Here is a 67,349-nt window from a genome sequence, read left to right as displayed (position 1 = left end):
CTCTTGCTGGTTAGACAGGTTTCTCTCTAGAGTGTGGTGACACCACCTCGGCTGTTCAGCTATAGACACAAAAGCCGAATCAGTGACGGCAACCGTCCGTCCTCTCAGCCGAAAGTTAAGCCTTTTCTTGGTTGCTTTGTCATTTTCTGTTTGATGTTTCATATGGCAGAGCACCGCACGTAGTAGGTACCTAAATAGCTTCACAATGTAAAAATTCTCTGGTCTTTCAAAGAGCTGCAGACGCTACTTCTTCCAAAAGGGATAAATGTATATCTGTGTGTGCTGTTGTTTTTTTCCTAGAGATTGGAAAACGGCTTGATATAGTGTATCACACAAATTACAACGTAGATTTTTTTTTTTTTTTTTGAGACAGACTCTCACTCTGTCACCCAGGCTGGAATGCAGGGGCGAGATCTCGGCTCACTGCAACCTCCACCTCCCGGGTTCAAGTGATTCTCCTGCCTCAGCCTCCCGAGTAGCTGAGACTACAGGCGCCCGCCACCATGCCCAGCTAACTTTTTGTATTTTTGGTAGAGATGGGGTTTCACCGTGTTAGCCAGGATGGTCTCGATCTCCTGACCTCGTGATCTGCCTGCCTCGGCCTCACAAAGTGCTGGGATGACAGGGGCAAGCCACCGGGCCCAGCCAATATGCTCAATTTCTAACCGCGGTATCTGTGAAGGGGACTTTACTTGGGAATAGGATCTTTGCAGATGTAAACACTCATTTATGCCTAGTGTTCCAATAATGGAACACTAGGCTTGTGGAAGTTATTGATATCCTATGGCTGAAGGTCATCACCAAGCTCTGATTGCAAAAATTCAAAAAACTTGCAACCTTGGGAATAAGTGGGTTAAGATGTAAATGACTAGGAGGTCATACTGGGTTAGGGTGAACCTTCAATTTAATGACTAGACTTCTCATAAACAAGACGAGAGAGTTCGTAAAAACACACACAGCTATCAAGACCATGAAGGTGACGGCAGAGATTGGAAAGACGCGTCTGCAAACCAAAGATGGCTGGGATCACCAGAACATAAGAGAAAGGCATGAGGCCAGGTGCAGTGGCTCACGCCTGTCATCCCAGCACTTTGGGAGGCCCAGGCGGGCGGATCACGAGGTCGGGAGATCGAGACCATCCTGGCTAGCATGGTGAAACCCTGTCTCTACTAAAAATACAAAAAGTTAGCTGGGCACGGTAGCAGGTGCCTGTAGTCCCAGCTACTCGAGAGGCTGAGGCAGGAGAATGGCGTGAACCCAGGAGACAGAGCTTGCAGTGAGCCGAGATCGTGCCACTGCACTCCAGCCAGGGCGACAGAGAGAGACTCTGTCCCCCCTCCCCAAAAAAAAAAAAAAAAAGAGAAAGGCATGAAATGAATATGCCATCATAGTTTCCAGAAGCAATCAACCCCAGGGACCCCTTCCTTCCAGCCTTCTGGCCTCCTCAACAAGCAGAGAATCTTATTTCTGCTGCTTCAAGTCCCCCAGTTTGGGGTCCTTTTTTTATGGTAGGCCCAGGGGACTCTTACAGAGATATATGTTGAGGCCACAGTGCTGGGGGCAAATGCGGTGTCCTATTGGTGAAGACCCCCTGGGTTGGCCACGTCCTCACAGGTACGCTCTCGGAAAAAAAGCAGGGGCAGCATCCACACAGTCGTCAAAAGCCCCTCAAGGCAAGTCAGACAGTAACAAAGAAGGAAGCAAGCCGTCTGATCTCATTAAGGCTGAGAGAGGGAGCTTGTGATATCTGCAGGAGCACCCTCCAACGCCAGCCCGTTCCCCTCTTTTCTCTCACACAGTATGAATAAAAACATGAAATTAGTTTTATGTCCGGAGAACAACCCCTAAGCCACTTGTAACTTATAATTATGATTTCTAAGCTGTTTGACTTGTCAGCATCAAGAAATTCACAGCCCGAGACTTCCTGCAGTTTATGGGCTCCGACGTTCTGGGCTCGCTGCGGAAAATTAACCATGAGTCTCTCATCTGCATTCTGATTTATGAACTACGGTGAGAAGCAGAAATTAGGAAAATGGACTCCCAGCTGCTGGAGTTGCCAAAGAGTTGGCCGGGAAGGATCTGTGGACATGTGTGGTGACTTTTCCAAAAGAGCAGAGATGACCGTGGGCTGTGTTCACCTTCAACGCAGCACACACACCGTCGTTTCAGAGACAGACGATCTTTCCAGGTACCAAAAAGCACAGTCAGGAGATGGAATCACATGGAGAACATGCACCTGCCATACCCACCCTGATCTTAGCTATGGACCTTCAAGCCTCTAAGTCAGCCTGTGTGTAGAAATAGAAATATCACCCAGTTCTTACCCAGCTGATGAGACAGGGGGACTCACCATGCACCTGCCCTTTCTGGATGAAAGTCCTGTTGCCTCTGAGGTTTCTTAACGTTTCTATGTTATAGGATTTCTGCAAAATTTGGGGTGGTTAGCACGCTGTGGAGTGCCAGGTAGCACTGCTCAAGGCCTGTTGCTTACCTATGACATCCCCTAACAGCCTCCACCTGTGGGCCAGGTACGTGCATCGTCAGAACCAGGCTCGGCTACTCACCAGCGGATGACCCCAGGCCCATTGCCAGACCGTTTCTATTAGCTTCCTCTATAAAATGATAGCCTGGCACTCAGAAGATAACAAGACTCTGAGAAATCAGGTATCCATCCGTCCACCAATCATCTGCCACTTTCTCCCCGTCACCAGCATGAGAAACCCATAATAGATCAATGTTCTCCATAGCTTAGGGAATCTTAATGGCCTTTCTTCCTTCCTTCCTTCCTCTCTCCCTTCCTTCTTTCTTTCTTTTTCTCTTTCTTTTCTTTCTTCTTTCCTTTCTTTCTTCTTTCTTTTCTTCTTTCTTTCTTCTTTTCTTTCTCTCTCTCTTTCTTTTGTCCTTCCTTCCTTCCTTCTTTCCTTCCCTCCCTCCTTCACTCCCTCCCTCCCCCTTGCCTCCCTTCCACTTCCCTCTCTCCTTTCCTTCTTTCCTTCTTTCTTTGTTTCTTTCTTTCTTTTTCTTTCTTTCCTTCCTTCTTTCCTCCCTCCCTCCCTCTCTCTTTCTTTTTTCTTTCTTTCTTCTCTTTCTTTCTTTCCTTCTTTCTTTCTTTCTTCTTTCTTTCTTTCTTTCTTTCTTTCTTTCTTTCCTTCTTCTTTCTTTCTTTCTTTCTTTCTTTCTTTCTTCTTTCCTCTTTCTTTCTTTCTCTTTCTTTTTTCTCTTTCTTACTTCTTTCTTTCTTTTTCTTTCCTCTTTCTTTCTTTCCTTTTTTTTTTTTTCAGATGGAGTCTCACTCTGCCACCCAGGCTGGAGTGCAGGGGCATGATCTTGCCATGCCCGGCCAATTTCTGTATTTTTAGTAGAGATGGGGTTTCATCATGTTGGTCAGGCTGGTCTCAAACTCCTGAGGTCAGGTGATCCACCCGCCTCGGCCTCCCAAAGTGCTGGGATGACAGGCGTGAGCCACCGCGCCCGGCCAATGCCCTTGTTTTCCTGACAATGATTGTGCTTTCATTATTTCCTCTTGAGCTTTTTCATCTTATGGATTCCATGATGTCATTTCATCTTATTCACTCGATCATGAATGGATTGTTGAAAGAATGGTTGACACTTCGTGGAACATCCTTGGCTGAAATGTGCCGAACAAGCCACGTACTCACTCCTTCATTCAACAACCATTCATTGAAGACCTCAAAGAGGCGGCTTATTCAGGCACAGATAGGAATAGCAAAGCCATCTGGGCACAGTGGCTCACGCCTGTAATCCCAGCACTTTGGGAGGCCGAGGTGGGCGGATCACGAGGTCAGGAGTTCGAGACCAGCCTGACCAACACGATGAAACCCCGTCTCTACTAAAACTACAAAAATTAGCTGGGTGTGGTGGCGGGCGCCTGTAATCCCAGCTATTTGGGAGGCTGAGGCAGGAGAATCACTTGAACCGGGGAAGTGGAAGTTGCAGTGAGTCGAGATCGTGCCATTGCACTCCAGCCTGGGCGACAGAGCAAGACTCCATCTCAAAAAGAAAAAAATAAAAAAATCTTAGTTCATTCTATTTTATGAACGAAGCAGAAGATTTGCATCTGAACATTGCCCTGAAACAGCTCTCAACCTCGCTGCATATTCAAGCGTCTCTGAGATGGCCTTGGGTTGACCCGTGCTGTGAAAGGTTCTTGGTGCGGTCATCACTCCTGCAATGGAAACTTCACGCTGTGTGGCCCCCAGGGCCTCTGTCAGCTCTCCGTCCCTCCTCAGCTACAGAAGCCGGCTTCGTCTGACCCCCGCCCTGTGATCCCAGATCCCTGAGTCAACCTCACCCAGATTCCCTCTCCTGACGATTTTGAAATAGTCATAGAGATTCGTGGTTGCTTTGAAGAGTGAGACTATATTCTGTGTGTTTGGAAATGCGGGGTGGGGTCTTCCATCCACTGTGGGGATCAGAGAGAGAGAGAGAGAGAGAGCAGTGGCTGGATGGTTGGCAGGGGGTGGGGGAGAGGGGGAGATTGAACAAGAAGCAGGGCTGTGATCAAAGAGGAGAGATGACAGGCAACCAACCATCAGTCAACCCCTCTTCCAATAGTTCAGGGATGCAGATGGCAGAGACGGGCTGGGGCTGGAGGCTGAAGACAGCCTTCTCGGCCATGCTCTGTCCGCCATTCTCCTGGCCCCAGCCCCTTGCTGAGCAAACGTCTGCTCTCTGACTAAGCAGGCATCACCTGGTGTCTCCATTCAGTGCAATCTGATGACAATGTTTTGAAATGAGACAGTGGTGATGGTGGCCCAACATTGGGAATGGACTTCGTGGCACTGAACTTTGCATTTTAAAGTTGTTAAAAGGTAAATCTTATGTTATGTGTATTGTGCCATAATACAAAAGAGACATATAGATGGATGATAGATGATAGATAGATGTATAGATAAAATAGATGAGAGATACATAGATGATGGTGATACTTGATAGATAGATAGATAGATAGATAGATAGATAGATAGATAGATAGAAGATAGAGAGATACATAGATAGATAGAAGATAGGTGATGGTAATAGATACTTAGGTAGATAGATGATAGATAGATAGATAGATAGATGATAGATAGATAGATAGATGATAGACAGATGATGGTAATAGATACATACTTAGGTAGATAGAAGATGATAGGTAGGTAGATAGATAGATAGACAAATAGATAGATGATGGTAATAGATACTTAGATAGATAGATAGATAGATAGATAGATAGATAGATGATAGATAGATGATGGTAATAGATACATACATAGGTAGATAGAAGGTAGATAGAAGATAGATAGAAGATAGATAGATAGATAGATAGATAGATAGATAGATAGATAGATGATGGTAATAGATACATAGATAGATAGATAGATAGATAGATAGATAGATAGATGATAGATAGATGATGGTAATAGATACATACATAGGTAGATAGAAGGTAGATAGAAGATAGATAGAAGATAGATAGATAGATAGACAGATGATGGTAATAGATAGATAGATAGATAGATAGATAGATAGATAGATAGATGATAGATAGATGATGGTAATAGATACATACATAGGTAGATAGAAGGTAGATAGAAGATAGATAGATAGATAGATAGATGATGGTAATAGATAGGTAGATAGATAGATAAATAGATGATGGTAACAGATACATACTTAGGTAGATAGATATATAGATACATGATGGTAATAGATACATAGATAAGATGAATAGATAGATAAGACAGATATGTAGATGATTGATGATAGATAAATGAGATAGGTAGATGTATGACAAGTAGATGACAGGGAGATGATTAATACATCATACATTCATAGGATAGATAGTGTTTTTTTCTTTCTTTCTCTCTCGCCCTCTTTCTGTCCTTCTCTCCCTCCTTTCTTCTTTCTTCTTTTCCTCCTTTCTTTCCTTTCTTACTTGTCCCTCCTCCTGTCCTCCTTCCTTCTTTTCCTCCCTTTCTTCCTCTCTTCCTCCCTCCCTCCCTTTTATCTTTTCCCTCTCTCCTTTCTTCCTTCCTTCCTTCCTTCCTTCCTTCCTTCCTTCCTTCTTTCCTCCCTCCTCCATGAACCAGTTCAGGACCCCACAGAGCAGCAATGTCCAATGTACCAGAATGGATCTTGTGAGAGATTTCACGTTTTCTTGTTGTTGTTGTTTTCCTTAAAGAAAACCCTTAAGATACACTTCACTTTGGGCCCCACCAAACTGACATCCGCACTGCCAGCCCAGCACAGCTGATGTGTGTTAAGACCTCCTGTGACTGGAGACCATTGTGGGGGGAGGGGAGGGAAGGGAGGGGTAGGTCCTGGAAGAAGGGTGAGTGATGGATAGGCCTGACTCCCCAAGGAACATTTGCATGGTAAATGAGGCATGCTTGTTAGCAGCAGGGAGGTCCCACAGGGCCCCTGGCAGGTGCAGTAGGATATCCTCAGGCTGGCTGGGGCCAATGTGAGGCCTCTCCACCATTTTTCTCCCGCTGCCCACCCCAAACATTCCAAACCTCAGGCTGGAAGCAATGGCAGAGGTTTTTGTTTTACACACCTGGAAATTTCTCAAAGAACCGAAAACAGAACGACCCTTCCATGGAACAATTCCACTCCTGGTTATCTATCCAAAGGAAAAGAAGTCATTCTATCAAAAAGACACCTGCAGCAGGGCACGCGGGCTCATGCCTGTCGTCCCAGCACTTTGGGAGGCCGAGGCGGGCAGATCACCTGAGGTCAGGCGTTCGAGACCGAGACCAGCCTGGCCAACATGGTGAAACCCTGTTTCTTCTTAAAAAAAAAATACAAAAAGTAGACGGGCTTGCTGGCACACACTTGTAATCCCTGCTACTCGGGAGGCTGAAGCAGACGGATGAGAAGTTATTTAATGGGTACAATATACACTATTTGGGTGATGGATACACTAAAATCTCTGAGTTCACCATTCTGCAATCTACACATGCAACAAAATTGCACTTAAACCCCTAAAATCTATAAAAATTTCAAAATAGATCGGGCACAGTGGCTCATGCCTGTAATCCCAGCACTTTGGGAGGCCGAGGCAGGTGGATCACCTGAGGTCAGGAGATCAAGACCAGCCCAGTCTCTACCAAAAATACAAAAATTAGCTGGGCGTGGTGGTGCATGCTTGTCATCTCAGCTACTCCAGAGGCTGAGGCAGGAGAATTGCTTGAACCTGGGAGGCAGAGACTGCAGTGAGCTGAGATCATGCCATGGCACTGCAGAGATAGAATGAAACTGTGTCTCAAAAATAAATAAATAAATTAATTAAAACACGCTTGCAAACAAGTAAATACATATCTGGTAGTTGTCAGTTGGATAAAAACAAGATCCCCCTTGAGAATTGACCCGATTTACTGTTTTCCTGGATTTGACTGAGGTCAGGTGTCTGGTCAAGATGGAGCTTAGGGGAACCACAAAGCAAAGAGGCATTTCACCTGGATTTCTTCCCAGCCAGTCGTGCATATAGACACTGCATGTGTGTGTGTGTGTTTGCATGGCTGCACACACATGTGAGAGCTTGTGCACTGCGTGTGTGTGTGTTTGCATGACTGCACAGACACGTGAGAGCTTGTGCGTGGCCAGAGCAAGAATCTAGCAAAGAGAAAATTAGCCTGTGCCAACTCCCAGGCATAAAAGTTTAACCACACTGTGTGTGCGTGCACATGTGTGGATGTGTGTGCGTGTACATGTGTGCACATAGACATGAGTGCTTCTGCATGGCCACAGCAAGAAGCTAGCAAAGAATAAATCTGCATATGCCTTCTCCCAGGCACGCATGTGTATCCACACTGTGTGTGCATGTGTGTGCATGCATGTATATGCATGTTTGCATGACTGCACACATGTGAAAGCTTGTGCATGGCTGGAGTAACAATCTAGCAAAGACAAAATCTGCATATGCCACCTCCCAGGCACACATATGTAACCACACTGTGCGTGCATGCACGTGTGTGGATGTGTGTGTGTGCGCATGTGTGCATGAGTGCACACACACGTGAGAGCTTGTGCATGGCCACAGCAAGAATCTAGCAAAGAAAAATCTGCATATGCCTCCTCTCAGGCATGCATGTGTATGCACACTGTGTGTGCATGTGTGTGTGTGTATGTTTGCATGACTGCACACTTGTGAGAGCTTGTGCATGCCTGGAGCAAGAATCTAGCAGACAAGAAATCTGTATATGCCTCTTCCTAAGACTGCATGTGTAATCACACTTTGCATGCACATGTGTGCATATGTGTGTGAGTGTGCATGTGTGCATGAGTGCACACACACGTGAGAGTTTGTGCATGGCCACTGCAAGAAGCTAGCAAAGAATAAATCTGCATATGCCTCCTCCCAGGCATGCATGTGTATGCACACTGTGTGTGCATGCATGTATGTGCATGTTTGTATGAGTGCACACATGTGAGAGTTTGTGCATGGCCACAGCAAGAAGCTAGCAAAGAAGAAATCTGCGTATGCCTTCTCCCAGGCATGCATGTGTATCCACACTGTGTGTGCATGTGTGTGTGTGCATGTGTGTGCATGTTTGCATGACTGCACACATGTGAAAGCTTGTGCATGGCTGGAGTAACAATCTAGCAAAGACAAAACCTGAATATGCCACCTCCCAGGCACGCATGTGTAACCACACTGTGTGTACGTGTGTGTGTGCATTCATGTATGTTCTTATGCACGCATGAGATGGCACACACACCAGGAACAAAAGAACCCTGCAGACAGAAGCCCACAGCCCACAGAGACGTTCAACAAATAGCCCCCAACCCACTCATTGCCACTGCCGTACAAATCAACTCCTGGGATCCGCCACCCCCCTCCCCGCTTCTTCCAACGGGACAAGGTCAAATGCTGTGTCCTCGTGGGCTATAAATGTGCTTTCTACAGAGCTGGCTTGCTCCCAGCCCGCCTAATGAACGCCTACCTGACATTTGTTTTCACAACGGCAAGCATCGCAATGTTCCTCACTCTAATCCCCTGCCTAATTCAATCTTTCTGCAGATCAAAATGCGCACACGGGTCCTGACAGATCTCTCAGTCACTTTCCATGAAGGACAGGGCTGCAGCCCTATATCAATTTGCCATTACACGGTCAGCCAGGGCCCGGGGAAAGGACAGGGCCTTTTCTGGCTGTCTTCCCAACGTCTCCCCCTGCTTTCTTTTCCATAATTCCTTTTTTCTTTTCTCCTTTCTTCTTTGTTTCTTTTCTTTCTCTTCTTTCTCTCCTTCCTTCCTTTTCTTTCTTTCTCTTTTCTTTCTTTCTTTCTCTTTCTTTCTTTCTTTCTTTCTTTCTTTCTTTCTTTCTTTCTTTCTTTCTTTCTTTCTTTCTTTCTTTCTTTTTTCCTTCTTTCTTTCTTTTTTTCTTTCCTTCTTCTTTCTCAGGGTCTTGCTCTGTCACCCAGGCTGGACTGCAGGGAAATGATCCTGGCTGCCTCACTGCAGCCTCCAACTCCTGGGCTTAAGTCATCCTTCTGCCTCAACTGAGTAAGAAGCTGGAACTACAGGTGCATGCCACCATGCCCGGATGTTTTTTAAAAAATTTTTATACAAAAAAAAAAAAATTAGCCAGGCATGGTGGTGGGCGCCTGTAGTCCCAGCTACTCAGGAGGCTGAGGCAGGAGAATGGCGTGAACCCGGGAGGTGGAGCTTGCAGTGAGCCAAGATCGCGCCACTGCAATCCAGCCTGAGTGACAGAGCGGTACTCCGTCTCAAAAAAAAAAAAAAAAAAAAAAAATTATAGACATGGGATCTTGCTATGTTTTCCAGGCTGCTCTCACACTCCAAGGCTCAAGCATTTTTTCTGCCTTAACTGCCTGAGCAGCTGGAACTACAGGTTTGTGCTACCATGCCTGGATAATTTTTAAAATTTTTTTATAGACATTAGGTCTTGTGATGTTTCCCAGGCTTGTCTGGAACTCCTGGGCTAAAGCAATCCTCCTGCCTTAACTGCCTGAGTAGCTGGGACTACAGGTTTGTGCTACCATGCCTGGATAATTTTTAAAATTTTTTTATAGACATGAGGTCTTGTGATGTTTCCCAGGCTTGTCTGGAACTCCTGGGCTAAAGCAATCCTCCCGCCTTAACTGCCTGAGTAGCTGGGACTACAAGTGCATGCCACCATGCCTGGGTAATTTTTTTTATAGCGATGGGGTCTTGCTATGTTGTCTAGGCTGGTCTCAAACTCCTGGGCTCAAGAGATCCTCCCACCTCAACTTTCCTTATAGCTGGAACCATAGACACTCACCACCATGCCCTGCTCATTTTAAAAAATATTTTGTGGCCGGGTGTCGTGGCTCACGCCTGTAATCCCAGCACTTTGGGAGGCCGAGGTGGGTGGATCACGAGGTCAGGAGATGGAGACCATCCTGGCTAACACAGTGAAACCCCGTCTCTACTAAAAATACAAAAAAATTAGCCGGGCGTGGTGGCGGGCACCTGTAGTCCCAGCTACTCGGGAGGCTGAGGCAGGAGAAAGGCGTGAACCCGGGAGGCGGAGCTTGCAGTGAGCCGAGATTGTGCCATTGCACTCCAGCCTGGGCGACAGAGCGAGACTCAGTGTCAAAAAATAAAATATATATATATATATATATATATATATATATATATATATATATTGTAGAGATGGAGTCTCCCTGTGTTGCCCAGGCTGGTGTCAAACTCCTGGAATCAAGTGATCCTCCCGCCTCGGTCTCCCAAAGTGTTGGGATGACAAGCGGGAGCCACCATACCCAACCTCCAAAGTTTTTTATTTTGTGTGTCTTCTGTCTGCCCCTTTCTTTCTCTCTTCCTCTCTCCAGCAGCAAATGTCTCATGTTTTTGTATTATTTTTATTATTTTGTTTATAAAATTGAGTTACAGCTTCACAATGGACCCCTCCCTGTGTTGGTTTGTCTTATTAATGGTGACTGAGTAAAACCCACCTGGCATGACAGGTGCCTGCCACCACACCTGGCTAATTTTTGTATTTTTAGTAGACACGGAGTTTCACCATGTTGGTCAGGCTGGTCTCAAACTCCTGACCCTGTGACCCACCCACCTCAGCCTCCCAAAGTGCTGGGATTACAGCCGTGAGCCACTGCACCCGGCCAAAAAAATACATTTTAGGGTAAAATATTTAGATTTCCTCCAGGTCCTGCTCTGTGTCACATAAGGGTACACCAGAGTCAGGCAGGAATTTGGTATCTTATTGCTGCCAAGAGTATGTTCTTGTGTCTTATGACCCCCTTTTTTAACCTTTATTTACCTTTTTTCAACATTAATGGTCAGCTGGGCCTAAACTCCAAGGGTGCCAGGTATAACAAGTGCTATCTGATCTCCATTTTCATCATGGCCAGCATATTAATCAGGGTTGGCTAGAGGGACAGAACTAATAGGATTGATTAATATATAAAAGCGAGTTTATTGGCCAGGTGCAATGGCTCACGCCTGTCATCCCTGCACTTTGGGAGGCTGAGACAGGTGGATCACCTGAAGTCAGGAGTTCGAGACCAACCTGACCAACATGGAGAAACCCCGTCTCTACTATAAATACAAAAAAATTAGGTGGGCGCGGTGGCACATGCCTGTAATCCCTGCACTTTGGGAGGCTGAGGCGGGTGGATCACAAGGTCAGGAGTTCGAGACCAGCCTGACCAACATGGTGAAACCCCATCTCTACTAAAAATACAAAAAATTAGCTGGGCGTGGTGGCAGGCGCCTGTAATCCCAGGTACTCCAGAGGCTGAGGCAGGAGAATCGCTTGAACCCAAGAGGCAGAGCTTGCAGTGAGCCGAGATTGCACCACTGCACTCAAGCCTGGCAACAGAGTGAGACTCCGTCTCAAAATAAAATAAAGGGGATTTTATTAGGAGAATTGACTCACCCCATCACAAGGTGAAAATCCCACAACAGGCCATCTGCAAGTTGAGAAGCCAGAAAGCCAGTGGTGAATCCCGTCCACATCCCAAAACATCAAAAGCAGGGAGGCCAACAGGGCAGACTTCGAGACCATCCTGGCTAACACGCTGAAACCCCGTCTCTACTAAAAATACAAAAAATTAGCCGTGCTTGGTGGCGGGTGCCTGTAGTCCCAGGTACTCAGGAGGCTGAGGCAGGAGAATCACTTGAACCTGGGAGGCGGAGCTTGCAGTGAGCCGAGATCGTGCCACTGCACTCCAGCCTGGGTGACAAGAGTCCCTGGCAAACCAGTGGTGCACATCCAATAGTCTAAAAACTGATGGAGCGTGATGGAGTCTATGGTCAAAGGCAGGAAGCATCCAGCGTGGGAGAAAGATGGAGGCCGGAAGACTCAGCCAGTCTAGTCCTCCCACCAACCTCTGCCTGCTTCTATCCTAGCCCAGCTGGCAGCTGATGGGATGGTGCCCACCCAGAGAGAAGGTGGGTCTGCCTCTCTCAGTCCACTGGCTCCAGTGTGAATATCCTTTGGCAAGAACCTCACAGACACAGCCTCAATGAATACTTTGCATTCTTCAATCCAATCAAGTTGACACTCAATATTCACCATCCCAGCCAGGAATCTAGTTTTTCTCTGGAGTCTCCTTGGTTAAGAGAGGGTCAGTTCAGGCCAGGCGTGGTGACTCAGACCTGTAATCCCAGCACTTTGGGAGGCCGAGGCGGGCGGATCATGAGGTCAAGAGTCCAAGACCAGCCTGACCAACATGGTGAAACCCCATCTCTACCAAAAATACAAAAATTAGCTGAGCGTGGTGGCATGTGCCAGTAGTCCCAGCTACTGGGGAGGCTGAGGCAGGAGAATCCCTTGAACCCGGGAGGCGGAGCTTGCAGCGAGCCGAGATTGTGCCACTGCACTCCAGCCTGGGTGACAGAGCAAGACTCTATCTCAAAAAAAAAAAGGTTCAATGGGTTCAAACCCTTAAGATTTCATTTTTGGCTTACACGATGACACAGAATATATTCCATCTTTAGAGAACTTCCAAGGTAATAATGCACAAATGCCTCATTCCCCTCCATCATCTGGATGTCACAATGTCTCTCACTCCACTTTTTGTCTTCCTCTTTTGTTTGTGTCTCTTCTTTTCTGCCCCTGTTTTCAGACTTATAATTAGACTGAAAACTTCTAATGCCATTTATGTATCCTCAAAAGTGATCCAAACACCTAAAACGACTGATATTCTGCCAGGCTCATCAAAGGAAAGATAATTCATGTTGGGGTTATACATTTTTCTTTTAATGATTTGATAACCATTTATGGATTAAGATTCAAAAGAATAATGACAATAAAAATCTTTTGCAGAATTCTTCTTAATTATAGAAAAAGTACTTCATAAATATTGAAATCTGTTCTTATCTGCGAATGCCCTGATTTTTCTATACTTGGACACACTCCGAACGCAATTATTTGGTGATTAATCTATTTTTTAAACTTTCTGTTCATTAGTCGTTTGATGAAAGTTTATCTAGGCAAAGATCACACAGAGTTAGTGTATAAGGAGAATAGAATATAGATCATCGTATGAACGGAAAAGGAAGACAAGAAAATGGCCTCATGCTGGCCTACTAAGGCTATATCTTTAGGGGACAAATGAATTCTCAATTTAGCATTTTGGCCACCTTCATTTTCCATCAGGAGGGATGAACACAGCTGACTCATTCATCATATAACCCCATTCATTTTCTTTCTTTCTAAAGCACTTATAAAATATAAATAGATAATGATATGTTGATAATGTAGAAAGAACAACCATTTATAATATATAATATATGATGTTATGGGTTGAAGAGGGGAATAATATATAATATTTAATGTTACAGGTTGAATAGGGGGCTCTCCAAAAAAAAAAAAATGTTGAACTCCAAAGCCCTACAACTAGGCAACGTCGTCTTATTTGGAAAGACAGTCTTTACCAATGCAGTTAAGTTAGAATGACATCATTCTGGATTAGGGTGGATCCTAAATGCAATGACAGGTGTCCTTCTAAGAGACAGAAGAGGAGACACAGACACAGAGGAGAAGGCCACGTGGAGACAGAGGCAGAGACTGGAGTGATGGGGCCTCAAGCCCAGGGATGCCTGGAGCCCCCAGGAGCTGGGAGAGGCAGGAAGGACCCTCCCCTAGAGCCTCCAGGAAGAACAAAACACAACTGCAATGGGTTGGGTGGTGACGTCCAAAAGATATGTCCATGTCCTAAGCCCAGGAACCTGGGAATGGGACCTCATTTGGAAAAAGGTTATTTGTAGATGTAATTAAGGATCTGGAGATGAGATAATCCTGGATTAGGATGGGCCCTAAATGCAATGGTAAATGTCCTTCTAAGAGACAGAAGAGGAGACACAGACACAGAGGAGAAGGCCACGTGGAGACGGAGGCAGAGACTGGAGTGAGGCGGCCACAAGCCAGGGATGCCTGGAGCACCCAGGAGCTGGGAGAGGCAGGAAGGACCCTCCCCTAGAGACTGTGGAGGGAGCACGGCCCTGAGATATCTTCATCTCAGAGTCATGGTCTCCAGGACAGAGAGAGAATAAATTTCTGTAGTTTTAAGCTCCCAGTATCTGTGAACGAGAACTTATTTGAAAATAGGGTCTTTGCAGATACAGTGAACTGAAGGAGTTTGAGATGAGGTTATCCTGGATTAGGCTGGGCCCTAAATGCAATGACAGGTGTCCTTCTAAGAGACAGAAGAGGAGACACAGACACAGAGGAGAAGGTCACATGGAGATGGAGGCAGAGACTGGAGTGATGAGGCCACAAGCCCAGGGACGCCTGGACCCCCCAGGAGCTGGGAGTGGCAGGAAGCATCCTCCCCTAAAGCCTGCAGAGGAAGTGCAATCCTGAGACACCTTCATCTCAAACTTCTGATCTCCAGAACAGAGAATATAAATATTTGTTGTTTAAGCTCCCCAGACTGTGGAAGGATGAGGGGTGGGGTGGAGAGAGGAAGAAGAACAAAAAAACAAGAAGAAGGAGAAGGAAAAGGAGGAGGAGAAGGAGGAGGAGGAGAAGGAGAAGTACGGGGAGAAGGAGGAGGAGGAGTAGGAGGAGGAGGAGAAGGAGGAGAAGGAGAAGGACAAGGAGGAGGAGGAGAAGGATGAGAAGGAGGAGGAGAAGGATGAGGAGGAGGAGAAGGAGGAGGAGGAGAAGGAGGAGAAGGAGAAGGACGAGGAGGAGGAGGAGAAGGATGAGAAGGAGGAGGAGAAGGATGAGGAGGAGGAGAAGGAGGAGGAGGAGAAGGATGAGGAGAAGGAAGAGGAGGAGAAAGAAGAGGAGGAGGAGGAGGGAAGGACGAGGAGAAGGAGAAGGAGGAGGAGAAGGAGAAGGACGAGGAGAAGGAGGAGGAGAAGGAAGAGGAGGAGAAAGAAGAGGAGGAGGAGGAGAAGGAGGAGAAGGAGGAGGAGGGAAGGACAAGGAGAAGGAGGAAAAGGAGGAAAAGGAGGAAGAGGAGGAGGAGGAGGAGAAGGAGAAGGAGGAGAAGAAGAAGAAGAAGAAGAGAGAGAAAGAGCCACATATGAGCTGGAGAGGGAACTACAGGGAGAGGCACCCACCACGTCCAGCACCTGGAGGCTGGAAAGAGCTAAGAGTGTTAGGGACATGGAAAAAGGAGCTGCAGAGTGGGCACACTGTGGGTGGGAGCCTGAGAAGTTTGCTACATCCCCATATCTGGGGCTCAAAGTCCAGGGTGGATTTATTCCATGTCCCGGGGAAGAAACAGAAGAAATTGAAGGTGAAGGTTGGAGATGGCGCTGGGCAGGTGAGCCCCAAATTGGGGCTTAGCCTGGAAGGGTTTTTGGTCTCATCTAGAAAATAACTCAAGAGTGAGCTGGTGGTGTTAGACACCAACTTTTTTTTATTATTATTATACTTTAAGTTCTGGGGTACATGGGCAGAAAGTGCAGTTTTGTTACATAAGTATACACATGACATGGCGGCTTGCTGCACCCACCAACCCATGATCTACATTAGGTATTTCTTCTAATGATATCCCTCCCCTAACCCCCCATCCCCTGACAGGCCCCAGTGTGTGATGTTCCCTTCCCTGTGTCCATGTGTTCTCATTGTTCAACTCCCACTTATGAGTGAGAACATGCAGTGTTTGGTTTCTGTTCCTATGTTAGTTTGCTGAGAATGATGGTTTCCAGCTTCATCCATGTCCCTGTAAAGGACATGAACTCATTCTTTTTGATGGCCACATAGTATTCCATGGTGTCTATGTGCCACATTTTCTTCATCCAGTCTATCATTGATGGGCATTTAGGTTGGTTCCAAGTCTTTGCTATTGTGAACAGTGCCGCAATAAAGACACGCATGCATGCGTGTTTATAGTGGAATGATTTATAATCCTTTGGGTGTGTACCCAGTCATGGGATTGCTGGGTCAAATGCTATTTCTGGTTCTAGATCCTTGAGGAATTGCCACGCTGTCTTCCACGGTGGTTGAACTAATTGACAGTCCCACCAACTGTTATGAAGTGGCAGTTCACAGCAGCAGCAGAGGTGCTGGTCTTTGCAGAGCAGGCTTACCCATGGGCACTGAGTCCAGAGTAGCAGCTCAGAGGCAGTTCCACAATCATATTTATCAATGCTTCCAATTACATGCAAATTAAGGGGCAGGTTTTGCAGTAATTTCTAGAAAAAAAATATACCCCCTTCTGGGTCATTGGGTCATTGCCATGGAAAGGAGCAGTAACATCTGGGTGTTGTCATGGAAATGGGACCAGGTGGGTGTGTCTTATTGTATTTGTAGCATGACATGGTACTGGTGGGTGTGTCCTTTCGTATTTGTCTGTTCTCATGCTGCCAATAAAGACATATCCAAGACTGCATAATTTATACAGGAAAGAGGTTTAATGGACTTACACTTCCACTTGGCTGGGGAAACCTCACGATCATCGCGCAAGAGCAAGGGACTTCTTACATGGCGGCAGGCAAGAAGAGAATGAGAACCACATGAAACAGATTTACCCTTCTAAAACCATCAGATCTCATGAGACTTATTCACTTCCACAAGAACAGTATGGGGGAACTGCCTCCATGATGAAATTATCTTCCACAACACATGGGAATTATGGGAGCTACAATTCGAGATGAGATTTGGGTAGGGACACAGCCAAACCACATCACTAATGGAGAGCTGCTTCTGCCCTAGACCTGCTTTAGCTAGTCCTCAACCTGGTCCAGTGTCTTAGCCCTGCCTCTGCGGTCATGTCCTGCTTCCTACCTTAGAGGCATGAGAATGACGTAATTTGACTTCAAAGAATATTAGCTGCTACGTGGAGAATGACTGGAAGAAGTCAAGGATGGGAGTTGAGGAGCACTTTGGGAAGCTGCCGTCTCGGTAGAGAGCATGTGGTGGCTGAAGCTTCAATGAGGGTAGCAGCATCCCAGGGAGAAGGGGAGGGAAAGCTAATGTGGACCTTTAATAATGCTTCTAGCTGCAGCCTCTACCTGAGATCATCTGTATCTGAGTCCTACACACTTCATTCTCAGCATTGTCTGGGTGTGCACGGTTCTACATTCACCCTGGGTGAAGACATCTATGACCCATAGGGAAGATCACCTGGATGCTTTCTTTTTTCTTTTTCTTTTCGTTTTTTTGTTTTTAAGACTGAATCTCACCAGGCGCAGTGGCTCACGCCTGTCATCCCAGCACTTTGGGAGGCACAGGTGGGCAGATCACAAGGTCAGGAGATCAAGACCATCCTAGCTGACACGGTAAAACCCCATCTCTACTAAAAGTACAAAAAATTAGCCGGGCTTGGTGGTGGGCACCTTTAGTCCCAGCTACTTGGGAGGCTGAGGCAGGAGAATGGCGTGAACCCGGGAGGTGGAGGTTGCAGTGAGCCGAGATCGCGCCACTGCACTCCAGCTGGGGGACAGAGTGAGATTCTGTCTCAAAAAAACAAAAACAAAAACAAAAACAAAAAAACAAAACTGAATCTCACTCTGTTGCTCAGGCTGGAGTACACTGACATGATCTCAGCTCACTGAAACCTCCACCTCCTGGGTTCAAGCAATTCTCTTGCCTCAACCTCCCCAGTAGCTGGGACTGCAGGTGCACACCACCAATCCCAGCTCATTTTTTTTTGTATTTTTAGTAGAGACAGGGTTTCACCATGTTGTCCAGGCTGGTCTTGATCTCCTAGCCTCAAGTGATCCACCCACCTCGGCCTCCCAAAGTGCTGGGATCAAGGTATGAGCCACTGCACCCAGCCAAAGATGCTTTAAGGTCGAGGTAACAAGGACTGTATCTACATATGATAAACCCAAGAATACTCCCTGGAAACTGGGCCAAAGAATCCATCATGGGAAGGATGTGATGTGGCCCCAGCAAAACATGGCTGGGTTTTTGTTGTACTCAGGTGAAGTTTCGGTTGTGAGCCATACCAGGAAAAGATATGGAGACATCAGATCTCATGCAGAGGAGGACAGGTCAAGTGTATTGAGTCCCTAGTCCTGTGTAGGATCTGGGCTGATGACGCCCTCCTCACCTTATAGATTCCTCACAACAGGGAGATTCCAGAAAACAGCCTTAGATATCAGCAAACTTCCCTTGACAATGTACTATATCACTCTCACCCTACAAAGTCCCTTTTGGTGACAGACACACTTAAGGTCATCTCCATGAACCATGGCAAAATAAGTGGTTAAATTTTCTCAGATGCGTTTCTGCTACCTTGATATGGATGTAGGTTGAGTACCCTAATCTCACTAAATGCTGTCTAGAGAGTGAATCTCCACAACTTTCATCTGCATAAGAAAGATATCTTATGATATGCTAATGATAAAGGTGGAATCCTTAATGAGTATTACAATTAAGGACAAATAATTAAATGCTTACCTTTTTTGGATTCTTTGAACATCAGCCTCAAAGCTGTCTGCACTGATAAAATATGGCATAGAAAAGACAGCTAGTTCTTCTCTTCCTGATATTTTGGCTTCAGTGACTATTTTGGGGGGCTCTGGGACTGTCCAACTCTACAGTGTTGTGGCCAAATTGGAAGAGTGGAATGAAAATGCAGGCTCTGGGCTGATGAGACCATTTTCACTTCATCTATTCCTCACACAGGGAAGGACAGGTCAAGTGTATTGAGGTCCTGATCCTGTGGAGGCTCTGGGCTGGTGAGACCTTTCTCATTTCATATATTCCTCACATGAGGAAGGAGAGGCCAAGCATATTGAGGTCCTTGTCTGGTGCAGGCTCTGGGCTAATGAGAACCTCTCACTTCATATCTTCCTCACACAGGGAAGGAGGGGCCAAGTGTATTGAGGTCCTGGTCCTGTGCAGGCTCTGGGCTGGTGACACCCTCGTGTCTTCATCTATTCCTCACATGAGGAGGGAGAAGTCAAGTGTATCGAGGTCCTAGTCATGTGTAGGTTCTGTGCTGGTGACACCCTCATCACTTCATGTATTCCTCACACAGGGAAAGAGTGGTCAAGTGTATTGAGGTCCTGGTCCTGGGCAGGCTCTGGGGTGGTGACACCCTCCTCACTTCATGTATTCTTCACACAGGGAAAGAGTGGTCAAGTGTATTGAGGTCCTGGTCCTGGGCAGGCTCTGGAGTGGTGACACCCTCATGACTTCATCTATTCCCCAGATGGGGAAGGAGAAGTCAAGTGTATTGAAGTCCTAGTCATGTGCAGGCTCTGGGCTGATGACACCCTCGTGACTTCATATATTCCTCACACAGGGAAAGAGTGTTAAAGTGTATTGAGGTCCTCATCCTGTGCAGACTGTGGGCTGGTGACACCCTCGTGACTTCATCTATTCCTCACATGGGGAAGGAGAAGTCAAGTGTATTGAGGTCCTGGTCCTGTGGAGGTTGTGGGCTGATGAGACCCTCGTCACTTCATCTATTCCTCACATGAGGAGGGAGAAGTCAAGTGTATTGAGGTCCTAGTCATGTGTAGGCTCTGGGCTGGAGACACACTTGTCACTTCATATATTCCTCACACAGGGAAAGAGTGGACAAGTGTATTGAGGTCCTCATCCTGTGCAGGCTCTGGGCTGGTGAGATTCCTCCTCACTTCATATATTCCTCACACAGGGAAAGAACGGTCAAGTGTGTTGAGGTCCTAGTCCTGTGCAGGTTCTGAGCTGGTGAGACTCCCCCTCATTTCATGGGTTCCTCACTCAGGGAATGAGAGGTCAAGTGCATTGAAGTCCTGGTCCTGTGCAGGCTGTGGGCTGGTGACACCCTTTCTACTTCATGAACTCATCACAGCAAGGAAGCAGTCTATTAAGGTAAAGTGTATTAAGTTCATAGTCCTGTACAGGTTGACCTGACCCTGTTTATATCATTTACTTCTCACAGATGACTTTATCAACCCTGGGTCACCTACGGTCCTGGGATTAACTCCACTACGGGTTGTTCCTTTCACCTCTCTACACCCTCAGAACACCTACCCCTGCTCTTCTCAATGACAGAGGAATTTCAGAGGCAGTTCAGCCACCAATAATCCATACACAAACAAGGTGACCTTTCAACTTCTTACATGTAATACCTTGAAGAAGAATGGAATTAATTATATTTCAGTGAAAATGACATTGTCCTGGACACTGTAAAAGTAGGCTGGGTGCAGCGGCTCACGCCTGTAATCCCAGCATTTTGGGAGGCCGAGGTGGGTGGATCATTTGAGGTCAGGAGTTCGAGACCAGCCTGGCCAACATGGTGAAACCCCATCTCTACTAAAAATACAAAAGTTAGCTCGACATAATGGTGCACACCTGTAATCCCAGCTACTTGGGAGGCTGAGGCAGGAGAATGGCGTGAACCCGGGAGATGGAGGTTGCAGTGAGCCAAGATCGTGCCACTGCACTCCTGCCTGGGCAACAGAGCTAGACTCCGTCTCAAAAAAAAAAAAAAAAAAAAAAAAAAAAAAAAAAAAGAATTGCCACTTGCCACTCCTGCGTATGACATTTTTTTGTTTTGTTTTTTTTTTTTTTGAGACAGAGTCTCACTCAGTCCCACAGGCTAGAGTGCAGTGGTGCGATCTTGGCTCACTGCAAGCTCCACTCCCAGGTTCACACCATTCTCCTGCCTTAACCTCCTGAGTAGCTGGGACTACAGGTGCCCGCCACCACGCCCAGCTAATTTTTTGTATTAGTAGAGATGGGGTTTCACCGTGTTAGCCAGGATGGTCCCAATCTCCTGACCTCGTGATCCGCCCGCCTCGGCCTCCCAAAGTGCCGGATTACAGGCATCAGCCACCCCACCCGGCCTGTCCACTGTTATCTAAACAGACTCACAGCTGCTTTTGAGCACCCTGCCCTATAGCAAAATCAAACAAACAAAAAATAATCCATCTCTAAATGCTATTCTAACCCATCTCTAAATTCTATTCTATCTGTCCTGCCTACAGGTAGAATATAATTTAGACCCAGGCTGGGTGCAGTGGTTCACGCCTGTTAGTCCCAGCACTTTGAGAGCCCGAGACAGGTGGATTGCTTGAACCCAGCCTGAATGACACACACAAAAACACCCAACTCTACCAAAAATACAAAACTTAGCCAGGCGTGGTGGCGGGCACCTGTGATCCCAGCTACTCAGGAGGCTGAGGCAGGAGCCCAGGGGGCAGAGGTTGCAATGAGCCGAGGCTGTACCACGGCAGTCCAGCCAGAGTGATAGAGCGAGGCCCTGCCTCAAAAAGAAAAAAAAAAGGAAAAAAGAATAGAATTTAGGCCTGGACAGACACTCTGTCCAGGTCTAAATGTCTACTCTTCCAACTGTAGAGTTGAGGGTACTTTTTGTACCACTCAGCCTGGATTCAAGCAATGCACCTGCCTCAGCCTCCCAAAGTGCTGGGACTGCAGGCATGAACCACTGCACCCAGCCTGGGTCTAAATTCTATTCTATCTGTCCTCCCTACAGTTACAATCAAAGTTAGAGATGGGTTACAATAGAACTTGGAGGCCGGGCGTGGTGGCTCACGCCTGTCATCCCAGCACTTTGGGAGGCCGAGGCGGGCGGATCACTTGAGGTCGGAAGTTCAAGATCAGCCTGGTCAACATGGCGAAAACCCGTCTCTACTAAAAATACCAAAAATTAGCCGGGCCTGGTGGTGGGCGCCTGTAGTCCCAGGTACTCGGGAGGCTGAGGCAGGAGAATTGCTTGAACCCGGGAGGCGGAGGTTGCAGTGAGCCGAGATCGCACCACTGCACTCCAGCCTGGGGGACAGAGAGTGAGACTCTGCCTCAAAAAATAATAATAATAATAAAAATATAGAATTTGGAGGTGGGTCATTTTCTCCAGGGCAGCTAGTCAAGCTGGTAGATACTGCTAGCTCGGCCTCGAGGTAGTTCAGGAGCTGGCAGTTAAGTCTCAGCTCCTGGACCGGGATGTAACCCCCTCTTAGTCCTGGTGTTCGGTCTCAGCTCCTGGCTGAGTTAATTGCTAGCAGGTTTACGAAGCATCTAATTGAACTGGACATCTCCGTGAGCTCTAACCGCCAGGCCGTTGCAAGACGTCCCGGACATAAGGCAGCCTGCAGGTTATTTAGTACGTGTGAGGACTTTGCATTTTTCTTTACCTTCCATGTGAAAATAGTTAACCGCAGTGAAACGTCCCAGCCCTGCACTTTGCAAAATGGTGAAATTAAGTTTTCCACGGAGCAGCCCGGGAAACAGAGTCTTCATTGATTCCGCAGAAAGAAACTTGTTCGTATTCAACAACGATAACCTTTTAGAAGGTTTCGAAAGCAAATCTGACACCCCATTAAAAGGCAAATGATTTTTTTTTCTCTCCACACAAGAAAAAGAAACGTTTAAAACACAGAAGGCTATTAATAAATAATGGGGCTCTTTTTTTTTTTTAATATAGGAAACCCTGACATCAAAGGGAAGCCGTAAACTGTATCGGAGGCGGCGTGTCGGACCCCGTGCCTTAATTGTCAAGGCAGCGAGGGTCTTGTTTTTATTAGTTGCGCAAAAGATATTTTATTGAATGTCAGGTTGTAATTTGATTTTAAAAGGAATAGAAAAAAGATGACATTTTCGAGTGCATAACACTGCAAAAAAAAAAAAAAAAGAGAGAGAGAAAAACTCTATTCACTCTAAATGCTAACTGCCACACAGAAAAATGCCATTACTCCAGAGAAATCTCTGCACCAGAAACCGTGAGCATTTTCAACGTACGCAGATACCGTCCCTCACTCATGTTCTGTGACAGTGGCCATCCTTAAAACAAGAATTAAAAAAAAGAATGGCGTATTTTGTATTCCCAAGGGGAGAATTTGCTAGAATTGCAAAGAAAAATGTACCTGCACCCGTGACTGTAGGATTTGCTTTTTGTAGACATCATTTATTCATACGTTAAGGTTTTTTTCTTTTTTGCAAACTTCCCTTCCAGAGAAACAGATTCAACAGGGGAAAGATAGGCCAAGCATGGTGGCTCACGTCTGTCATCCCAGCAGTTTGGGAGGCCCAGGTGGGTGGATCTCCTGAGCTCAGGAGTTCGAGACCATCCTGGCCAACATGGAGAAACCCCGTCTCTACTAAAAATACAGACATTACCTGGGCATGGTGGCGGGTGCCTGTAATCCCAGCTACTTGGGAGGCTGAGGCAGGAGAATCGCTTGAACCCTGGAGGCAGAGGTTGCAGTGAGCCGAGATGGCACCACTGCCCTCCAGCCTGGGCGACAGAGCAAGAATCTGTCTCAAAATAAATACGTAAATAAATCAATAAGAAGAAATTAATGTACTGACATGGTAAAGTCAAAACAAGAACTTGGCCTCTTGGTGTCCCGTGAAGGACTCTGAACGCCTTGATGATCCACAAGTGATAAGGAAGAGACGAAAACGAGACAGATCGAACTCTCCCAAAAATACAAAACTTAGCCGGGCATGGTGGTTCACGCACCTGTAATCCCTGCTACTTGGGAGGCTGAGGCAAGAGGATCGCCTGAGCCCAGGAGGCAGAGGTTGCAGTGAGCCGAGGTTGTAACACAGCAGTCCAGCCAGAGTGACACAGTGAGGCCCTGCCTCAAAAAAAAAAAAGAGGAAAAAAGAATAGAATTTAGGCCTGGACAGACATTCTGTCTGTACTAAATGTCTATACTCCCAACTGTAGATTGTAAATGTCTATACAAGTGTAGAGTTGGGGTCTTTGTGTATCACTCAGGCTGGATGCAAGCAATGCACCTGCCTCACCCTTCCAAAGTGCTGGGACTGCAGACATGAACCCCTGCACCCAGCCTGGGTCTAAATTCTATTCTATCTGTCCTCCGTACTTTTGCACCTGCTCAATAGGAATTCCCTGGCTGGCATTCTGAAATGGCTCAGAAAAGAGGGTCGTCCCAGCTCCGTGGGGCAATTGTCTTCTTGGCCGTGAAGTCCCTGGAAGGCTAACGCCCACACACACACAGCACCTGGAGTGGACGGGGTGTGCCTTTGGGGCTAACTTTGGCCTTCTGCCCACAGATGTGGGAGTTCATCTCTCAAACCGAATGGACATTTTTGTCCTTCTCATCTTTCTTCTGCGTTGTTAGAGTTGACTTCCCTGAGTGTGGAATGGAATTAAGCATGTGTTGCCTCTTTAGCTGGGTTCATGGAGGGGCTCTGATTCTCCATAGACCCCAAAAAGAGCTATATACCTTGTCTGCCCATGTGTTGACCACTCCCCGGAAACCAACAGGAGAGAGGACCACCAAGTCAAAACCAACCAGCTCTCCAAGGGGATCCTCGATTAGCGATCACCACCTGCCCCAAGGGGCTCCTTTACCTTAGTAGATAATTCCAAGAATGCTGCTGTGATGGTCATTTTCCTCTTTCACGTGCTTCTGCTATATCCAAATACATATATTTGGTAACAGGATTTTAAAAAATATATTTTAATATAAATTTATTTATTGTATACTTTTATTTAATATTTATATGAAGGAATAAATTTATTTAAATAAAGTTATTCCTTCATATAAATATTAAATATTAGTGTAATATATATTAATGAATAAATTTATTTAAATTTATTCCTTCATATAAATATTAAATATTTGTGTAATATATATTAACGAATAAATTTATTTAAATTTATTCTTCATATAAATATTAAATATTTGTGTAATATATAAATGAATAAATTTATTTAAATTTATCCCTTCATATAAATATTAAATATTTGTGTAATATATAATTAATAAATTTAATTCCTTAATAAAAATATTAAATATTTGTGTAAGATATAAATGAATAAATTTATGTAAATTAATTCATTAAGATAAATATTAAATAAATATTTGTGTAATATTTATATTAATGAATAAACATTTGTTTAACATTTATATTTAGTAAATTTATTTATTTAATATTTATATTAAATATATTAAATAAAAATTATTTGGGCTGGGCGTGGTGGCTCAAACCTGTAAGATTCCAGCACTTTGGGAGGCCGAGGTGGGTGGATCATGAGGTCAGAAGTTCGAGACCAGCCTGGCCAACATGGCGAAATCCTGTCTCTACTAAAAATACAAAAATTAGCAGGGCATGGCGGCAAGAGCCTGTAATCCCAGCTACTCAGGACGCTGATGCAGGAGAATCGCTTGAACCGGGAGGCGGAGGTTCAGTGAGCTGAGATAAAGCCACTGCACTTCAGCCTGGGTGACAGAGTAAGACACAGTCTCAAAAAAAAAAACAAAAAAAAAAAAAAAAGAAAAAAAAAAAGAAAAGAAAAGAAAGAAAAAAGAAAAAAGAAACCAGGAGTGGCTGAGTCACTACGAAGCATTCCTCCAACACCAGTTAGACCAGAGGTGGGCAAATCTTTTAAGTGAAGAGCCAGATAGTCAATATTTTCAGTTTTGTGGACCACACAGTCTGCCATGCAAGGATTTAGCTCTGCCCTTGTGGCAGGAAAGCAGCCACAGACGGTGTGCACAAGAATGTGTGTGTGACCATGTTTCAATAAAACTTTATTGACAGTAACGTGCAGGGGGCCGGATTGGCTTCGTTTGCAACACCCCCAATATGCTGGGTTATACTAAACTGTGAACCACTCCAACATTCTGCATCTGATCCTCAATGTATCTCTTTCACCTCTGCACTGCCCCAGCCCTTGGCAATGAATACAGTATCTTCTCACTGTTAAGATTCTGCCAGATATTTATTAATTTTGTTTAAAGAATCAGCCAATTGTGGTGGTTCATGCCTGTAATCCCAGCACTTTGGTAAACCAAAGCAGGAGGATTGCTTAAGGCCAGGAGTTTGAGGCCAGCCTGGGCAATATATAGCAAGACCCCATCTGCACAGAAAAAAAATTAAAAATTAGCCAGGCATGGTGGTGTGTGCCTGTGGTCTCAGCTGCTTTGGAGGCTGAGGTGGGAGGATCGCTTGAGCCCAGGAGGTCGAGGCTACAGTGAGCCATGATTGCACCAGTGCACTCCAGCCTGGGTGACAGAGTAAGACCTTGTCTCATAAAATAAAATAAAATAAAATATAAAATAAAATAAAATAACTTGATACGCCTGTTTCCCGCTGAACAAATTCATCTGTCTATCTTTCTTTCCTTCTTTCTTTTTTCTTTCTTCCTTTCTGTTTCTTTATTTTTCTTTCTTTTTTTTGAGACAGAGTCTTGCTCTGTCACCAGGCTGGAGTGCAGTGGCGTGATCTCAGCTCACTGCAACCTCTGCCTCCAGGGTTTAAGCGATTCTCCTGCCTCAGTCTCCCGAATAGCTGGGACTACAGGCACCAGCCATCATGCCCGGCTAATTTTTGTATTTTTATTAGAGATGGGGTTTCACCATGTTGGCCAGGATGGTCTCAATCTCTTGACCTCGTGATCCACCTGCCTCGGCCTCCCAAAGTGCTGGGATTACAGGCGTGAGCCACCACGCCCAGTCCCTTCCTTCCTTCCTTTCTTTTTTCTTTCTCTCCCTTTGTTTGTCTTTCTTTCTTTCTTTCTTTTTCTTTCTTTCTTTCTTTCTTTCTTTCTTTCTTTCTTTCTTTCTTTCTTTCTTTCTTTCTTTCTTTTTCTTCCTTTCTCTTTCCTGCTTGCTTGCTTGCTTGCTTTTCTTTTTCTTTCTTTCTTTCTTTCTTTCTTTCTTTCTTTCTTTCTTTCTTTCTCTCTGTGTCTCTTTCTTCTTTTTCTTTATTTCTTCTTTCTCTTTATTTTTTCTCTCTTTTTTCTCTTTCTTTCCTTCTTTCTTTCTTTCTCTTTCTTTTTTCCATCTTTCTGTCTGTCTCTTTTTTATGAATATAAAGACCTCTTTTTTTGAAAGAAGTCAAATCTGGGACTTCTGTATTACCATAACGACATAGATAATCACATTTTGTTCTGTTTCAGTGTTTTGTGCTAAAAATACCCCAGCTGCCCTATTTAATGAGGAAATGCAGCAGTGATCAATACTGATGTATTTCCGGAACAATGTGTTCAGGGCCTCAAGGAGCCTGGTTAATTTTAGGCACTAACAAATGAATAGAACATGTTCCAGTTAACTTAGTAGCAGCTTGGACCCAATACTTCAAGCCACAGGAGTTATTATAATCAGCATCTTTCTCTCTCTAATGCCAATAAGTGGCTATTCCAGGATACAATTTTCTGAAAAATCAAGCTGATGAGAACAGAAGCTACGACCACCACCTACGTGGGCACTCGTACCTGGGACATGATGAGTCATAGGATGTAGGCAATTGGTACCAGTTAGCCAGCATCCTTCTAGCAGGTGCCATGTGCTATTTTGATACAGTCATTATGTAAAAAAAAAAAAAGAAAAAAAAACTTATGGCTAGAAAATATCATCCACACACCTATTCTTTCTGGAAATGTCTGCCTTCTCATCTGGTATCCCTGCCTTTTCTTTTTGTTGTTGTTGTTTTTGGATAGTTTGTTTGTTTGTTTGTTTTTGAGACAGAGTCTCACTCTCTCACCTAGGCTGGAGTGCACTGGAGTCATCTCGGCTCACTGCAACCTCCACCTCCCAGGTTCAAGCGATTCTCATGCTTCAGCCTCCCAAGTAGCTGGGATGACAGGCGCCCACCACCACACTTGGCTTATGTTTGTATTTTTTTTAGTAGAGACGGGGTTTCACCATATTGGCCAGGCTAGTCTTGAACTCCTGAACTTGCGATCCACCTGCCTCGGCCTCCCAAAGTGCTGGGATTACAGGCATGAGCCACGTGTGCCCGACTGGACATTCACTATTTTTTTTTTTTTTTTGAGATGGAGTTTCACTCTTGTTGCCCAGGTTAGAGTGCAATGGTGGGATCTCGGCTCTCTGAACCTCCACCTTCCAGGTTCAAGTGATTCTCCTGCCTCAGCCTTCTGAGTAGCTGGGATTACAGGCACCTGCCACAACACCTGGCTAATTTTGTATTTTTTTAGTAGAGACAGGGGTTCACCATGTTGGTGAGGCTGATCTCGAACACCTGACCTCAGGTGATCCACCTGCCTCGGCCTCCCAAAGTGGTGGGATTACAAGCATGAGCCATGTGTGCCTGACTGGACATTCACTTTTTTTTTTTTTGAGATGGAGTTTCGCTCTTGCTGCCCAGATTAGAGGGCAATGGCGGGATCTCGGCTCTCTGAACCTCCGCCTCCCGGGTTCAAGCGATTCTCCTGCCTCAGCCTTCCGAGTAGCTGGGATTACAGGCACCTGCCACAACACCCGGCTAATTTTGTATTTTTTTGGTAGAGACAGGGGTTCACCATGTTGGTGAGGCTGGTCTTGAACACCTGACCTCAGGTGATCCACCTGCCTCGGCCTCCCAAAGTGCTGGGATTACAGGCATGAGCCATGGTGCCTGGCCTATCCCTGCCTTTTCTGAGGTCCCCCAAACAATGTGGCATTAAGGATTTTTATATCTGTCATCAATGAGAAATACAACTATAATTACAAGAGAGGTGGCCTCTTTGGTGGGCTTGGAAACAGCCTATGCTCACTGCCTGCAGGGGCAGGTGCTTGCATTAGTTTTGTTTAGGCTGCCCATGACAGGGGACTACAGACTGGGTGGGTTAAACCAGGGTCTCCCAACCCTTGCGCCACAGATTGCTACTAGTCAGTGGCTTCTGAAGAACCAGGTGCCACAGCAGGAGGTGAGCAGTGGACAAGCAAGCAAAGCTTCATCTGTGTTCCCAGCCACTCCCCATCTCTCCCATTACAGCTTGAGCCCCACCTCCTGTCAGATCAGCAGCAGAGGCATTTGATGCTCATAGGAGCACAAACCCTACTGTGAACCGTGCATGTGAGGGATCTAGATTTCACTGCATGCTCCTGATGAGAATCAATACCTGATGCTCTACTGTGTCTCCCATCACCCCCACAGGGGACAATCTAGTTGCAGGTAAACAAGCTCAGGGCACCCACCGATGCTACATTATGCTGAGATGGATAATTATTTCATTATATATTACAATGCAATGATAATAGAAATAAAGTACACAATCAATGTAATGCACGTGAATCATCCCCAAACCAGACCCCCTCCCCAGTTCGTGGAACAATTGTCTTCCGTGAAAGTGGTCCTTGGTGCCAAAAAGGCTGGGGACCGCTGGGTTAAACAGCAGACATTTATTTTCTCGTGGTTCTGGAGGCTGGAAGTCTGAGATCAAGGTGTGGACAGGGCAGACTCAGTGTCTGGTGAGGGCTCTCTTTCTGGTCTGCAAACGGCTGCCTTCTTGCTGTGTCCTCACACAGTGGAGACAGAGAGAGAAAGAGAGAGAGAGACAGAGAGAGTTCTGGGGTCTCTTCCCCTTCTCATAAGGACACAAATACCCCTATATCAGCGGCCCCCCAACCTTTTTGGTACCAGGGACCAGTTTCCTGGAAGACTAGTTTTCCATGAAATGGGGGTTGGGGAGGTGACTTTGGGATGATTCAAACACATTACATCTATCTATCTATCTATCTATCTATCTATCTATCTATCTATCTATCATCTATCTATCTGTCTATCATCTATGTGTCTATTATCTATCATCTATCTATCTATCTATCTATCTATCTATCTATCTATCTATCTATCATCTATCTCTGCCTGCCTATCTATCCGTCATCTATCTATCTAGATATCTATCTATTGATTTTTCTATCTGTCTGTCTGTCTATCTATCCTATCACCAATCTTCCCTGGAGTAAGATGCTCTGAGCACCCAGCAACCTTCCTGCTGCCAAGTGGGTCTCCAGATGCATTTGGAGAAGAAAAAACAGCCAAACATAGAATGTGGTTAGCTCTGGTAATTATTTCAGAAAGCATGGACACAAACCCTTCCATAGACTCATAGCTGCTAGGGAGGGAGAACTGCTGCTACCCCTGGCTGTAATTTTAAAATACCCATGAAAAACCAGAGGAGAAAACTGACTTCTCACCCATAACCCCATAGCAGTCATTCTTCTGAAGATACCAGCATATTTGCAAGCTTCTTGTCCAAATCAGGAAGAGCGAGGAAGACTATACTCAAGGGTTTTTTTACTCATTGGCTTAGTCAAGATTATTTTATCAGATTCTGTTTGTAGTACAGCAAAACCTCAAGATACAAGTGGGACAAGTGGGAGGAGGAAAAAGGAAGATGAGGAAAGGGGAACCATCATGTGGGCAGAAGCTGGGATGGCTCCAGGCGAAGGTGGTTTCAGGGGATAACTGCCACCAGCAATGGAGGTGGACGATGCAGAAGACAGTACCCCTCACCCCTTGAGTTCTGTTTTGCAAAGGGCTGATAGTTTTACTCAATTTAAGAATGGGAAATAGCCAGTCTTGCTCTGGATGAGGATGAGGAGGGTGGATCACGAGGTCAGGAGTTAGAGACCAGCCTGGCCAACATGGTGAAAGCTTGTCTCTACTAACCTCTCAACCTTCCTTACACTCTTATCCATCCACCTCCACGAACACTCCCAAAGAAAAAAGCGATGGGTCTCTTCTCTCCAATGGTGATACGCTTGGTTCCAAATTTGTCCGAGTTTCGAGCAACTTGAGGTGTTGTTGATTCAAGTAACTCTGGTGGTGTTTGCTGAGGACATCTGCCATCAGTTGATGGATCCCAGAAATCTTGAGTCTGAAAACCCTGAACTTCATCCACGTAGATTGTGGTGGCTCTTCTGGGACCATGTGGATGGCTGAGCCATGAACAGAGATGCATGCCCGGAGACCACCACAGTGAGGACACTAGGAGGTCATCCAAGCCCCATGCTAAGGTGTGAATATTTGTTCCCTCCAAAACTCCTGGGGAGACTTTATCCCCTACATGGCAGCATTGAGAGGTGAGTTATTTAAGAGGTGATTGGGCCGTGAAGGCTCTGCTCTTAGAGATGGATTAATCCAATCATAAATTAATGGATTAATGGTTTATCAAGGGAGTGGGACTAGTGGCTTTATAAGAAGTGGAAGAGAGACCTGAGTTAGCACTCTCGGCCCCATCACCATGTGATACCTGTGTCACCTTGGGACTCAGCAGTGAGTCCCCAATAGCAAGGAGGCCCTCACCAGATGCCGCCCCTTGACCTAGAATTATTGAGCCTCCAGAACTGTAAGAATAAATTTGATTTCTTATCATTTACTCAGTTTCAGGTATTCTGTTATCAGCAAGAAATACATCCCATTACCCAACATTGTCTATCGGACCTTTCTTAAGCACCAGGTATATAGTGAGGTGACATTGTAATGAGTGAATGAAACCATGACAAAGTAGAGATGTCTATATTCCTCAAGCATTCCAGAGAAACAGATTCAACAGGGGAAAGATAGGCCAAGCATGGTGGCTCACGCCTGTATTCCCAGCACTTTGGGAGGATGAGGCGGGTGGATCACGAGGTCAGGAGTTCGAGACCAGCCTGGCCAACATGGTGAAACCCTGTCTCTACTAAAAATACAAAACATTAGCTGGGCATGGTGGCAGATGCCTGTAACCCCAGCTACTCGGGAGGCTGAGGCAGGAGAATCATTTGCACCTGGGAGGCAGAGTTGTAATGAGCCAAGATCACGCCATTGCTCTCTAGCCTGGACAACAAGAGTGAAACTCCATCTAAAAACAGAAAAAAAAAAAAACAGAGAAGAGATAGATAAATGATAGATAGCTATGTAGAAGCTACAGAGACAGGGGATAAGTAGATGAATAATAAATAGATATATGATAAAAACATGATTTTCAGATGATAGTAGGGATAATAACAAATGATAAACAGATAATAAACAGATAGGTAGATAATATAATATAATAGATGATGATAGATAGATAGATAGATAGATAGATAGATAGATGATAGATAGATAGATGCTAGATTTATTATGAGAAAATAGGTCAGTTAAATATGGAAGCTGAGAAGTTCCTTAATCTACTGCTAGAAAGACAGAGATCCAGGAGAGCCAAGGGTCCCTAGTTCCAGTCTGAGTCTGAAGGCCTGAGACCCAGGAGAGCGGAGGTTGTGAGTTCCAGTCTGAGTGTGAAGTCCTGAGACCCAGGAGAGACGAGGGTGTGAGTTCTAGTCTGAGTCTGAAGGTCTGAGACTTAGGAGAGCTGAGGGTGTGAGTTCTAGTCTGAGTCTGAAGGTCTGAGACCTAGGAGAACTGAGGGTGTGAGTTCCAGTGTGAGTCAGAAGTCCTGAGACCCAGGAGAGCTGAGGGTGTGAGTTCTAGTCTGAGTCTGAAGGTCTGAGACGTAGGAGAACTGAGGGTGTGAGTTCCGGTCTGAGTCTGAAGGCCTGAGATCCAGGAGAGCTGAGGGTGTGAGTTCCAGTATGAGTCTGAAGTCCTGAGACCCAGGAAAGCCAAGGGTCCCTAGTTTCAGACTGAGTCTGAAGTCCTGAGACCCAGGAGAGCTGAGGGTGTGAGTTCCAGTCTGAGTGTGAAGTCCTGAGATCCAGGAGAGCTGAGGGTGTGAGTTCTAGTCTGAGTGTGAAGTCCTGAGACCCAGGAGAGCTGAGGGTGTGAGTTCCAGTGTGAGTCTGAAGTCCAGAGACCCAGGAGAGCTGAGGGTGTGAGTTCCAGTGTGAGTCTGAAGTCCAGAGACCCAGGAGAGCTGAGGGTGTGAGTTCTAGTCTGAGTCTGAAGGTCTGAGACCTAGGAGAACTGAGGGTGTGAGTTCCAGTGTGAGTCAGAAGTCCTGAGACCCAGGAGAGCTGAGGGTGTGAGTTCCGGTCTGAGTCTGAAGGCCTGAGATCCAGGAGAGCTGAGGGTGTGAGTTCCAGTATGAGTCTGAAGTCCTGAGACCCAGGAAAGCCAAGGGTCCCTAGTTTCAGACTGAGTCTGAAGTCCTGAGACCCAGGAGAGCTGAGGGTGTGAGTTCCAGTCTGAGTGTGAAGTCCTGAGATCCAGGAGAGCTGAGGGTGTGAGTTCTAGTCTGAGTGTGAAGTCCTGAGACCCAGGAGAGCTGAGGGTGTGAGTTCCAGTGTGAGTCTGAAGTCCAGAGACCCAGGAGAGCTGAGGGTGTGAGTTCCAGTGTAAGTCAGAAGTCCTGAGACCCAGGAGAGCTGAGGGTGTGAGTTTCAGTCTGAGTCTGAAGGCCTGAGACCCAGGAGAGCTGAGGGTGTGAGTTCTAGTCTGAGTCTGAAGGTCTGAGACGTAGGAGAACTGAGGGTGTGAGTTCCAGTGTGAGTCAGAAGTCCTGAGACCCAGGAGAGCTGAGGGTGTGAGTTCCAGTATGAGTCTGAAGTCCTGAGACCCAGGAAAGCCAAGGGTCCCTAGTTTCAGACTGAGTCTGAAGTCCTGAGACCCAGGAGAGCTGAGGGTGTGAGTTCCAGTCTGAGTGTGAAGTCCTGAGATCCAGGAGAGCTGAGGGTGTGAGTTCTAGTCTGAGTGTGAAGTCCTGAGACCTAGGAGAACTGACGGTGTGAGTTTTCGTGTGAGTCTGAAGGCCCGAGACCTGGAAGAGCTGAGAGTGTGAGTTCTAGTCTGAGTCTGAATGCCTGAGACCCAGGAGAGCCGAGGGTGTGAGTTCTAGTCTGAGTCTGAAGGTCTGAGACGTAGGAGAACTGAGGGTGTGAGTTCCAGTGTGAGTCAGAAGTCCTGAGACCCAGGAGAGCTAAGGGTGTGAGTTTCAGTCTGAGTCTGAAGGCCTGAGACCCAGGAGAGCCGAGGGTGTGAGTTCTAGTCTGAGTCTGAAGGTCTGAGACCTAGGAGAGCTGAGGGTGTGAGTTCTAGTCTGAGTCTGAAGGTCTGAGACCTAGGAGAACTGAGGGTGTGAGTTCCAGTGTGAGTCAGAAGTCCTGAGACCCAGGAGAGCTGAGGGTGTGAGTTCCGGTCTGAGTCTGAAGGCCTGAGATCCAGGAGAGCTGAGGGTGTGAGTTCCAGTCTGAGTCTGAAGTCCTGAGACCCAGGAGAGCCAAGGGTCCCTAGTTTCAGACAGAGTCTGAAGTCCTGAGACCCAGGAGAGCTGAGGGTGTGAGTTCCAGTCTGAGTCTGAAGATCTGAGACCTAGGAGAGCTGAGGGTGTGAGTTCCAGTGTGAGTCAGAAGTCCTGAGACCCAGGAGAGCTAAGGGTGTGAGTTTCAGTCTGAGTCTGAAGGCCTGAGACCCAGGAGAGCCGAGGGTGTGAGTTCTAGTCTGAGTCTGAAGGTCTGAGACCCAGGAGAGCCAAGGGTCCCTAGTTCCAGTCTGAGTGTGAAGGTCTGAGACCTAGGAGAACTGACGGTGTGAGTTCCCGTGTGAGTCTGAAGGCCCGAGACCTGGAAGAGCTGAGAGTGTGAGTTCTAGTCTGAGTCTGAATGCCTGAGGCCCAGGAGAGCCGAGGGTGTGAGTTCTAGTCTGAGTCTGAAGGTCTGAGACCTAGGAGAACTGAGGGTGTGAGTTCCAGTGTGAGTCTGAAGTCCAGAGACCCAGGAGAGCTGAGGGTGTGGGTTCTAGTCTGAGTGTGAAGTCCTGAGACCCAGGAGAGCTGAGGGTGTGAGTTCCAGTGTGAGTCTGAAGTCCAGAGACCCAGGAGAGCTGAGGGTGGGAGTTCTAGTCTGAGTTTGAAGGTCTGAAATGCAGTAGAGTTGATAGCGTGAAGACCCTAACTTAGCTGAAGGCCTGAGACCCAGAAGAACCGAGGCTGTAAGAGCCAGTCTGAAGACAGATGATGGAATGAGATGTCCCAGCTCAAGTAGTGTTGCAGGAGAAATGGAGCAAATCCTGTTGCACACCCTCAACAGAAGGCCTATCCTTACCAGTTTTAAAGCGGATGATGTTTCTTTTCGTGAGCCCATGAACTCAAATGCTAGTCTCCTCTAGAAACATCCTCACAGATACATCCAGAAATCATGTTTAACGTGTTCATTGCAAGACCTGATCAGACTGACTTATAAAATTCACCATTGTAGCATCCAAGCAATTGTCAGGGATGGCTGCAATGTGCTTCTTCCGGGTGCAGCATTCTTTTTTCATTTTTTTTTTTTTTTGAGACAAAGTCTTGCTCTGTCACCAGGGCTGGTGTGCAGTGACACAATCTTGGCACACTACAACCTCTGCCTCCGTGGTTCAAGCAATTCTCCTGCCTCAGCCTCCTGAGTAGCTGGGATTGCAGGTGCCTGCCACCACTCCCAACTAATTTTTTTATTATTATTATTTTTAGTAGAGATGGGGTTTCACTATATTGGTCAGGCTGGTCTCGAACTCCTGACCTCAGGTGATCTGCCCACCTTGGCCTCCCAAAGTGCTGGGATGACAGGCATGAGCCACCGTGCCCAGCCAGGACTGATTCCTTATATGTAACTGTACATTTTTTTTTTTTTTTGAGACGAAGTCTTGCTCTGTCACCAGGGCTGGTGTGCAGTGGCACTATCTCGGCTCACTGCAAACTCAGCCTCCCTGGTTCAAGCGATTCTCCTGCCTCAGCCTCCCAAGTAGCTGGGATTGCAGGTGCCCGCCACCATGCCCAACCATTTTTTAAAATTATTATTTTTAGTAGAGGTGGGATTTCACCATATTGGTCAGGCTGTTCTAGAACTCCTGACCTCAGGTGATCCGCCTGCCTTGGCCTCCCAAAGTGCTAGGATGACAGGTGTGAGCCACCACGCCTGGCTGGGTACAACGTTCCATCTTCCCCCTTCCTGCAGCTCTTCCCTGAGAACAGACACCTCTGGGTTTGATTTCTTGTTAAAACCCATTGGGATTAAGTCAACAGCATTTCACTTAATCCAATCTTCCTCCCTACCACGTACCCCAGGCGTGGAGCCCTCAGCCATCACCTCCAAGTGCCTTAGGCATCCCCATATATGTTTCTGTGGCCCCCACATTGTGTCCTGGTTTTCTAACCATCACCCCGTCATTCATTTCCCAAGCCAGGCTCTGGGCACAGAAAAACACCTCGGCGAGGATTAACAAGGAAACGGTTTTATGACGAGTCTTGGCGACTTCAGGGCTGAGGTGGGAAGAGGTGGGGGTGAGCTCTAAATTAAACCTACAGGGTTTGCTTTCTTTTTCTTTATTAGTGTGCACCCAATAGACTCTTTATTTTGCAAAATATATTGATTGTACCTTGACTCTTGGATAATGGGCTTCTCCAGTCTGTTACACGGATTAAATCAAGAGCAGTCAATGGTGCCCCTGGTAGTGACGAAGAATGCCTAACGTGTAGACAGATCGGCCACCCGTCCCTCCACGTCTGCTCTGACTTGAACTTCAGATTCATTTGCTTCAGGACAGCGAATCTTGCATTTACTTCAAGCCACACAGGAAGGCGACCCAGTCAGCAGAGTGGCCCCGGGATGCATGTTTGGAATGGAGTCCAATTCCATGGGAAAAATCCTGGGTTTGGCTCCTGGAGGCCTCCACACACTGCAGCTGCTGGTGCTAGTCAGTGGCTTCTAAGGAACCAGGTCCCACAGCAAGAGGTGAGCGGTGGGCAAGCAAGCAAAACTTCATCTGTGTTCACAGCCACTCCCCATCTCTCCCATTACGGCTTGAGCCCCACCTCCTGTTAGATCAGCAGCAGACGCATTTGATGCTCATAGGAGCACAAACCCTACTGTGAACCGTGCATGTGAGGGATCTAGATTTCACTGCATGCTCCTTATGAATGCCAGATTCCCCGTGGCTGGTGGCCTCCCGTAAGCCCATCGTGCCCCTGAATCTCCTTCTGCCTTTATTACGCTATGGTGTTTGCTGGGCAAACATGGACAGAGTATGCCAGGGGCCCCCGGATTCCCATGACAAAGTGTGACAGTCTCAGAGGTGGCCTTTGAGAGGGACGAGGGGTCTGACTCAGTGGGGAGGGGTCTCTCAATGGGAAGTCTCTCTGGGGAGGGTCCTTCGTGACTCTGGACAGTAAATATGAGATTCCTGGGCTGACCATGAGAGGAGCAGGTGAAGCACCTGTTCACGAATACACACGCAATACCGAGAGGCACTGATACACTCTCAATGCCACAATGCACACAATGCCACAATGCATTGATATACATTAAATGCTACAATTCACTGATATGCACTGAATTCCACAGTGCACTCATATGCACTCAATGCCACAATGCACTGATACACCCTCAATGCCACAATGCACTGATATGCACTCAACGTTTCAATGCACTGATACATGCTGAATGTCACAATGCACTGATACACACTCTATGCCACAATGCACTCATATGCACTCAATGCCACAATTCACTGATATAGATTAAATGCCACAATTCACTGATATGCACTGAATTCCACAATGCACTGATACGCACTCAATGCCACCGTGCACTTGTACACACTCAATACACACTAAGTGCCACAATGCACTGATATGCACTCAATATTATGATGCACTGATACATGCTGAATGCCACAATGCACTGATACACACTCAATGCCACAATGCACTGATACGCACTCAACATTACGATGCACTGATACGTGCTGAATGCCACCATGCACTGATAGGCAGTCAACGCTGCAATGCACTCATAGGCGCTCAATGCCACAATGCCCTGATATACATCAAATGCCATGATTCTCTGATACACACTCAATGCCACAATGTACTTGTATGCACTCAATGCCACAATTCAGTGACATAGATTAAATGCTATGATTTACTAATGTGCACTGAATTCCATGATGCTCTCATATGCACTCAATGCCACAATGCATTTGTACACACTCAATACACACTCAATGCCACAATGCACTCAATGCTACAATGCACCAATATATATTAAATGCCACAATGCACTGATATACATTAAATGCCACAAGGCACTGATATGCACTTAATGCTTCTAGGCATTCATATGCACTCAATGCCACAAGGCACTTGTACACACTCAATATACACTAAGTGCCACAATGCGCTGATACACGCTGAATGCCACAATGCACTGATATGCACTCAATCCCACAATGCACTGATACACAATCCCACAATGCACTCATATGCACTCAATCCCACAATGCACTGAAAGACACTCAATCCCACAATGCACTGATATATACTCAATCACATAATGCACTGACAGACACTCAATCCCACAATGCACTCATATGCACTCAATGCCACAATGCACTGATACGCACTCAATCACATAATGCACTGATACACACTCAATCCCACAATGCACTCATATGCACTCAATCCCATAATGCACTGATACACACTCAATCCCACAATGCACTCAAACACACTCAATCCCACAATGCACTCATATGCACTCAATCCCACAATGCACTAATACACACTCAATCCCACAATGCACTCACATGCACTCAATCCCACAATGCACTGAAAGACACTCAATCCCACAATGCACTGATATATACTCAATCACATAATGCACTGATAGACACTCAATCCCACAATGCACTCATATGCACTCAATCCCACAATGCACTAATACACACTCAATCCCACAATGCACTCACATGCACTCAATCCCACAATGCACTGAAAGACACTCAATCCCACAATGCACTGATATATACTCAATCACATAATGCACTGATAGACACTCAATCCCACAATGCACTCATATGCACTCAATGCCACAATGCACTGATACGCACTCAATCGCACAATGCACTGATACACACTCAATCCCACAATGCACTCATATGCACTCAATCCCATAATGCACTGATACACACTCAATCCCACAATGCACTGATATATAGTCAATCCCACAATGCACTCATACGCACTCAATCCCACAATGCACTCAATCCCACAATGCACTGATACACACTCAATCCCACAATGCACTGATACACCATCCCACAATGCACTCATATGCCCTCAATCCCAGAATGCACTGATACACATGCAATCCCACAATGCACTGATACACACTCAATCCCACAATGCACTCATACACACTCAATCCCACAATGCACTCATATGCACTCAATGCCACAATGCACTGATACACACTCAATCCCATAATGCGCTGATACACACTCAATCCCACAATGCACTGATATATAGTCAATCCCACAATGCACTCATACGCACTTAATCCCACAATGCACTCAATCCCACAATGCACTGATACACACTCAATCCCACAATGCACTGATACACACTCAATCTCATAATGAACTGATACACACTCAATCCCACAATGCACTTATATGCAATCAATACCATGATACACTTGTACACACTCAATACACTCTAAATGCCTCAACGCACGGATATACCATCAATGCCACTACACACTGATACACACCGAACGCCACAATCCCCTGATACTCATTGAATGCCACGAACAGGGCCATGGGGGGCACGTCCACAAATCAAGACCTTCAGAAACTGAAGTTGTGTGATCAAGTGCCATGGAGAAAACCCCCAAGGGAACTGCCTCTTGAGAAAGGTGAAGGAGGAGTCTCCAAGCAAAGGCTGGAATGCTGGTGGGTGGCCAGGGGAGGTCTGTGGGAACTGCATCATCCCAGCAGTCGGCTTGGACATCACCAGGACCTGGGGGTGAGGGTGAGTTTGAGGTGCTCAGAGCAGCAGAAACTCCAGGGAGGGAGAGTGGGGATGAGGAGATGGGGGCAGGAGGAGAGGAGAAGGTCTCAAAGAGTCAGGAATTTTCGGGGTCTTTTGGACAAGGTTGGTCTCAGGTCTTAGCCCAGGTGTCACGGACGGGTGTTGTAGGAATTACTGAGCAAGGGCCGGGGCTGAAGTCCAGCAACCAGATGTCCACAAGGATGTGAGTGGCTGGAGGAGGGGCTCTGTGTGGGACGTCGGAAGGGACTCAGGGGCCAAGGAGGGGGTTGGTATGACATTCAAATGGTGTTAAAAGCTGGTGGCAGAGACCTGTTTGAAGGCCTTCCCTTCTAATTGGGGGTTGCGGAAATGTTGGTTGAAGGACACAGAGCGTCAATTTGTCAGGAGGAAAAAGTTCAAGAGCTCCAATATATGGCATGGTGACTGGTAACATTGTATCCATTTACAGTGCAACAAGATAACATTGTTGATAATAATATACGTATTGTTGACTTAAAAATGGCTGAGTTGATGTTACTCTTTCTCACCACAAATCAATAGTAAGTCTCAGAGATAGGGCATTGGCTAATCAGCTTAATGCCACGAATTCTACAGTGTCAAAACCTCATGGCACACAACCTAAATATGTACAACTTTCAGTTGTCAGTTAAAACGTTAATGAGGCTGGGTGTCGTGGCTCACACCTGTAATCCCAGCGCTAGCATTTTGAGAGGCCAAGGTGGGAGGATCGGTTGAGGCCAAGAGTCGGAGACCAGCCTGGGCAACAAAGGGAGATCCTGTCTCCACAAAAGAATTTCAAAATTAACCAGGGGTGCTGGTGCATGCTTGTAATCCCAAGTTCTCGGGAGGCTGACGTGGGAGGATCATCGGAGTCCAGGAATTGGAGACCAGACTAGGGCACCAATTGAAACTGTGTCTCTACAAAAAAAACAAAAATTAAAATTAGCCAGGTGTGGTGGTGCATGGCTGTAGTTCCAGCTACTGAGGAGGCTGAGATGGGAGGATCGCTTGAGTCTAGGAGCTCAAGATCAGCTTGAGAAACACAGTGAGACCTCATCTCTGCTAAATGAATAAACAAACAAACAAACTAGCCAGGTGCAGTGGTGCACACCTGTAGTCCCAGCTACTCTGGAAGCTGAGGTGGAAAGATCACATGAGCCTGGGAGGTTGAGGCTGCAGTGAGCTGAGATTGCATCACTGCACTCCAACCTGGGCAACAGAGCAAGGACCCTGTCTCTTAAAATGCAATGCAATGAAGCCTGTAATCCCAGCACTTTGGGAGGCCGAGGTGGGTGGATCACGAGGTCAGGAGTTAGAGACCATCCTGGTCAACATGGTGAAACCCCATCTCTACTAAAAATACAAAAAATTAGCTGGGCGTGGTGGCAGGCACCTGTAGTCCCAGCTACTCGGGAGGCTGAGGCAGGAGAATGGAGTGAACCCAGGAGGCGGAGGTTGCAGGGAGCTGAGATTGCACCATTGCACTCCAGCCTGGGCGACAGAGCGAGACTCCATCTCAAAAAACAAAAGCAAAAACAAAAATGCAATGCAATGAAGTTTTATTTAAAAATAAATAGAAAAAGAAAATTAAAAGCCTCTCTTGAAGATCCCGAAGACCAGAAGCTAACGCCAGGCTGTGAAAACAGTGTCCCACAACACTCGTTTTATCTACACCAAAATAAGCTATGTAGGAAGAATCTGCAGGTCTTATTCCCCTCCCCAAGATACTCTGTAGATGCCCCAAAATGCTTCCCACCCGGGGCAGCTCCCCCACGAGCCGCCGCAGCCTCCAAGAAAGAAGTTTCTTCTCCACCTGCACCTGCGGATTCTCATCCCCCAGGTCCCCGTATCTCTGGCCGGTGCTGGCCGTGCTAGACACTTTCCGCAGCCCTGCAAAGCAAAACCTCAGGCAGATGCAAAACCATCATTAGGATGGCAGAGTCGTCCTCACGCAGAGTGAGCAGACCAGGGCGAGATCAAAGGCAGAGTCTCCGGTGGCGGCCTCGGGGGTCCTGGCCATGCCATCAGGAGGGCCCCCCCACTCTCTCTGGGGACCCTGCTGTGATCAGAGATTGAGCTCATGGGGGCCGGGCCGCTCTGTGACCGTCCCAGCCCCCGTTCAGGCTTTTGGGAGCATCTAGGAACTGCCTGCTTGCTGTTCATTGCAGTTAATTTTTTTTTTCCGCTTCCAATGCAGGCTGGTCCTTGCCTCTCTCTAATAGATCTAATTATCAGAAAATGCACTTTGCAATCAGTCCCACACAACACCGGCCTTCTCTTGCAGTATGCCAGCCAGCTGTTTTGAAAAGTACAGCTCAAATCTCTTTGCTGCCACATGTTGAAGCAGATGAAAGTAATTTTCTGCTCAACTGTCTATAAGTAATTAGGCTGCCATGTAAAAGGGGGTCTTTATGCATCCGTTTGGAATGAGGTACCCTCTGTGCATACGGAGTAATTATCAGCCATCCTCTTCCACAGTAAGGTACATCTTATGCATTTTACATGAGCGCCGGTTATTAACATAACCTGACGATCAAAAGCCCTCTGGATCGGCTGTCTTCCTTTTCATGTAACGGGCTGAAATTCCCCAGAAATATAATAATTTGAAAACGGGGCAATGGTGATTTGTTTCAGCTGTAATTTGTTAAGTTTTTTTTTTTCCTCCTCTTTGTTATTTGCCTAGTATAGACCAAGGGCTGCTGGGGGCTCCCATACACACAAACAAGTGTTCTGCCTGCCCGGCGAGGTGGGTTTTAATATGCAGAAGGGGTCTCGGGGCTGCAGACGCACAGATCGAATGCCTTCATCTTATTAATTAGGAGGTCAGGAGAAGAGTTGCATTTGGCTAAGTGAGTCCTGTGCAGAGAAGGACCATGGTTCCAAAAAACAGTTTGTAGACACCCCAACGAGACACAAACTATGTTTGTGCTTTTCAGATCATCCGAGTGGTGGGCGAAGAGGTTTGTGTGGAACCTTAGGACACCATCTTTATGTCATCTAATGCATCAGACAAACAGTGCTGGGAATTCCATGCCCATTGGCCGTTCTGTGCCAGCACGATGCCTGGACAGGTGGCACTCTGCGGGTGACAAGAAAATATAAGGTTAAGAGAAGTTTAATGTCCGGGCGTGGTGGCTCACGCCTGTAATCCCAGTACTTTGGGGTGCCAAAGTGGGTGGATGACTTGAGGTTCGGAGTTCGAGACCAGGCTGGCCAACATGGTGAAACCCTGTCTCTACTATAAATACAAAAATTAGCCGGGCTTGGTGGCGGGTGCCTGTAGTCTCAGCTACTCAGGAGGCTGAGGCTGGAGAATCGCTTGTCTATTTGGACGCCTGAGAAGACATTTATTGAAAATAATATTTTGAATGTATATCTGAGATGTTATTCATAGTTCTTTTTATTATTATTATTATTACTATTTATGGAGGTGGGGTCTCACTATGTTGCCCAGGCTGGACTGCAGGGGCACGATCTCAACTCACTGCAACCTCTGCCTCCTGGGCTCAAGCGACCCTCCCACCTCAGCCTCCCAAGTAGGTGGGATTACAGGCACACACCACCACACCTGGTGAATTTTTGTCCTTTTTGTAGAGACACGGTCTCACCAGGTGGCCTAGGCTGGTCTCAAAGCCCTGGGCTCCAGCGATCCTCCCACCTGAGCCTCCCAAAGTGCTGGAATTGCAGGCAGGAGCCACTGTGCCTGGCATTTCCCAGGTTCTTTTTTTTTTTTTCTTTTTTTTTGAGACAGAGTCTTGCCCTGTTGCCCAGGCTAGAGTGCAGTGGCACAATCTTGGCTCACTGCAACTTCCGTCTCCCAGATTCAAATGATTCTCCTGCCTCAGCTTCCCACGTAGCTGGGATTACAGGTGTCTGCCACCACACCCAGCTAAATTTTGTATTTTTAGTAGAGACGGGGTTTCACCATGTTGGTCAGGCTGGTCTTGAACTCTTGACCTCGTAATCCTCCCGCTTCGGCCTCTCAAAGGGCTGGGATTACAGGTGTGAGCCACTGTGCCCAGCCTGCTCCAGGTTCTTAAAGGCCAAATGGCCACTCCAACTAGTCAAGCATAAACTGCCAGGGAGATTGGAATTTTCTAAAGAGTCCCTGCAATTTTTTTTGGAAAAAGCATCACAAGGAAAACTTGGCCAGAGGGATTTTTTTGGATATGAAGACGATGCCAAGGAAAGATAAGGCTAAGATAAGTTTAATGGCCGGGCACAGTGGCTCACACCTGTAATCCCAGTACTTTGGGACTCCGAAGTGGGTGGATGCCTTGAGGTTAGGAGTTCGAGACCAGCCTGGCCAACATGGTGAAACCCCGTCTCTACTATAAATACAAAAATTAGCCAAGCATGGTGGCGGGCACCTGTAGTCCCAGCTACTTGGAGGCTGAGGCAGGAGAATCGCTTGAACCCAGGAGGTGGAGGTTGCAGTGAGCCGAGATCACAGCACTGCACTCCAGCATGGGTGACAGAGCGAAACTCTATCTCAAAATAAAAAAGTCCGTCTTTATCTGCAATTCTCTTTGTAAATTATTTTACCCCTGCTTACCTGAGACAATATCTATAAACACAGAAAGTAGATTCGAGGTCACCAGGGGTTCAGAAGTGGAAATGGGGGTGACTGTTTAATGGGGTTCAGGGTTGCCTTTTGGGGTGACGAGAATGTTCTCGGACCAGAGAGAGGTGACAATTCTATAACATTGTGAATGTACTATCGGCTCCTGAACTGGACGCTGTAAATTGGTTACTTGTATGGTATGTAAATTTCACTACCATAAAATCAAACTAAAATTCTGCCCAGTGAATAATATATATTTAGCCCTTACCTTATACCATGAAGAGGCGATGGGTACAATTCAAAAACAGCCGTCGTTGGAAGCAAAGTCCAGTTTAGAGCGGGAGTTTTTCTCCACCCCTCTGCATTCATTCGACAGAAAAATGCTCAAGTCCCAGGAGGGGTCAGGCACAGCTCCAGGGCAGCATTCTAGAAGGGACACCCCCTAAGGTCTCCGTGAGAGAGATGGGAGGTTCCAGAAAAGACTGAACAGGCACAAAGAAGCAACCTTCGAAAAAGGGAGCAGAGACTGGGCGCAGTGGCTCACACCTGTCATCCCAGCACATTGGGAGGCCGAGGCGTGTGGATCACAAGGTCAGGAGTTTGAGACCAGCCTGGCCAACATGGTGAAACCCCGTCTCTACTAAAAATACAAAAATTACCTGGGCGTGGTGGCACACACCTCGTGTAATCCCAGCTACTCAGGAGGCTGAGGCAGGAAAATCGCTTGAACCCGGGAGGCGGAGGTTGCAGTGAGCCGAGATCGCACCCCTGCACTCCAGCCTGGACGACAGAGAAAGACCCCATTGAAAGAAAGAAAAAGAAAGAAAGAAAGAAAGAAAGAAAGAAAGAAAGAAAGAAAGAAAGAAAGAAAGAAAGGAAGGAAGGAAGGAAGGAAGGAAGGAAGGAAGGAAGGAAGGAAGGGAGGGAAAGCTGAAAGAAAGAAAGAAAGAAAGAGACAGAAAGAAGGAAAGAAAGAAAGAAGAAAGAAAGAAAGAAAGAAAGAAAGAAAGAAAGAAAGGAAGGAAGAAAGACAAAGAAAGAAGGAAAGAAAGGAAGGAAAGAAAGGAAAGAAAGGAAAGAAAGGAAGAAAGGAAGAAAGAAAGAAAGACAAAGAAAGAAACAAAGAAAGAAAGAAAGGAAGGAAGGAAGGGAAAGGAAAGATGAAAGAAAGAAAGAAGAAAGAAAGAAAGAGAAAGAAAGAAAGAAAGAAAGGAAGGAAGAAAGAAAGGAAGAAAGAAAGAAAGACAAAGAAGGAAAGAAAGAAAGGAAGGAAAGAAAGGAAAGAAAGGAAGAAAGGAAGAAAGAAAGACAAAGAAAGAAAGAAGGAAAGAAAGAAAGGAAGGAAAGGAAAGAAAGAAAGGAAGAAAGGAAGAAAGGAAGAAAGAAAGACAAAGAAAGAAAGAAAGAAAAAGAAAGGAAAGAAAGAAAGGAAAGAAAGGAAGAAAGGAAGAAAGAAAGACAAAGAAAGAAAGAAAGAAAAAGGAAGGAAAGAAAGGAAAGAAAGGAAGAAAGGAAGAAAGACAAAGAAAGAAACAAAGAAAGAAAGAAAGAAGGAAAGAAAGAAAGGAAGGAAAGAAAGGAAAGAAAGAAAGGAAAGAAAGGAAGAAAGAAAGACAAAGAAAGAAAGAAAGAAAGAAAAAGAAAAAGAAAGAGAGAAAGAATAAAAGGGTAGCAGAGACTGCTGCAGCTCCTAGGCGTTACAGCTGACGGCAGCTGGACAGATTTAGCTGGACACAAAAATCCCGGGAAAAACGCCACAACACTCTGGCCCTGACTTCTGACCTGGGCGTTGGCGGGGCTCAGCCCGTCTGTTGTGAGTTCTGCAGGACCCCATGTCTCACGTGTATTAAATGCCCAGCTGACCTCTGACTGGGGCGTTAGCAGGGTCTGGTCCCATCTGGGATGAGTATTGAATGTTCACGTCCACTGTGTGTACCTGACCTGTGCCCAGGATGTTAGCAGTGCCTGGACATGTCTGTGGTGAGTTTTGCAGGGAACCCGCATTCCCTGTGCATTAAATGCCGCCGTCTGCCGTCTATACCTCAGCTAAACTGGCCTGGGTGTTAGCAAGGACCAGGACTGTCTGTGGTCAGTTCTGCAGGGAGCCCACATCCCCTGTTCCCATCTTCTGTGTGCACCTGATACTCACCAGGGTGTTAGCAGGGCCTGGTCCCATCTGTACCTGACCCAGTCTGACCTGGGCGTTAGCAGGACCTGGGCTTGTCTGTGGTGAGCTCTGCTGGGAGCCATCGTCCCCTGTGCATTGAATACCGGCGTCCACTGAATGCACCTGACCTGTGAGTGGGATGTTAGCAGGGCCTGGACCTGTCTGTGGTGAGGTTTGCATGGAGTCACGTCCCCTGTGCATTGAATACCGGCGTCCACTCTCTGCACCTGACCTGCGACCGGGGCGTTAGCAGGGCCTGGACCTGTCTGTGGTGAGGTTTGCAGGAAGACACGTCCCCTGTGCATTGAATACCGACGTCCACTGTCTGCACCTGACCTGCGACCGGGGCGTTAGCAGGACCTGGACCTGTCTGTGGTGAGGTTTGCATGGAGTCACATCCCCTGTGCATTGAATACCAGCGTCCACTGTCTGCACCTGACCTGTGACTGGGATGTTAGCAGGGCCTGGGCCTGTCTGTGGTGAGGTTTGCATGAAGTCATGTCCCCTGTGCATTGAATACCGGCGTCCACTCTCTGCACCTGACCTGCGACTGGGGCGTTAGCAGGGCCTGGACCTGTCTGTGGTGAGGTTTGCATGGAGTCACGTCCCCTGTGCATTGAATACCAGCGTCCACTGTCTGCACCTGACCTGTGACCGGAGCGTTAGCAGGGCCTGGGCCTGTCTGGGGTCAGTTCTGCTGGGAGCCCACATCCCCCCTGCATTAAATACCAGTGTCCACTGTCTGCACCTGACCTGTGACCGGGGCATTAGCAGGGCCTGGGCCTGTCTGGAGTCAGTTCTGCAGGGAGCACATGTCCCCTGTGCATTGAATACCAGTATCCACTGTCTACACCTGACCTGTGACCGGGGCGTTAGCAGGGCCTGGGCCCGTCTGTGGTGAGGTTTGCATGGAGTCACGTCCCCTGTGCATTGAATACCGGCGTCTACTGTCTGCACCTGACCTGTGACCGGGGCGTTAGCAGGGCCTGGGCCTGTCTGTGGTGAGCTCTGCTGGGAGCCCACATCCCCTGTGCATTGAATACCAGCGTCCACTGTCTGCACCTGACCTGTGACCGGAGCGTTAGCAGGGCCTGGGCCTGTCTGGGGTCAGTTCTGCTGGGAGCCCACATCCCCCCTGCATTAAATACCAGTGTCCACTGTCTGCACCTGACCTGTGACCGGGGCATTAGCAGGGCCTGGGCCTGTCTGGAGTCAGTTCTGCAGGGAGCACATGTCCCCTGTGCATTGAATACCAGTATCCACTGTCTACACCTGACCTGTGACCGGGGCGTTAGCAGGGCCTGGGCCCATCTGTGGTGAGGTTTGCAGGGAGACACGTCCCCTGTGCATTGAATACCGGCGTCCACTGTCTGCACTGGACCTGTGACTGGGGTGTTAGCAGGGCCTGGGCCTGTCTGTGGTCAGCTCTGCTGGGAGCCCACGTTCCCTGTGTGTTGAAGGTTTTCATCCTCTATCTGTACCTGACACTCACCAGGGCGTTAGCAAAGCTGGGCTCATCTTTTTGCGGGTGCGTTTGATCTTCCTTAGTGAACGCTCACGTCTCCTCTTCTGAAGCTTGCCTGAGATTACGTCGGTCGTGGTCATCATCCATAGAACCTCCTCCTGGTCCCTCCTGCTTTTCTCATAGAACAAAGTAGGGCTGCCCCACAAATCTAAATAAATAAAAGAGAAAGGAACTCAGAAGACAATCTCTCCAGGGCTCCCTCTACCTGCAGGACGGGGTGATGCCGAAAACGTGTCTTCCCGCGAATTTGCAGCGTCCAGCTCAGCCCAGGGGCAGCGCAAGAGGGAGGGGCCCACATCACCCTGGACTGTGTCCATCATCTCCCTTGGCTGCTGGCCAGGCTCAGAACAACAAGGAGAGCTGGCCTTGGCTCTCTCGTTGCCTCTTTTATATGGGACCAGGCCCTGCCTTCCAGGTGGTGTCCCCACTGTCCTCAATGCTCAGTCATCAGAAACACTGCAACCTTGGGGAACTCAAAAGGAAAGGTGTGGTGTCCCCATGGGGATCCCTGCCCCAGCCCAGTACCCCTCATAGCAATAGCCAAGGGCAGCGCATCTCCATCAGCTCCAGGGAAGGGATGGAGGCCTTGGAGGTCGCCCTCCCAAATGCACAATGGCAGAACATACATTTCCTTTTGTACAGGTGTATTAGTCACGGTTCTCTAGAGAAGAGAACTAAAGGAGAGACATAAATATATATACTATGAGAGACAGAACTCTTATTTATATATATATATACACTATTAGACGTATATATCTATTCTGTATATATACATTCTGCAGTTATATATAGTTATATATATAACTATACATATATTATATATCACTATATATAGTTATATATATAACTATACATATATTATATATATCACTATACATAGTTATATATATAACTATACATATATTATATATATCACTATATATAGTTATATATAAATATATATTTAAATATATATTATATATTATATATAGTTTATATATAGTTATATATAAATATATATATTTAAATATATATTATATATTATATATAGTTTATATATAGTTATATATAAATATATATTTAAATATATATTATATATTATATATGTTTATATATAGTTATATATAAATATATATATTTAATATATATTATATATTATATATAGTTTATATATAGTTATATATAAATATATATATTTAATATATATTATATATTATATATAGTTTTAACACTATATATAGTTATATATTTATATTTAACACTATATATAGTTATATATAGTTATATATAACTATATATATTTAAATATATATTATATATTATGTAGTTTATATACAGTTATAGTTTTAACATTATATGTATATTACTATGTAGTTATATATAGTTTTATATAGTCTTATATATAGTTTTATAGTGTAGTTTTATATATAGTTTTACATAAAACTATATATGTAGTTTTACATATATAAAACTATAACTATATATTTTTACATATATGTATAGATATGTAAATGTAACTATATATGTTACACATAGTTTTATATGTTATAGATATATATTTATATATAGTTTTACATATATGTATATATAAATATAACTATATATAGTCATATATAGTTTTATATATGTAAAACTGTATATAGTTATACAGTTTTATATATAAACTATGTAGTTATATATAGTTTATATATAAATATCTATATATAACACTATGTATCATTCTATATATAAAACTATATATATAGTTCTCTATCTATCTTTCCATCTATCTGTCTATCTTTCTATCTATCTATCTACCTATCTTTCTATCTTTCTATCATCTATCTATCTATCTACCTACCTACCTATCTATCTTTCTATCTATCTATCTAAAGGAGAGTTTATTAAGCAGCATTAACTGACATGGTCACAAGATTCCACCACGGGCCATCTGCAGGCTGAGGAGTAAGGAGCAGCAGTCCAAGTCCCCAAGGGGAAGAACTTGGAGTCCGATGTTCGAGGGCAGGAAGCCTCCAGCAATGGGAGAAAGATGTAGGCTCGGAGGCTAAGCCAGTCTAGCCTTTTCACGTGTTTCTGCCTGCTTTATATTCTGGCCCTGCTGGCAGCTGATGAGATAGTGCCCACCCAGATTAAGGGTGAGTCTGCCTTTCCCGGCCCCGTGACTCAAATGTTAATCTCCTTTGGCAACACGCTCACGGTGACACTCAGAATCGATACTTTGCATCCTTCAATCTGATCCTGTTGACACACAGTATTACCCATCACAAAAGGTGTCTCCCTCCCATACCAGGAAGAGGAGCATGGCTCTTTTATTTTATTATTTTTTTTTTGAGACGGAGTCTGGCTCTGTCACCCAGGCTGGAGTGCAGTGGCGTGATCTCGACTCACTGCAAGCTCCGCCTCCCAGGTTCACACCATTCTCCTGCCTCAGCCTCCCGAGTAGCTGGGACGACAGGTGCCCGCCACCACGCCTGGCTAACTTTTTTGTATTTTTAGTGGAGACGGCGTTTCACTGTGTTAGCCAGGATGGTCTCGATCTCCTGACCTTGTGATTCACCCCCTTGGCCTCCCAAAGTGCTGGGATTACAGGCGCGAGCCACTGCGCCTGGCCGAGCATGGCTCTTAATTATTTCAGATGACACGTGTCATGGAGAAGGCATCAAAGCTGATGAAATCACCCTTATCTTCCATTTCTTTCCCAAAGATATGTAGCTTCCCACAATGTACCACCCCTGGAAGTCCATAATTTTTTTTCCCTTTGCCTAGGTAATCCTCCAGGAATTCATCATCCTTTGTTAAGATGGTATATAAAACCCTGCTTATGTACCATCAGGTGTTCAGACCTCAGGTGGGGAGGGTACCTGTAGGTGGTGAGGTGTTCAGATCTCGGGTGGGGAGGGTCACTGCAGGTGGTCAGGTGGTCAGATCTTGGGTGGGGAGGGTCTCTGCAGGTGGTCAGGTGTTTAGATCTCAGGTGGGGAGGGTCTCTGCAGGTGGTCAGGTGTTTAGATCTCAGGTGGGGAGGGTCCCTGCAGGTGGTCAGGTGTTTAGATCTCAGGTGGGGAGGGTCCCTGCAGGTGGTCAGTTGTTTAGATCTCAGGTGGGGAGGGTCCCTGCAGGTGGTCAGGTGTTCAGATCTCAGGTGGGGAGGGTCACTGCAGGTGGTCAGGTGTTCAGATCTCAGGTGGGGAGGGTCCCTGCAGGTGGTCAGTTGTTTAGATCTCAGGTGGGGAGGGTCTCTGCAGGTGGTCAGGTGTTCAGATCTCAGGTGGGGAGGGTCCCTGCAGGTGGTCAGGTGTTTAGATCTCAGGTGGGGAGGGTCACTGCAGGTGGTCAGGTGTTCAGATCTCAGGTGGGGGAGGGTCACTGCAGGTGGTCAGTTGTTTAGATCTCAGGTGGGGAGGGTCTCTGCAGGTGGTCAGGTGTTTAGATCTCAGGTGGGGAGGGTCCCTGCAGGTGGTCAGGTGTTTAGATCTCAGGTGGGGAGGGTCACTGCAGGTGGTCAGTTGTTTAGATCTCAGGTGGGGAGGGTCTCTGCAGGTGGTCAGGTGGTCAGATCTCAGGTGGGGGAGGGTCACTGCAGGTGGTGAGGTGGTCAGATCTCAGGTGGGGACGGTCACTGCAGTTGGTGAGGTGTTCAGATCTCAGGTGGGGAGGGTCCTGCAGGTGGTCAGTTGTTCAGAACTTGGGTGCAGGACAGGTTACTCCAGTACCACCTGGCTACTTCTTAGCCCCAGCTCCTGGATCACAGGTAGATGCTGGCACCTGTCCTGTGACCTCGCAGTACAAAAAGGAAGAAGGAATTTGACGGTTTTGACTGGTCCTGACAGATCCCAGCCTCAGGCCAGGCCGACCTCCCTCAATCCACCTTTGCAACCAGGTTCAAGAGCAGAGAGGCAGCTCTTAGCTGACTTCCCACAATGGCAGAATCAATTGTGGATGCTGCAGCAATTTTCTGCCCTACAAAGATCAACGATATCCACCCTTTCTCTTCTCAACCTTCTCCCAGACCCAAAAATCCAGACTCCAAAAAATATCCTTCTCTACATGAGCACATTCCTTTGAAACAGAGACACCAAGTAGGGAGGCTGAACCATTTTTATGGATCACAGGGAACCTCGAACCAGAGGAAGACAAAAGCATTTTTGTCTCTAAACAGCTTGGTGGTTTCTCAAAAGGCTAAACATGAAGCTACCCTAAAGCCGGCCATTCAACTCCTGGGTACGTACCAAAAAGAACTGAAAACGGATGTTCAAACAAAAACCTAGACACAAATGTTCATAGCAGCATGACTCACAATGACCCAAAGCTGGAAACAACCCAGGAGTCCATTGGCAGTTGAACGGGTAAACAGAATATGGTCCATCCAGACAGTGGAATATTATACAGCCATGAAAAAGAACAAAGCTCTGACACTGGCTGAAGTGTGGAAGAACCTTGAAGACATCATGCTCAGTGACAGAAATCGGACATCAAAGGACAAATATTGGAGGATTCCATTACATAAACGTGTCCAGAAGAGGCAAATCCAGAGAGACAGAAAGCACATTGTGCAGAATCATGCCATGTGGTGTCAAAAACAGAGAATAGAAAGCACATTGGAGCTTCCCGGGAAAGGGGGAGGGGAATGGGAGTGACTGCTTAAAGGGTACAGGGTCACCTTTTGGGTACTGAGAAGGTTGTGGTACTAGATAGAGGTGGGGATTGCATGATGTTCTGAATGTCCTCAATGCTCCTGAATTGAGCACTATAAAATTTCATGTTATGTGAATGTCATCTTAATTTTTTAAAGGGAGAGAGAGCTATATACTTACCACCCATTGGAAGCTAAATGTGCCACACAGAATCACTGAGCATGTTTAGGCAGGCAAGAATAAGAAATTATATATATAATATATTTATATTATACTATATATATAGTATACAATATATAGTATGCTAATGTATATATATTTATATTATACTGCATAGTATATAATATACAGTATACTAATGTATATATAATATATTTCCATTATGCTATATAGTATATAATATATAGTATACTAATGTATAAATAATATATTTATATTATACTATGTATAGTATATAATATATAGTATACTAATGTATATATAATATATTTATATTATACTATATATAGTATATAATATATAGTATACTAATGTATATATAATATATTTATATTATACTATGTATAGTATATAATATATAGCATACTAATATATATAATATATTTATATTATACTATGTATAGTATATAATATATAGTATACTAATGTATATATAATATATTTATATTATACTATGTATAGTATATAATATATAGTATACTAATGTATATAATATATTTATATTATACTATGTATAGTATATAATATATAGTATACTAATGTATATAATATATTTATATTATACTATGTATAGTATATAATATATAGTATACTAATGTATATAATATATTTATATTATATTATGTATAGTATATAATATATAGTATACTAATGTATATATAATATATTTATTATACTATATAGTATATAATATATAGTATATTAATGTATATACAATATATTATATAGTATGTACATATATTTATATATAATATATAAAGCTGTATAATATATAATTATATGATATATAGCTTAAAATATTATTACAATATATCATATACAATTATATATTGTATAGCTTTATATATTATATATTATATGTTAATATATTATAATATATGATATAAAAGATTGTATATTATTTGAAGGTATATAATGTATAATATATGATATATATTATAACATATATTATATTATATATTATATACCTAAATATATTATATTATTATAATACAATATATAATTATATATTATGTAGCTTAATATATTAAGTATTATATTAATATATTGTATACATTAATATACAATATAATATATGTTATATAATATATTATGTATTTATATATTGTATACATCAATATATTATATAATACATTTATATATTATATACATTAATATACATTATATATTATATACATTAATATAATATATATTTGTATTATATAATACATGTATATATTATATATACATTAATAAACTATGTAGTGATATATTTACATGTTATATATTATAGATACATTAATATACTATGTAATAATATAGTATATAATATATATTCAACGACTATGTATAAGAAACTATATATAGAAATATATATAGAAACTATATAGTATATATGTATATATACCAGTATACTGTATATATACATTATATACTGTATATATACAGTATACTGGTATATATACAGTATACTGGTATATATACATATATACTGTATATATACATTATATATGTATAGATAATATATAACATGTAAATATATCACTACATAGTGTGTGTGTATACATATATATAAAAATATATATATATTTTCTTATATATAGTTCAGTGGCATTTGGTGATTTTTTTTTCCCATTGAGCAAACTCCGTGTATATCTTTGCCTAAAAATAAGTTGCTCAAATTTATAACAAGAGATATAAACAGATTAACCTACGACACTGGACCCACTTGCCTGACACACACACACACACACGCACACACACACACACACACGCAGGTGACCCCAGGTTGGAACTTTTCCCAAAACTGACGTTCACAGTGTCATAGGTTGAGTCAAGTCCTGTTGTTGATAATCAGGTGTGGGGCAGGGAGTCACCCCCAGGCTGCCCTGGCACTTCCATTGTGTGGGTTACGATCACTGCCGCCACCTTCTAAAAGAGACGCGGGCAGATCACGTAGGAACCTGGTAAAGCTCACGGCTGTGGCAGAGACCCACAATTCAGAACCAATGCACTCCAGCCCGGGTAGTGATGGCTCGGCCATAGCAAGTAGGGTCATACGATAATATGAACCGTTCTGCTGGGGATCTTTCTGGCTTCCCCAAATCGACTCTTTCTCTGCACAAACTCCACTCTTTCCCCAAGTAGCTGACATTTAGCACAAGTTGGACCAAAAGCTGTTCCCAAATCCTTCTTATCCGCCTTTACAATGTATGTCAGCAGAGACCATCAGCAAAGGGGAAAAAAAAATACAAGTTGATTTTACACTCACACACACACACACACACACACACATATACATACACACGATAATGAGATCCAAGCTTTTAAAGGCAATAATTATACCATTTCCAAACACCCCCATCGCGACAGCCCCGCGATGATCAAAATTCCTTTCCTCCAATTTAAAAAGAAAATTTCTCTCTGTGGAGATGGCCAACACAGACGTTACATGTTCTGCGACCCAGAGTTCCACTTCATGGCAAAGGTGATGAGGATCGCTTGCTCCCTGATGGATGACTGTGAGGCTGTTTCACTTATATTGACCTTGTAATAAATAATCAGGTCATGTTACAGCAATTTATTTGCTTGGCGGAATGGCTGTTACATGGTGGTTCAAATTATGATGATGGGGAGTGGCCACTTGGCCCCTAATGGCAGGCTTGGTAAACATCCAGGTCTTTCCCTGCTATTGTTCTGATAAAATGGTTAAGAAGTCTAAATCCTTAATAGCTGCAAAGACAGAAAAAGAGAGGAAGAAGGCGATTAGGTTAGACCCTTAAATCCTCTCAGCCATCTGACTGATGGCCGTGGTCCAAATGTCCCAGAAAGAAACAGAGGTCACAATTGTATTTTTCTGACCCCTCATCTGGTTCCATTTGTTTTTCTTCCTCCCTTAGGATTGAGACGGGGTTTCTCCACGACTTTGGAATCCGGTTTATGGGAGGACTTGATGCAGATGAAGTAAAATGGTTCTTCCATGAGACATCGGCATGAATTTGGCAGGTGGGCAAGTTCTGTGTCTCTACTCAGTACAAACCATGCAGGCTTGAAGGTAATATTAAGAAGACAACGTTAGGGAAGTATGCCAACCTCTTTGCAGAAAAGAACTTCTCCTGAAATGTAAAAAACTGCAGAAAAAACAAACCAGACTACCAAAAGGGGATGTTTTAGCCATTCTCTGCTCTCACTAGGGGGAAAAAAAAAGAAAAGCTATCATTGGGCACTTTTCCAAATAAAACAAAATTTCAGTCAAAATATTTAGCAGTAGGGTGCACTTGGTCAAAAGAAGTCGACTGTTGACCCGGTGCGGTGGCTCATGCCTGTCATCCCGGCTGACGCCTGTCATCCCAGCACTTTGGGAGGCTGAGGCAGGTGGATCACCTGAGGTCAGGAGTTTGAGACCAACCTGGCCAACATGATGAAACCCCATCTTTGCTAAAAATAGAAACTTCAGCTGGCCGTGGTGGTGTGAACCTGTAATCCCAGCTACTCCCGAGGCTGAGACAGGAGAATTGCTTAAACCCAGGAGGCGGAGGTTGCAGTGAGCTGAGATGGTGCCATTGCATTCCATCCCGGGCCACAGAGCAAGACCCCATCTCAAAAACAAAAAACAAACAAACAAACAAACAAAGAAGTCAACTCTTTTAAAAACATTGGTGGAATGAACAGAAAAACGTGAAATAGCAATGACTCCATAAGAGATGCCCCAATTTAATTAGCCTTCTTAAAACTAAAGTGTGGCCAGTAAAACTCGTAAGTGGAATCTCGGTTAATCAAATGTGTCAAGTGAATCAAATAACCCACTTCTTTATTTAATCACATGAGGTTCCATCTGTCATATTATACTAAGAAGGTGTGGCATATTAAAATATTAATTATCTGGTGGGAGTGTAAATTAGTTCAACCATTGTGGAAGACAGTATGGTGATTCCTCAAGGATCTATAACTAGAAATACCATTTGACCCAGCCATCCCATCACTGGGTATATACCCCAAGGATTATAAATCATTCTACTATAAAGACACATGCACACGTATGTTTATTGTGGCACTGTTCACAATAGCAAAGACTTGGAACCAACCCAAATGTCCATCAATGATACACTGGATAAAGAAAATGTGGCACATAGACACCATGGAATACTATGCAGCCATAAAAAAGGATGAGTTCATGTCCTTTGCAGGGACATGGGTGAAGCTGGAAACCATCATTCTCAGGAAACTCACACAGGAACAGAAAACCAAACACCGCATGTTCTCACTCCTAAGTGGGAGCTGAACAATGAGAACACATGGACCCAGGGAGGGGAACATCACACACCGGGGCCTGTTGGGGGGTGGGGAACTGGGGGAGGGAGAGCATTAGGAGAAACACCTAATATAGATGACAGGTTGATGGGTGCAGCAAACCACCATGGCACATGTATACCTATGTAACAAACCTGCCCGTTCTGCACATGTACTCCAGAACTTAAAGGTATAATAAGAAAAGAATTGGGGGGGCACCCAATATTCAGTCCATAGTAGACCTGTAGGCTCCCAGAATACCCAGGTGTCTTGCTTTCCTGCTTTATCCTCCAACTTTGGAGAAAGCGTAGGGTGAAGGAAGTAGTCCTTGGGAACCCAGGAAAGCATTCGGACCTGGCAGAACTCACTTCCTGGTGCCCCAATTCCAGTTTCTTACCCAGACGTTCATTGCATCCTAGCTGCTTGGTTCAGAACCGATACTCACTACTGCCCCTCAATACCCTACCCTAGCCTGGAACTGAAGACCCCAGGCAGAAGTTTGCCACCACCATACGAAGACCATCTTGATGTCTCCGGAAGAGAAGGATGTGCCAATAGGTTGTCATTTTCTAATATTTTAATTTTTTTAGTAGTTTTAGGTTCATCACAAAGAAGGCAGAGAGATTTTTCCATCTACCCTCCACCTCACACACATGCACAGCCTCCTCCATTATCAATATGCCACCAGACTGGTGCATTTGTTACACTCAGTGAACCTCCATGGACACGTAATCATCACAACAGTTCACAGTTCACGTTACAGCCCCCTCCTGGTGGGGTATATTCTGCACGTTTGGACAAACGTATAATGACGTGGACCCACCATTGTCATTTTACCCAGAGTAATTTGACTGCCCTAAAAATCCTCTGATCTCCTCCCATTCATCCCTCCCTCCCCGCAGCCCCTGATTCTTCCTCTGTTTCTGTCGTTTTGCTTTTTTCCACAGTGTCCTATAGTTGGACTCATAGACGGAGTCACCTTTTCAGACTGGTTTCTTTCACTGGGTCATAAGGAACTAAATTTCCTCTGAGAGCATGACAATTTTAAGCCATTATGATTGGGGTCATTTGTTACGCAGCATAGCTAACTATTGCAATGGCTGAAACCAGCATACCTCATTTGACCCATTAACTATTTCTAAAGACAGTTGCTAAAAAAAAAAAAAAGTGTTGTAATTCCATGTGTTTTGAGGCATTATTTTGTTGGACTGTCAACATGCCTCAACCGTCCTGTTGAAGAGAAACTGGAAGGAAGCAGGGAGCTCTCACGTTCTTAAAATTGGAGCGCTCACTGGGCTCTGTGGGGAACACTCCACAGGCACCATCTCATTTTATGTAATGACTCTAGATATGATGCACTGTCATTCCTCAACCCATGTGACAGATGAGGACACTGAGCTCGCAGGGAGGTCATACCTTGTTGAACTCTCCAACAAGTACACAGCCTAGGAAATCCAAATCCTGCTCTTGCTCAAACTCCTTGACTCCTTTCTGAAGTGTTTGTTTGTTTGTTTGTTTGTTTGTTTGTTTTTGAGACAAATTCTTTCTCTGTCGCCCAGGCTGGAGTACAGTGGTGCAATCTCAGCTCACTGCAACCCCCACCTGCCAGGTTCAAGCAATTCTTCTGCCTCAGCCTCCCGAGTAGCTGGGACTACAGGCACCTGCCACCATGCCCGGCTAATTTTTCAAAAAAAAATTTTTTTTTTGAGACAGAGTCTCGCTTTGTCACCCAGGCTGGAGTGCAGTGGTGCAATCGCGGCTCACTGCAAGCTCCACCTCCCAGGTTCACGCCATTCCCCTGCCTCAGCCTCCTGAGTAGCTGGGACTACAGAGACCTGCCACCACGCCCAGCTAATTTTTTTGTATTTTTTTAGTAGAGACTGGGTTTCACTGTGTTAGCCAGGATGGTCTCAAAGTCCTGGACTCGTGATCCGCCCGCCTTGGCCTCCCAAAGTGCTGGGATTACAGGTGTGAGCCACCGTGCCCAGCCTAATTTTTGTATTTTTAGTAGAGACGGGGTTTCACCATACTGGGCAGGCTGGTCTCAAACTCCTGATCTCATGATCCACCTGCCTCAGCCTCCCAAAGTGCTGGGATTACAGGCGTGAGCCACCGCGCCTGGCCTTTTGTTTGTTTTTTAATAGAAATTGGGTCTCGCTATGTTGCCCGGGCTAGTGTCAAACTCCTGGGCTCCCACAATCCTCCCACCTGAGCCTCCTAAAATGCTGGGATTACAGGTATGAGCCAATGCTCACCGTCTGTAATGTTCTGTGCAAACAAGCCTTGTGTGGACCCCAGGATCACTCATAACGACAACTGCCAGCAAGGAGTTGATTTTTCAGAACAAAAGGGAATTTGAAGTCTTTGAGATGAATAAGTGGAAATTCCCATATGATATACACGTTGAACAAATACGAAAACAGGTGAATCTGGCCCCAAAAGAACTGCAAATTTTAAAATGAGCAGACGCTGAAGCTTGGGTATTTTACGTTCCCACTGACCTGGGAGACGGGTCCTCACACATGGAGCCACAGCGCCTGTTTAAACAGACGCGTTCAAATGTGGTCAGTCTCCAGCCGGGATCACACAGAACACGCAGAGAGGAGCAGTCACGTCGGGTGACGTTTGGGGGTTGGCAAAAAACGTCTTCAACTGGTTTTTCAAACGTTTGGGTCTTGGCAAAGCCCAATTTAAAAAAAAATTGTGTTCTTCTTTATTTTTAAGCCCATGAGTATTTCAAGGGAAATGCAATTCACATGTCAGAAGCATTTTTATTCTGCTTGACTCCAAAGAAAGTGGGCAGGTTGACTCATTTGGGTATCAGCTGGAACCAGCTACATCAATACCCTTGTGGGAGAAGTCAGTCGTTTTTTAAACTGAAGGATGCAAGGAGTTGAACACAAAATAATTCAGTGACTCACCAGAAAAGAAAAAAAAATAGCAAGGAAATTCAGCCAGGGAAATGGAATGAGAACTCACCATACAACAACTTCAGTGTTCCTACAGAGCTTTGCTTTATCTCTGACTTGTTCCGGGCACACAGGAGGGGAAGATGAAATCAGACAAAACACAAATACCATTTCCTCACCTAAGCAGCCTTGTTCATAAAGACAGAGGGATGACAGAAAAGTAGGGAACCCAGAGCTCGTAACAATTGAGCAACATACTCGTCCCTAAAATCAGGCGAGCACGCACCAACTCCTATACACAGTTACTGCTGGATCTCTGCCTGTCCACCTGAGCTCCTGCCAATAGCCGGGCATTGCACAGGGTCCAGGGCCTGGTAGGATGGGCCCGGGATGGGTCAGGCCAGAGGTGGGTTTCTTCCAGAAAGCAGAATTGGAGGAACGTTTCTTGGACACCTTTTTTCTTGGATTACAAATAGAGACATGAGAGCCCCAAAGGGAAGAATTTCATTACTAGAGAACAGTGGCATGGAATTCACGCCAGGGAGGAGCCCTCTGGACATGAGGGAGGATCCCTTGGTTTATGAGGGAGGAGCTCTGGGTCCTCCCAGGGAGGAGGGAGGATCCCTTGGTTGATGAGAGAGGAGCTCTTAGTCCATCCAGGGAGGATGGAGGATCCCTTGGTTTATGAGGGAGGAGCTCTCAGCCCATCCAGGGAGGAGGGAGGATCCCTTGGTTTATGAGGGAGGAGCTCTCAGTCCATCCAGGGAGGAGGGAGGATCCGTTGGTTTATGAGGGAGGAGCTCTCAGCCCATCCAGGGAGGAGGGAGGATCCCTTGGTTTATGAGGGAGGAGCTCTCAGCCCATTCAGGGAGGAGGGAGGATCCCTTGGTTTATGAGGGAGGAGCTCTCAGTCCATCCAGGGAGGAGGGAAGGATCCCTTGGTTTATGAGGGAGGAGCTCTCAGCCCATCCAGGGAGGAGGGAGGATCCCTTGGTTTATGAGGGAGGAGCTCTCAGCCCATCCAGGGAGGAGGGAAGGAACCCTCGTGGGATTGTTTGTTTTATGCGCCTACTTGGCTGGGCCACGGCACCCAGATACATGGTGACATGTTATTCTGAAGGTTTCTGTGAGGGCTTTTGCTCTATCTCTATCTAGCTCTACCTCTATCTCTCTCTATCTGGACTACAGGCACCCACCATAATGCCCAGCTAATTTTTTTGTATTTTTAGTAGAGATGGGGTTTCACCATATTGGCCAGGCTGGTCTCGAACTCCTGACCTCAGGTGGTCCAACCAACTCAACCTCCCAAGGTGCCGGGATTACAGGCATGAGCCACCGTGCCTGGCCCAGAGCACGTTTTTAAATATAAGAGCACAAAGCGCTTTGGGAGACTGAGGAGGGTGGATTGCCTGAGGTCAGGAGCTCGAGACCAGCCTGTCGAACATGGTGAAACCCCGTTTCTACTAAAAATACAAAAAAAAATTAGCTGGCCATGGTGGTGCATGCCTGTAGTCCCAGCTACTCGGGAGGCTGAGGCAGGGGAATTGCTTGAACCCAGGAGGCAGAGGTTGCAGTGAGCCGAGATCACGCCACTGCACTCCAGCCTGGGTGACAAAGTGACTCAAAAAAAAAAAAAAAAAACCCACAAACGACAAACAAACAAACAACAAACAAACAAACAGGGATTTCCAAAACAATCATTCCTGTTCTAAAACTCAAAGCATTGAATGAGCTGTAGGGAAGGTGTATTTGATTTAGTTTGCTGATGTGTGCAGGACTTGGGACGGGTGCCCCTTCAGAGAGCCAAACTCAAGAGTCCCACGCAGATTCCGTTAGAAATCAATTAATCCCTGTCTGCTTGGAGACACTGCAATCATCACAGTTTATGCATAGTGCCTGCTGGTTTTATGCCTGCTAAATAAGTAGTCCCTGGGTACCCTGTAATGTGTAAACAGCATAACAAATGATCCTTTCTTCTTGCAGGCTCGATTTGCTCCTTAATTGAATCAGCGTGGCTCTGATAACAGGGAATGCTCACTTTCACTGCTGCACGCACTCATCCAATGATCCCTCTGCCCTCTTTTAAGTCCAGAACAATTTTATTTTTTCAAGCTCATGGGTTTTTTTTGGCCAACTACTGGAAACTAGACCTTTCTCACCCCCTCCTTTATCCCAGAGAAGCAAAGTAAATTTGTATTTAGGGCACCATTTTCTACCAACTCAACCATGTAGAAGGGATATACCAATTAGGGTAGGGCTGTGCCCCAAATGTAAGCTGGCTTCCCCTCTAACATAACCTTCATTCTGACGGTGGCATCTCTTCTCAGGACTCCGTTTGGCCAATTTTCTGGGTGTGGCCCAGGCTTGTACCCCCTAAAAAGAGGAGAGACAGCCAGTGCTACAAAATACTCCCCAAACGTCACATAGGCTGGGCACAGTCCCTCATTCTCATATTTGGATTTTCATGTGGGGATGGCCAAGAAAAGATTCCAAAAGCCACTCTCAGATTTTGAATGAACTAATTTTCCTGTATGCTCCTCTGGAGGGCTCTCATTTGCCAAAGAACAAAACAGGCATCTACAGAGAGTGAGTCTATCAGTAAATTTCCATCTGCTGCCCCTCCCCCCATTCAAAACTCAAAGAAACAAACACAATGTAAGTAGTATTTTTATTTGTGTGTTTGTTTTTGTTTTTCAGACAGAGTCTTGCTCTTGTCACCCAGGTTGGCGTGCAATGACGTGATCTCGGCTCACTGCAACCTCCGCCTCCTGGGTTCAAGTGATTCTCCTGCCTCAGCCTCCTGAGTAGCTGGGATTACAGTCACCTGCCACCAAGCACAGCTAATTTTTTTTTTTTTTTTTTTTTTTTTTAAGACGGAGTCCTGCTCTGTCACTCAGGCTGGAGTGCAGTGGCGCAATCTTGGCTCACCGCAAGCTCCGCCTCCTGGGTTCACGCCATTCTCCTGCCTCAGCCTCCCGAGTAGCTGGGACTACAGGTGCCCGCCACCACGCCCGGCTAATTTTTTTTTATATTTTTAGTAGAGACGGGGTTTCACCATGTTAGCCAGGATGGTCTCGATCTCCTGACCTCGTGATCCACCTGTCTCAGCCTCCCAAAGTTCTGGGATTACAGGTGTGAGCCACTGCACCTGGCCTAATTTTTGTATTTTCAGTAGAGACAGGGTTTCACCATGCTGGCCAGGCTGATCTCAAACTCCTGACCTCAGGTAATCCACCTGCCTCAGTCTCCCAAAGTGCTGGGATTACAGTCATGAGCCACCACACCCAGCCAAAATGTAGTTTTAAAAAATCTTTTAAAACACATCAAATATCTAGCAAAAACTGATACACCACCTGACCAAAATCTGTGAGAATCTTACAGGTGATTCAAGGCCTCTTTTGTCCTAGCTACATTTTCCCACCCAAAAAGAAACAGAAGAAAATTTAATATCCAATCACAATGTCCTTGTAAGGCTAGGGAAGCAAATAAGTTACCACACGAGGCATAAAGATGTAGATAACATGATGGGCTTATCAGCAAGCTCAAATGGTTTCATTCATGACTTAATGCATAAGAAAAATAATCAAACTCTTACACCCTCCTTCAGAGTATAGAAAATAAAAAGTAATTCTCATACAACTCAACAAGGACAGCATAAGAAAAGCAAAGTGCAAGGAAGCCTTGGTTTCTAAACATGAATGCACATCCTCCCAATAAGATATGAGCAAACCACATCCACAAATACGTAGGGTGAAAACACCCAAGTTGGGTTTATGTTAGGAATGCAAGGATAGTTCAACACCAATTTTCTCATGCATTTCACCACATCAAAGATGAACACGGAAAACATTTGATAAAATGCAAACACAATTAAAAAGAGCTCTTACAGAAGTAGGAACAAAATAATTTTTCTTCAATTGATAAAGAGTGTATATCAAAAATCTATAGCCCACTTTCTATTTAATGGTGAAGAGTTTAAGGTTGTTCATTGTAGATTGATGACAAGGTGTGGTGCCTAGCTAGTACCACTTCTAAGAACCACTGTGCTGTTTGTTAACACCTGGATAAAAATAAAATTAGAAGAGACATGGATTGGACAGAGATGAAATAAAACTGTTATGATTAGTAGATTATATGTCCACAAACAGAGATAGAGAGACTGAAGTGTAAAACTGCGTGTGGTAGGACCTAGAATGTCAGGGCAGAGCAGTTCCCCAAGACTCCAGGAACACATTAAAAGCAAAACCATTTAACCATCCTTAAATCCAAGAGTCCTCCCTCAGGCTGTGTCAGAAATCGGGGGTAAATCAACAAAAAAGTTGACTTCTGGGAGGTGGTTGGGGAAAAGACAGATGTCGATCAAAGGGTACAAAGTTTTTGTCAAACAGCAGAAATACGCTTAAGTGATGCATTGCAAAGCATGGTGACTATTATGAATAATAACACATTCTGTACCTCAAAATTGTGAAAAGAGTTGATTGTAAACATTCTCTCCACAAAGAAATAAGTAGGTGATGGCCGGGCATGGTAGTTCATGCCTGTAATCACAGCACTTTGAGTGACTGAGGTGGGGGGATCACTTGAGGTCAGGATTTTGAGACCAGTTTGGGCAACATAGTGAGACCCTGTCTCTACAAAAACAAAAAAACACAAGAAAAACAAAAAACAAAAAACATTAACCCAGTGTGATGGTACACACATGTAGCCCCAGCTACATGGGAGGCTGAGATGGGAGGATCACTTGAATTCAGGAGTTTGAGGCTGCAGTGAGCCATGATCGCAACAGTGCACTACAGCCAGAGCAACAGAGTGACACCTTGTCTCCACAGAATAAATAAATGCATAAAAATTAGCTGGGCATGGTGGCATGTGCCTGCAGTCTCAGCTATTCAGGAAGCTGAGGTGGAAGGACGGCTTGAGTCTAGGAGTTGGAGGCTGCAGTGAGCTACGATCACACCAGTGCCCTCCACCCTGGGCAACAGAGTGACACCTTGTCTCTACAAAAATAACAAAAAAATTAGCTGGGCATGGTGGTGTGTGCCCATAGTCTCAGCTACTTGGGAGGCTGAGGTGGAAGGATTGGTTGAGTCCAGGAGTTGGAGGCTGCAGTGAGCTACGATCACACCAGTACACTCCAGTCTGGACAACAGAGCCAGACCCTGTCTGTACATAAATAAATAGATAAATAAGTATATTTATCTTATTTAATAGGTGAGGCGATGGATATGTTAACTAGCATGATTTAATCTTTCTGTAAGTCATACATATACAAAAACCTTGCAATGTACCCCATGAATACATACAGTTATTATTTGTCAATTAAAATTTTTTAAAAGTAAAATTAAAAAAAAGAAGAGAAGGTGTAGCTCCTTTGGGTGAAACATGTCTCTATGTGTCTTTATATTTTTGGTTTCTTCCAAGTTCTCCTGAATGGAACCTGAGGAACAAAAACTATACAGACTTCAGAGGGAGAAGAGGCAAAGAGAGGTGAGAATGTGTTTGAAGCAGCTCCTCAGAGCTGTAGGACAAAAGTCCCTAGTGCAGACCTGATCAGCTTGCTGAGCTGAGGGGGTTTCTGCACAAGCAGCCTGCAGGAGATTTATGGAGATGGGGACTGAGTTTCCCCAGGAATCCCTGGTGGACAGAGCTAACAGGCACCATGAACCAGAGGTGGATGTGGTAGGCTAAGGCATGGCCCACCTCTTCAAAAATGTTCACTTCCTAACCCTGGCAACCTGTGAATTCCGTCTTATATGGCAAAGTCTTTGCAGATGAAAGATCTTCAGATGCAGAGATCATCCTGGTATATTTGGGCAGTCCGTAAACCCAGTGACAGGTGTCCTTCTAAGAGACAGCAGGGAAGACACAGACACAGAGGAGACGGCCTCGTGGAGACAGAAGCAGAGACTGGAGTGATGCGGCCACAAACACAGGGACACCTGGAGCCCCCAGGAGCTCGAAGAGGCAGGAAGGATCCTCCCCTAGAGCTTCTAAAAGGAACCAGACCAAATTGCAGTGGGTTGAATGGGGATCCCCCAAAGACATGTCCAGGTCCTAAACCTTAGAATCCGTGAATAGGACCTCATTTGGAAATAGGGTCTTTGCAGATGTGATTAAGGGAAGGATCTCAAAATGAAATCGTCTTGCATTGGAGTTGGACTCTAAATCCAATGAGGGGTGACCCCATAAGAGACAAAGAGGAGACACAGACACAGAGGAGGCCACGTGGAGATGGAGGCAGAGACTGCAGAGAGGCGGCCACAAACCCAGGGATGCCTGGAGCCCCCAGAAGCTGGGAGAGGCAGGAAGGACCCTCCCCTAGAGCCTCCAGAGGAAGCATGGTCCTGAGACCCCTTGATCTCAAACTCCTGGTCTCCAGGACTGGGAGAGAATAAATTCCTGTTGTTTTAACGTTGTCCTTTGTTACAACTGCAGAAGCAAACGCAGAGGGTAAAATTGTCATTAAGCACGTGTGAGTCACTGAACAGACAGGGTTCATTTCCTCAGCTCCTATCTTGCTACCTGGACCTCCAAGGAAGCAGAATATGTTCACAGTGGGAATTCCTACCCTGTTACCATTCGAGCATGGGGTACTTGGGATAGAGGATGCCGTACATGGCACATTTTTAAATTTTATTTTATATATATATATATATATATATTTTGAGATAGAGTCCCACTCTGTCGCCAAGGCTGGAGTGCAGTGGCATGATCTCGGCTCACTGCAAGCTCCGCCTCCCGGGTTCATGCCATTCTCCTGCCTCAGCCTCCCTAGCAGCTGGGACTACAGGCGCCTGCCCCCAAGCCCGGCTAATTTTTTGTATTTTTAGTAGAGATGTGGTTTCACTGTGTTAGCCAGGATGGTCTCGATCTCCTGACCTCATGATCCACCCGCCTCAGCCTCCCAAAGTGCTGGGATTATAGGCGTAAGCCACTGCACCCGGCCATTTATTTATTTATTTATTTACTTATTTATTTATTTATTAATTATTGTTTTAGAGATGGAGTTTCACTCTGTCACCCAGGCTGAAGTGCGGGGGCGCGATCTCTGCTCACTGCAACCTCCGCCTCCTGGGTTTAAGCGATTCTCCTGCCTCGGCCTCCCAAGTAGCTGGGATTACAGGCATCCGCCACCACGCCTGGCTAGTTTTTATATTTTTAATAGAGACGGGGTTTCACCATGCTGGCCAGGCTGGTCTTGAACTTCTGACCTCAGGTGATCCACCCGCCTCTGCTTCCTAAAGTCTTAGGATTACAGGCGTGAGCCACCGTGCCTGGCACATAT

The 67,349-nt window shown here is 45.5% G+C and overlaps 7 annotated features.

The window, feature by feature from the left end:
- Nucleotides 9,508-9,674: a silencer, noted in NCBI's record as "fragment chrX:727399-727565 (GRCh37/hg19 assembly coordinates)". NCBI's record gives its function as "represses an EF-1alpha promoter that drives an FKBP-Casp9 reporter gene in an ReSE screen in K562 erythroleukemia cells {active_cell/tissue: K562}" and the evidence as "EXISTENCE:reporter gene assay evidence [ECO:0000049][PMID:32094911]".
- Nucleotides 22,320-22,989: an enhancer, noted in NCBI's record as "CNE4 PCR-amplified transgene fragment". NCBI's record gives its function as "enhancer in day 2 and day 3 zebrafish embryo fin, cardiovascular system, brain, skin, muscle, notochord and ear" and the evidence as "EXISTENCE:transgenic organism evidence [ECO:0001131][PMID:21731768]".
- Nucleotides 22,334-22,988: an enhancer, noted in NCBI's record as "CNE4 PCR-amplified reporter construct fragment". NCBI's record gives its function as "enhancer in ovo in chicken limb buds, and in human U2OS osteosarcoma cells" and the evidence as "EXISTENCE:reporter gene assay evidence [ECO:0000049][PMID:17200153, PMID:26631348, PMID:22791839]".
- Nucleotides 22,603-22,702: an enhancer, noted in NCBI's record as "CRCNE00011095 PCR-amplified transgene fragment". NCBI's record gives its function as "enhancer in day 2 and day 3 zebrafish embryo skin, with some activity in fin, muscle and heart" and the evidence as "EXISTENCE:transgenic organism evidence [ECO:0001131][PMID:21731768]".
- Nucleotides 22,624-22,709: a conserved region, noted in NCBI's record as "conserved region; CRCNE00011095 more deeply conserved sub-region". NCBI's record gives the evidence for it as "EXISTENCE:sequence alignment evidence [ECO:0000200][PMID:21731768]".
- Nucleotides 41,735-42,236: an enhancer, noted in NCBI's record as "H3K4me1 hESC enhancer chrY:644837-645338 (GRCh37/hg19 assembly coordinates)". NCBI's record gives its function as "activates a minimal SCP1, AML or CMV promoter by ChIP-STARR-seq in naive H9 embryonic stem cells {active_cell/tissue: H9 hESC(naive)}" and the evidence as "EXISTENCE:reporter gene assay evidence [ECO:0000049][PMID:30033119]".
- Nucleotides 47,168-47,668: an enhancer, noted in NCBI's record as "H3K4me1 hESC enhancer chrY:639405-639905 (GRCh37/hg19 assembly coordinates)". NCBI's record gives its function as "activates a minimal SCP1, AML or CMV promoter by ChIP-STARR-seq in naive H9 embryonic stem cells {active_cell/tissue: H9 hESC(naive)}" and the evidence as "EXISTENCE:reporter gene assay evidence [ECO:0000049][PMID:30033119]".

Source organism: Homo sapiens, chromosome Y (genome assembly GCF_000001405.40).
Source record: "Homo sapiens chromosome Y, GRCh38.p14 Primary Assembly".
Classification (NCBI taxonomy): domain Eukaryota; kingdom Metazoa; phylum Chordata; class Mammalia; order Primates; family Hominidae; genus Homo; species Homo sapiens.
This window is presented reverse-complemented; position numbering and strand designations above follow the sequence as displayed.